General features: G+C 38.9%; 2 protein-coding genes and 1 long non-coding RNA gene across 3 annotated transcripts; all 3 read right to left on the bottom strand.

The window, feature by feature from the left end:
* Positions 1 to 5,314: 5,314 nt before the first annotated feature.
* LOC128508488 (butyrophilin subfamily 1 member A1-like) lies at positions 5,315 to 11,016 on the bottom strand. Its single transcript, XM_053479833.1, has 8 exons — positions 11,010 to 11,016; positions 9,969 to 10,313; positions 9,710 to 9,868; positions 9,494 to 9,634; positions 9,296 to 9,388; positions 8,679 to 8,762; positions 6,183 to 6,209; positions 5,315 to 6,093 (listed from the first exon to the last, which is right to left on the bottom strand). Exons 1-8 carry the CDS (start codon positions 11,014 to 11,016, stop codon positions 5,564 to 5,566), a joined length of 1,386 nt encoding a protein of 461 aa, XP_053335808.1. The 3' UTR covers positions 5,315 to 5,563.
* Positions 11,017 to 32,008: 20,992 nt separating this feature from the next.
* LOC128508564 (uncharacterized) lies at positions 32,009 to 34,480 on the bottom strand. The gene is made up of 3 exons (XR_008355930.1): positions 34,198 to 34,480; positions 33,453 to 33,500; positions 32,009 to 32,071 (listed from the first exon to the last, which is right to left on the bottom strand). It is a non-coding gene; the product is annotated as an uncharacterized LOC128508564 (long non-coding RNA).
* Positions 34,481 to 45,110: 10,630 nt separating this feature from the next.
* On the bottom strand, positions 45,111 to 46,641 carry LOC128508487 (butyrophilin-like protein 2). Its single transcript, XM_053479832.1, has 7 exons — positions 46,605 to 46,641; positions 46,420 to 46,476; positions 45,933 to 46,277; positions 45,680 to 45,838; positions 45,464 to 45,604; positions 45,263 to 45,358; positions 45,111 to 45,148 (listed from the first exon to the last, which is right to left on the bottom strand). Exons 1-7 carry the CDS (start codon positions 46,639 to 46,641, stop codon positions 45,111 to 45,113), a joined length of 873 nt encoding a protein of 290 aa, XP_053335807.1.
* Between the last annotated feature and the right edge of the window lie 25,448 nt (positions 46,642 to 72,089).

Here is a 72,089-nt window from a genome sequence, read left to right as displayed (position 1 = left end):
GAATTTCATGTAAGTACAACATCATTTATTCATTTTTATCTTGGAAACATGAAATTATTATGTACAAAACACATATTACATTTTAGTACATGTAACAGGTAGACGGGTTCATTTTTTTTAGTATTGGCATAAAACCATATTGCTGCTCACAAATGCTCACCTCTGCCCTTAACCTAGCTTCCACTACTCTTTCCCACAGCTTCATTGTCTGGCTCATTAGCGTTATGCCTCTATAATTGCCACAGCTTTGCACATCTCCCTTGTTCTTAAAAATCGGCCCCAATACACTTCTCCTCCATTCCTCTGGAATCCTCTCACTCTCCAAGATCTTGTTAAACAAACTAGTCAGAAACTCTACTGCCACCTCTCCTAAGCACTTCCATACCTCCACAGGTATGTCACTTACACCTTTCAAATTGGTTCTAGCCTGACCATAACAGAACTGGAACATAATACCTTTATGTTTATTGATTGCTCCTTAATGTAAGACAGTAAGGTGTTAGAGCTCAGGACTTTCTCACATTTGTTCCTTCTGCTCATTGCTAATACCTTGCTTTTCATATTTTGACATTGACTCAATTTTTTTAGAACATCTGTCTGAACAATGATTGATTAGATTATGAAGAGCTAAATACAAAATAGTAATAAATGTGGGCTTGATTTTTAACAGAGATTGGCTAATTTACAGAAAACTTCACACACAGGCTCTAGTTTTGGTCTCCACTGCTAGTCAATGTGTAGCCTGCTGTGGCAGATTAGCAGTCAGTCATGTTTCAGGAATCTGCGAGCTGAAAACACTTAAGCAGATGTTGTTTCGAGAGCAGGCATTGATTGGACTTTGTGTCCAGAAAATACAGACACAGACCCAAGTCTGATCTGAATAAAAGTATTTTGTTTTTTTATGGCAGCGGCAGCCATAGTGCATAATGTGTTAATGCACAATACTGCCACCTACTGGGTAGGCGTATGCAGGGGCGTGTTTGATAGTAATGTCCGAATAGTGAAGACACACCCCTCGTTAACACAAAGGTGAAGAAATGCAGGAATAAATTAAAACAAAAATAAATAAACATTTAAATAAATACATGCAGAAAAATTATATGGAAATGAATAAATAGGTAAATAATAAATCATGGAGTTAATAAATAGGCAAATTAATAAATAAGACAAAATAGAAACCAGACCCAAATTGTATCGACACGTATCTCACAAGGGGCAACCACGCATAAAGACTGCTACTCTGCGAAGTTCTGAACAGTGAGAGGTGTGGTCATTTATACACGTGGTTGCCAGGCAACGCCGCCGCAAGGCATTCAGCCTGGATACACCACACCCAACGCCGCGTCTATTTAAGGACCCAGTATGCGCTCTCGGGTTAATATAAAATTATAAAAATACACAATTCTCTAATAAATCCTCGGTATAAGGGCATAGGCCCCAAGTGGATGTAGTTTTTTATTTTTCATTTTCAGAGCCTCGTCCGCTCTTAAGTAGACTGCGGAGCTCAGTTTATTTTGTGTTTCCAGTTGTCTTATGTTTCTATTTAGTTCACAATTAATAATTCCATGCTATCTCCAAACGGAATGGTCGTGCCGTGCGTATCATAGGCACTCTCAAACTCCTAATATATCGACCACCTTTAAAGCCCGGCGTTACGCTCTTATAAATAATATTACATCTCGTGGTGCAGCTCTCCATACTGCACCACATAACACAAATATGAACAGAAAAGAAAAAAATCTGAAAATAAGTAATTTATCAAATGAATACGTTTATTTATTTATTTATTTATTTATTTACTTGTCACATATTTATTTATAATTTAATTACCTGGCCAGTTTTTGTCCTGCATACTTTTCTGCCAATTTTCACAGACTAGAGGAACCGGAAGAATCCCACCAAGCATGGCACATGTAGCTAAAGCTGAGCTTTTTTGTTGCTGTTAAATGTTTAAAGATATTAAAGACATCACTACTTCTCACTGGCCCGCAAGGAACCTTACCGTCAGTCTGTGGACCATAGTGTGTTAGCATAGCTCGATAGATCACCTAGCACATCGCCTGCTAAAACCAGGTTGTTCAACACTTGCTCAGTCTCCAGTGAGAGCTGCCTCAATTCTTTTTTCTGGAACTTAATCAAGCATGTCCGCTGGGGCTTGTGTACATCTCGCAGCCCTGAACATCCGGATACGGGAGAGGTCCACAGCGTGAAATATAAGGCATCTTACTGACTCTGTCCACATACACATCATTTAAATACTCCTTTTATAAATCAACTGGTCAACAACGACTATACTCACTGTTACATGCCGAACACCAGAATACTGTAATATATTTTTAGCTAAATACTGTGCATTTGTAACATCTCTCTGTACACTTTCTTCAAACGTTATCAATGTCTTGCAGGAACTTAGGCACTCAGGAAATATTAATCCTTCCTCCGTGTCCACTGCAATTAACAACCTCTTATGCAGTGACCATCTATCCATCTAGAACAATTTCATGACCTTCTTTAATACTAAAATGACTAACATTCAGCAGGTGGCCAACCTCTTCATCAAATACTTCCCATAGGTCACCTGCTAATCATTCTGTCACTCTTTCCTCTTGTTTTAAGCTCTGAATCTCAGATTTCATTAATAATTCTTCAACATGTCAGCTCGATCCTCTGCCAACCTAACCTCTTATAATTATTCAGTCTGGGTTCTGTACTAAACAGTACAGAAACTGCTTTGGTGAACGTCACCAATGACCTCCTGGTGGCTGCTGATGCTGGAATATTAACCATGCTAGATTTGAGTGCAGCCTTTGACACTATTTCACACAATACTTTACTAAACCGCTTAGCTAATATTGCTATCTTCGGCATCCCTCTCACCAGGTTCACTTTATATCTCTCTGACAGTAAACAGCTTGTTCTAGGAAAAAATCCTGTTCTGTTCCCAGCCTTGCTCTGGTGTTCCCAACTGTACTTGACCCTCTTCTGTTCCTCATCTATCTTCTCCCTCTTGGTCACATATTTAAAATATCCAGTATACATTTCCATTGTAATGTAGATAATACACAACTTTATATCTCCACGAAACCTGTCTCTGCTCTTTCACCCTTCTGTCTCACCAACTGCTTAAATGGAATAAACACTTGTTTTTCCTGCAACTTTCTCAAACTTAATTAGATAGAGGTCCTCCTCATATAGTCAAAATCCATTCTATCCACGTCCAACAGTTTCTCACTCTGTATCAATGGTTCTTCAGTTTCTCCATCTCCTCATGTCAATAACCTGGGGGTCATCCTCAATCTCACTCTGTCTTTTGAGCTCTATACTAACAGTGTCTCCAGGTCATGTTACCTTCAGCTCTGAAACATTTCTCGTCTCCACTCATTCCTCACCCTGTACACTACTACCACTCTCATATATACAAGTTAATCTATTTATTTATTAAAGAATAATCAGGTAAAAATCTAAACATTAATAAATCTTTATATGTAGTTCTTGTGAATGACAGAAGTGAGATGCTCACTGTTCTGTTTATTACATTTACACAAAAACACAAATATATTATTTTATGTGAAATATGTACAAAACTTAATAATTACTTGTACATGCGCTTATGTGCATTAAATGTTATTAGTGTTCGCATTGTAACTAAATCTAAAGATGTCATTGCCTGATCACCGTGAGACCACATCTACACACACACACACACACACACACTCCAGTTTCTACCCATATTGCTTTGATCACAGATTTCTGCTGAAATAGAATAAATGATTAATGACTGCAAAAGATTTTCACAGCTGAACTGAATCATCTATAAAGTGTCCATTAAACCCCTACAGATCATCTACACTCATGAAGAGTCTGTACTTTCAGTTTCAGCTGGATCATATTACAACCTGGTGTGTGTTGACCATCAATAAAAATAGACAGAAAAGCCCCGTTATGCCACGTGAACACAAGTTTAACCTGAAACAGGTGTGTGTTTATCTTTAAATACATTCAGAAACTACATTATATTTACACATTTGTATTAAACATAGAAAAGAAATGCATTTACTTAAGATTCACCAAAAAAGAATTACCACAGAAAGAAACCCTTAAAAATATCAAGTTCACATTTATGAAGTTTGTTTAGCAGAATATTAAGACAATATATGACGACCAGATTACAAATAATAAGTGGCTTATGAATCTTAATAAGGGCCGACATGAACAGATTTTTCTTAAGAGATTAATTTTTGGATTTGTCAGTAAAATAAAACACACTGCTTAAAACACACTGCTTATTTTTGTGTTAATTAATTTTGCATTTTTAACATAAATATATATTAAGTTATACTTTATTAATAAAACATTTGTTTGCTTGTTATTATTGTTTTGAACAGCAGGTGGCAGTCTTTAGCTGTTGTAGTGTTGTGGTGATTTATTGTGTTATCACAGAGTCTCTCATAAAACTTTACACCAGTTGATGATTGACATGACCTGTTTATGATAAACGACACAATAATATCTGATATAGAGCTCATAATCATAATCTGTACAACAGCAGGCATTTAAACATGTTAGAATTCACAGAGATCATTTATTCTTACTGTAAAAATGTGAAACTAATGAAGGACAATCTGTTATTAAGGCTATACAATTAGTCACTTTTCCTAAACCCCCAATCTCCCTTACCCCTGTATTTACCTACACTGACATATATAATGTAATATTTACTGAAATGTATATCCTTTAATAAGCACACGTTATTTTACCATTATTGTCCATTATTTTAAACATTTGAATCAAGACGTTAAATTGACACCATCACACACACACAGATACACAATCAGAACCAGAATCAGGTTTATCGGCCGAGTACATTAACAAACACGGTGACTGGGTTCAGCTGTTAGTGTCTCTCAGACAGTACAGACATAATACACACAATATACACGTTATTTACAGACATTACACTAAACACGGGAAATACACAAAACAAATTTATAGTTTTTAAAAATAAGGTCAGCCTAATTATCATCCCCAAACTGCCCGTAGTGTGTGTGTGTGTGTGTGTGTGTGTGTAGGATTGGCACCCTGTCCAGCGTTACTCTGCCTCGTGCCCTAAGTCTCTGTGACCCTGTATACAGGATAAAATGTTATAGACAATAAGTGAGAGTAAGTGAGTAAAAATACTTACAGAGAACAATATGTAAATAAAAATAATAAAACTAGCCTCTGATGTAAAAAATAATATTTCAAACCTGTATTTACTTACAGTGCAACTACCTTAAAAAGACAAAACAAACAGTTACAGCAGTGTGTCTTTATTCATATCATTTGCATCACTTTAATTCAATTATTCACAAAGTTTAAGAAGCAAATCAGAACACGGACAGTAAAGAAGTGCCGACATTAACACACACGTCAGAGTAAAGGTGTGTGTTTACAGCTGTGAGGAAACACTTCAGTAAACAGAGATGGAAAATGTAATGAGTGTGTTATGTACAGTATGTATACACACTTTATATAAATACATTATAAACTCACACATCATCATATTACAGATGTCTTTATTCTCCTAAATAATCCATACAGGATGAACGTCTCTGACTCCAGGGCTGATCAGAGGACGCAGTGATGTTCTGACGTCCACATTAGTGAAAGTGTAGATGTGTGAGTGTGTATTAATATTATAAAATGACAGTGTGTGTGTATCACAGTCTAAAAACACTCCCACTGCTGTCAGCTCTTTATTAACATCTGGGAGTGAAATCACTTCTGTTTGATCTCTGATATAAACTCCTTTATCTCCTCTTTCATAACAGAGAACCCAGAACCCATCCTGTGGTGTAAACTCGACGCTGTACTCTTTCTCAGCTTCATCACTCGCTACACCAACAAACCAGGAGTGTTTTAGTGTTTTCTGTGACTCTCCCAGTTTCACCTCCCAGTAATGTTTACCAGCCTGAAACCTCTCTTTACACAGAGTGAAGTATTTAAACTCAGCCTTGGCACCGTCCGAGTGAGCGTACACAGGACTTCTCTTCACTTCCTTTCCCTCGTATATTAGAGACTCTGGAGTTTCCTCTGGGTCGATGCTGATGTTCACTGCAGAAATAAATGAGATTTTTGTTATTATTATTTTACACTTCACACTTACAGGAATACAGTAATGTTCAACTGAATTTATTTCTCACCTTTGTATTGTTTCACTTGTTCTAAATCTGTTAGAAAAATAATAAATAACAGTAAAGTACAGTGATGAGTTTATAAAGTCAGAAAAAGGGAATAAACACAAATAGACATTATATTTAGAGATGAGTTTAATCTTTTAGTGTCTCTAAATTTTAACCAGAACTCACACACACACACACACACACACACACACACACACACACACACACACCTGTATCACGCATGCGCTTCTAGTTTTGACACCGAGCGTCACATGATCACAACTAATCCAACGGTTTTTCTCTCTTGTGCTGTGGAATTGTGGGTAATCGTCTCCCCTGCTGGGTCTTGGTGCGCGTCTCTTACTGGTGTAATTAACATCTGTGCACGCGTGTACTGTTTACTATAACACTGTGACCATGTGTGTGTGTAACATATTTTATTTTGTGTCTGTATGTGTGTGTGTGTGTGTGTGTGTGTGTACAGCGCGCGTGTAAAGCAAATGAAAGTCTCATTAGAGAGGTTAAAGATCCATTTTCTCTCTCTGTATCAGCCTGTCGTTATGTGTGTGCATGCGCGTCGTTGTACACCGCACCCCTACACACACACACACACACACACACACACACTTTCTCTCTGCTCTACACAGTAACACTGCTCTGTCGCGATTCTTTTCAAAGGTAAAGTGCAGGTTAATTTGTCTTATTTTTGCTTTACAGCAGTGATTCCATTATTGTCTCGCTCACGCGAGAGTCATTAACAATACTCCGTCATAATTTTCCTGATAAAACAGTCTTTCACACAGTGTGTGTGTGTGTGTGTGTGTGTGTGTGTGTGTGTGTGTGTGTGTGTATGTGTGTGTGTGTGTGTGTGTAAAAAAATTAAAAAGGCGGAGGTGTTACTGTGTAAGACTAAAAGAGGGAGGGGGGGCTGATTATTTAGCTTCACACACACACACAGCACCTGTACACAAACACAAACACTTATCAGTCTGAATTTATTTTTACTTGTTTTAAAATACGAGCCCACTTCCATAACAAATTATGTTCATGATCCACGGTACTGTGATGTTGTTCTGTAACTGCATTAATCTACACTCATGTATATATACAGTGGGGGAAATAAGTATTTGATCCCCTGCAGATTTTCTAAGTTTGCTCACTTACAAAGAAATGAAGTCTATAATTTTTATCACAGGTTTATGGTAAAGAATTGAGACAGAATATCAACCAAAAATCTGGAAAAAGCACATAATACAAATGTTATGAATTAAGTTGCATTTCAATGAGGGAAATAAGTATTTGATCCTGAAGCAAAACATGACTTAGTACTTGGTAGAGAAACCCTCGCTGGATGCATTTTGATCCACTATTCTTTACCGATTTTCTCTAAATGTTTAAGGTTTCTTGCCTGTTGCTTGGCAACTCAAAGTTACAGCTCTCTCCGTGAATTTTCTATTGGATTAAGGTCTGAAGACTGGCGGTCATTTTCATGCTGGAAGACCCATCCACAACCCATCTTCAGAAGGTTCTCATCCAAAGTTTTACAACACATGGCCTCATCCATTGGTCCCTCAGTGCTGCAAAGTCCATCTGTACCTTTAGCAGAGAAACAGCCCCAAAGCATAATGTTTCCCCCCTTCGTGCTCGACTGTAGGGACTGTGGTGTTCTTAGTGTCATAGTCAGCATTTTTCTTCCTCTGAAAACAGCAAGTCGAGTTGATGACAAAGAGCTCAATTTTGGTCTCATCTGACCACAGCAGTTTATCCCAATCTTTCTCTGTTCATTGGCAAACCTCAGATGGGTCTGTACATGTGTCTTCTTGAGGAAGAGAAGCCTTGCTGTGCTGAAGGATTTCAATCCATGCAGGCGTATTGTGTCACCAATGGTTTGTTTGGTGACTGTGCTCCCAACTGCCTTGAGATCATTCACAAGCTCCTTCCGTGTAGTCCTGGGCTGGTCCCTCATTTTTCTCATGAGAATTCTTACTCCATGATGTGAAATCTTGCATATAGGGCCGTTAATGGTTACTTTGAATTTCTTCCATTTGTAAATAATCGCTCCAGCAGTTGTCTCCTTCTCACCAAGCTTCTAGCTGATGGTCTTGTAGCCCATTCCAGCCTTGTGCAGGTCTAAAACCTTGTTCCTGACTTGCTTGGACAGCTCTTTGGTCTTGCCGATGGTGGTGAGGTTTGAATGGAAGATAGAGATTTTGTGAACAGGTGGCTTTTATACACACACCACATTGTTAGGAGCACCTTCTTAAATTAATATGTATACAGTACCACAAGAGCACATAACCAGTCTGTGAGAGGCAGAATTATTGTTGGTTGGTAGGGGAGCAAATACTTATTTCCCTCATCGAAATGCAACTTAATTCATAACATTTTTATCATCCTTTCCTGGATTTTTGGTTGATATTCTCTCAATCCTTTACAATAAACCTATGATAAAAATTATAGACCTTCATTTCTTCGTAAGTGGGCAAACTTAGAAAATACTTATTTCCCCCACTATACCTGGAAGGTGTGTTTTATCTTCCAGTGTTTCAGGATTCTGATGTTCAGATGATTCCTGCTGACTGACCTCTGCTCTCACACACACTATAGAGAATTAATGGAAACAGAGTTAGAGATTTTCTGAGATGCAAGAACTACTACAGTTCAACCTGAATTTATTAAAACCTTCCGATTCAGTGTTATCATCAATAAAACACCTAAATACAAAAAGGTTCTTCAGTGGTTCCTTTGGGGTTTATTACATAATGAAGATCGCAAAACTTACTGAAATAGTGGGAATGAGATTTAGTCAAGTGGATTGGTACGCTTTACACTGATCTGATAAAGACCTGATAAAGACCTGATAAAGACCTGATAAAGACCTGCTCCAGCACTCATCTTCCAGCTCTTCTCTCTTTTACTATCTACAGAGACTGTATAGTTACAGTGTGACAAGACTTCCTGTATAGTCTATTGGACTCCATCAGGGGCTCAGTGATGCTCCATCAGGACGGCGTACTGTTACACTTAATACTGTTCTCATCTACATACATGTGTCTGTCTTAAAGAGCAACTTCTAGTTATCATCTGTTTTGTTTCCTGACTCATATATTATTAAGTCAATGTTCATATCCCACCTTTTTTACGTAGCACACAATACACTGCAATTCCGACGACACACAGCACCAGAAGAACGGCAATGATGATGATGATGTATCCAGTCAACGACTCTGCACACATAGACATCAACACAAAATAATCATCAGTCTTTCCTTCAGTTCCACCATGTACACATATCCTTACATATGGAAATGGTTTATTTCAGTAATAATTACCTGTGTCACGTGCAGGGACGTGTAACATTATTCTGTCTTCTTTTCTCTCCTGATCAGACAAACCCACAGAGCAGGAGATCCACTCAGACTCAGAGGGAGACACAATCAGCCACGAGCTCACATCTACAGTCCCTACAGAGTCTGAGGATAATAAAAAGTGCTTTGTTATTTCTGTTTTTAGGATCTTTAATGTAAGTGTAGATGAGTAGATCTTACTGTTGGTGAACTTGTCATTACTGAGATGTTTCAGATCTCTCCCATCTTTATCTGTCCAGGTGATTGACGGCTCAAGTATCCAACCATGTGACTGACAGCTAACATTCACCTTCCCTTCTCCTGCTTCATGTATGGAGAGAACAGGAGTGGATCCCACCGCTGAGAGAGAGAGAGAGAGAGAGAGAGAGAATTAAACAGACAGATCCACCATGAACATTTCTTTCTTTCGTTTTTTAAGAATTAATGCACTAAGTGTTACCTCTCAGTCTGAGGGTCACTGTGGCCTTGTCATACCAGATATCAGTGCTCACATGACATGTGTAGTCTCCTCTATCTGTTAGCGTCAGGTTCTCCAGTTTCACAGAGACGTCTCCTTTCTCCAGATCTCCTAACAGGAACACTCTGCCCTGGTACTGAACATCTACAGGACTCTTCTGGATCTGTTTATTTTCATAGAGGAGTATTGGGGTGTCATACATATTAGGACGGTACCAGCGCACTTCCTCATGACGAACATCCATGTTGTTGGTGACAGCACAGTGCAGAGACACAGAGGAACCGAGGAGCCCTGAGACTGGAGACTCAACCTTCAGTGAAAATATTACTGGAGGAGAGATTGAGAGTTTGGATCAGACTAAATCAGAATGATTAAAATCACTGCATATGATCTAACACTTCATGGTGTCCATGTTAGTATCTTATCAAATAATTGTAAATGATAAAAGCCCTGTTTTAATAACTAAATGAAAAGTGCACACTGTAAATAGAAAAACAGTAATATTTTGTAACTTTTAAAAATGCAATTGTAAAATACTGAACTAAAAAACTGTTAATTTTACAATAAGAATGTTTTTAAAAAAATCATATTCATTTGTAAAACTGTAATTTTTATAGAAAAAAAAACTGTAATAAGAAAACAATACAATTCAGTTTAAATTACAAAATTATGGCATTGAACATATACAAAATCACATTGTATTTACAGATAAAAACATGTACAAGTGTAGCAAAATGATCATATGAGGGGTTTAAAAATGTGATGTGTCCTCGGAATCGTCCTAACACTACATAGTATCAGTATAAGCTATTTTTATGTATTAGATTGTAAAAATTGTATTGCATATTGTACATAAAATATTACAGTAAAAAACGTTATGCGTCATTTGTTTTATAGCCTAGCTGTTCATTAGTTCTTTATTGTTAAACAATATTTATTAATTGTTAATTTATTGTAATATACTATATATATATATATATATATATATATATATATATATATATATATATATATATTGTATACCTTCCATACCTTCTAATGACCATAAAAGGTCATTTTCACTGTAACAGCATTTTTTCTATGTACAATGTATATTCTCGTGTCTGTATTTGACCTATGCCCTCTGCCAATCACTAGCCAGTGAAGGTGATTATTGCGGGAGCAGCCATCTTCGTGAAGTTCATTATTAATTGCACGCCCAGTCTGCCAGCGCATACCGTTGTGTGACGATTTGCAAAATCATGGACTGAAGCACTTGGAAGAGGAACGTTGGTTTACTTTCGGTTATAAAGACTTTGACATACAGGCACCTGTTTGTGACTGAAGGTATTTTGCCGTTGTAATAATAATGCCTTTGTTACTGCTAGAGCTGTTGTTGCCGAAATTTAAATGTGCCCTTCTATTGTGTGAGGTTTTATGCAGCAAAAGAACTAATAAAAGACCACTTAAAAGACCATATAGTAGAGGGGCGACCCGTGGTGTGTCCAGTAACAGATTGTAAAAATACGTTCATGGTTAAATCATCATTTCCTGCTCATATGTCCAGGTAACATAGAGCATCTTCTGATTATAGCATGTGGCTATATTATAGCAAGTGACATCTACAGGGAAAGTGTATCTCAGTCATCCACTATCATTGCATGTGGTGATGTTTCCTAAAGCTCTAATGATGCAACAACACCTGAAACTATTGAATTACCACATCGTTTCGAGGAGTCCTTTCTTAGGATTGTGTACCTATTCAAGTGTTCCTACTTCCAGCTTCAACTGTACGGATAATTGTTGAGGAGATACAAAATGTGCATGAGTTGGGACGGGATAACACTTAAATTAAACTGCGTTCACTTTTAAGAAATGACATTTGTCTAACAGATGATGATGTTAGTAAAGTTTGTGATTGTGTAAAGAATTCAGATCTGTTCTCTTTCTGTCATCAGGTTCACTGTGAGCAACATATTCAAGAACTCAAACATTCAAACAACTGTTCCAGTACACAGAGTCTAAGAAGGTAATATTAGGCAACGATGAAAACATCACAACCATCTTGTGAGACAGAGTCAGATGATTTTAGTGATGTAATGATGGCAAAAACTTTAAGTCAGACCAGTTCTTTCTTGAAAATCCAGAATGACTGAAACTAATTTTTTACTAGGATTCTTTTAAAATTGTCAATCCCCTCGACTCGGCCAAATAAAAGAAGCACAAAGTAGTTGCAGTCTATAATTCTGTGGCTAATTTGCCTGCCCACGTGCGGTCAATACTGATCACATGTCCCTTTCCTTGTTGTGTGGAGAGAATGACCTGAAACTATTTTCTCAGAGTTGTTAGTGGATGTTAAACATTTGGAAGTAAATGGAATAGCTGTAGATGGTAAAAGGATCGAAGGTGCTCTGTATTGTATCACTGGTGATAATTAGAGTTCATGCTCAGTACTTTTGCAGGTACTATGAAATCATGCAAAGTGAGTTTTTGAGTGATGACCCAAGTGTTTGTGGTCCACAGCGCATCCCTGTAAGTAGCTATTCTGCTGTGTGTGATCTTTAAAGAGATTCCAGTTAAGCCATCAAAGGCTTAAAGGTAAACTCAGTTTTCAATACTCTAAAATATTTCCATGTTTGCCAGTCTGGTCTCCCACCTTGCTTAGGGCATGACTGATTGAGGGGGTCTTATCCTAGGGCGTTGCCTTGGACCTGGAGTATTTCATTAAGAAGAAACAATGACTTTCATATTCAGTTTTGAACCGATGCATCAAGTAATTCAAGTACAAAGGTACTGATGCTCTTACAAAGCCACATGCTGTAAACCCTGAGGTGCCCAAACTTTTGGTGCAAGCCATCCAGAATTGGAATTTTCTAAGGTTGCCTCCAGTGACAAAGTGCAAAATCCAGAAGATGATGCGTGGCAGTTAACACTTCAGCTTAAAGATTTACTGTAGTTGATTTGATTTGTGCATAAAAAATATCTTCATCACAGATAGCTTCTCTAGACATTCCAATCCAAGAATATTTAGATTTAAGAAAGTCTTTATTTCCTGAAAGAAATAACATCATTTCTTATGTAAGGGTCCGCCACTAGAGGCCACTGTTTTTATTTTGTAGTCTTTGTTGGCCGACTCAGTTTCCCAGCAGGCACCTCGGTCAGGTGATGCGGGTGCACACCTGAACCGAGGTAGCCATCAATCAATCTATAAATAGCTGTTTAGACTGGGGAACTGGGTCGAGCATTTTTGGTAATACCACTGTCAGTTATGTGGGCATTTTGTTCTGTTTGTTTTTGTTATTTGTTTAGTTTGTACTTTGAGTTTAGTTGTGCTGACTTGGGCTCTCTTATTGGCAATGTTTCTGTGTATCTTGTGTGTCTGTGTTAGTGGAGCTGATTCAGTCCTGTCCTCCTGTGTTCTTGTGTTTAGCTAGAGTCAGGTAAGTAGGTAGGTGTGTGTTTGGCTAGGAGCGTGTTTAGCTAAGATCTATGTTAAGTTACAGTAACTACCACGCTTCTGGCCATAGCCCCTCTGTGTCTCTAGCTGTCCTGTGTTTCCTCTCCCCCTAGTGTCTCAGTGTGCCTAGCCCTTTGACGTGATCTCAGCCTAGCCTAGCCCTTTGACGTGATCTCAGCCTAGCCTAGCCCTTTGACGTGATCTCAGCCTAGCCTAGCCCCTGACGTGATCTCAGCCTAGCCTAGCCCCTGACGTGATCTCAGCCTAGCCTAGCCCCTGACGTGATCTCAGCCTAGCCTAGCCCCTGACGTGATCTCAGCCTAGCCTAGCCCCTGACGTGATCTCAGCCTAGCCTAGCCCCTGACGTGATCTCAGCCTAGCCTAGCCCCTGACGTGATCTCAGCCTAGCCTAGCCCCTGACGTGATCTCAGCCTAGCCTAGCCCCTGACGTGATCTCAGCCTAGCCTAGCCCCTGACGTGATCTCAGCCTAGCCTAGCCCCTGACGTGATCTCAGCCTAGCCTAGCCCCTGACGTGATCTCAGCCTAGCCTAGCCCCTGACGTGATCTCAGCCTAGCCTAGCCCTTGACGTGATCTCAGCCTAGCCTAGCCCTTTGACGTGATCTCAGCCTAGCCTAGCCCTTGACGTGATCTCAGCCTAGCCTAGCCCTTTGACGTGATCTCAGCCTAGCCTAGCCCCTTGACGTGATCTCAGCCTAGCCTAGCCCTTTGACGTGATCTCAGCCTAGCCTAGCCCTTTGACGTGATCTCAGCCTAGCCTAGCCCTTTGACGTGATCTCAGCCTAGCCTAGCCCTTTGACGTGATCTCAGCCTAGCCTAGCCCTTTGACGTGATCTCAGCCTAGCCTAGCCCTTTGACGTGATCTCAGCCTAGCCTAGCCCTTTGACGTGATCTCAGCCTAGCCTAGCCCTTTGACGTGATCTCAGCCTAGCCTAGCCCTTTGACGTGATCTCAGCCTAGCCTAGCCCTTTGACGTGATCTCAGCCTAGCCTAGCCCTTTGACGTGATCTCAGCCTAGCCTAGCCCTTTGACGTGATCTCAGCCTAGCCTAGCCCTTTGACGTGATCTCTAGTGTCCAGTTTCAGCTCCACGCATAGTTTGTGTCCTGTTATGTGTTTGTCCCCCTGCCTGTGTCTTGCCACAGGGCGTGTGTCTGTTCCCCAGTTTGTGTCTTGCCAGAGAGCCCCTGTTAGCACAAAGTTAAGTATTGTTTGAGTTTGTTCCTTTGTTTGTGTCTTTATTTATACTTTGTGTTTAACTATTATTAAAAAGACTCTTTTGGGTTACACCACCCCTCTGCCTCTATGCCTGCTCCTTCCGCCCACGGCATTCAACACCTGCCACAACACCCCGTTCATGACATCTTAAGACATTATCCGGCGCTCATTTTTAAATTTGGCTCTTTGACTTGATTGTGGACGACGCCCTTCGAACGTGAACATAGCTAATTTAGGAGACGTGCCAAAAACGTAAGAAAAATGTCCGCCTAACATTTTTTTTTTTTTTTATGAAAGACATCAGATGTACCAGGCATATCATTCAGCTGGGCCTGGATGCAGTCAGCTTCTAATAGTCTAAGACAGCTGCATTTTTACCCCAGACTTTACAGTCAATTAAACATGCACTGAGAGAGTTTCACTTTTCAGAGATTGATACTAGAGTATCTACAGACATTATGTGTAAAGGTACGTCTTATAAAAAGGCCATTTCCTTGTCAATAAATGAGTCCATTGAGTTCGGCGAACTTCTCATTATTATAATTCAGAATGATGCAGCTGTGTTTTTTGTGATGGAAATACATAAAGCTGACTATCATTCAGAACACCATCTGTACACTGTGACAAAATAAAGTACCATGTTGCAGTGTCTTAACATTAATGACTTGGTAGATTTTTATCTGTTACCATCATACAGAGAAAGAAAAACGATATAGTGAGAGGATACCAAAAATCATTAGTTCACCCAAAAATTAAAGTTCTGTCTTTACTCATCCTCATTTCACTCTAAACCCGTAAGACCTTTGTTCATCTTCACAACACAAATTACGATATTTTTGATAAAATCTGAGAGCTCTCTGATCATCCACAGACATCAATACAACTGAAATGTTCCCAGGTCCAGAAACGTAGCAAGGACATCGGTAAAATAGTCCATGTGACATCAGGGGTTCAACTGTAATTTTATGAAGCTTTTATTTTACAAAGAAAACAAAACCTTTTTTCACCTTATTCAACCTTATTTAACAGTTCTTCATGTAAACAATGTCCATGCTCTCTCCACAATGGCCAGGCGCCAAAATGATGGTCAAAATATTTTTTTTTCTGTATTGAGTAACTTCTATCAATTAAATTAAATCAACATTTTAATTTTAATGACCATTCTTTGCATTTAAAACAGCTTTTGCCATGGGTGCACTTGGGCATAGTTCTTTAGGTAGCTTTGCAGGTAGTTCTCTTGTAGTTTCTTCATGTCATTTCAGACAGACTAGACTTGTCAGACTCCTTTTGCAAACAAAAATCTCACTGGATTATTACAATTAATAGCAAAATGAATGTTTGGAAATGTTAACTGATGTTTCTTACCGACACACTACAGAAGAAGAGAGAGAAATAACTGACATAAAACTATTTGAAAAACTGGGTTTTTAAATCAGACTCCTATTTATAGGTTCAGTAATTTCACTCTAATGGCAGTAAAAATGTTATTAGTCAGCTATTAAAATTCCTTACTTTCAAAAATGTCACTTTAGTCAATCATTGTTATTAAAAAAAATTTTGCTAAGAAAAAAACTAGCTAAGTCCATGTGGGCTGTTTTGGCAAAGTCCGGCAAAGACCTAGTTGCAGAATCACTAAAGGAATCACTAAGTCTAGCACTTTGCTGTTTTCATCCAGTGTGGACATGCTGTTTGTGTGGATCAGTTTCTTCACTGCTTTGGTGTTTCCAAGTTGCATCTTTAATGATTTTACAACTGTCTTGTTCACAGAGATGGACTTGTTTTGGAGCAAAAAAACAGTAACATTTGTTAAATACCCTTGAATTTTCTTAAAGTGAAAATCTTTTAAAAGATGGAATTTTCATACCTGATTAATAACCTTTTCCTGGTCATTAAACTAAAATTAATGAACCAAATTATAGGAGCCTGATAAAAAAATGCTCATGTAGGGTTTTGCATATGAAATACATGCATGTTTATGTATTGCAGTTATTTGTGTGTGTTTATAATTTTCTGTTCTCTACTAATTAATAAATAACAGTAAGATCATTTTTTACAGTAAGGTAATCATTAACCCCCCCCCCCATGCTCTCTATTGTATTGTTTAGAAAGTACACGCTACAAGTTTGTGTTGAAAACTGAGATCTTTTTTGTTTACTTGTTTTGAAGGTGAATAAATGCTTCAAAGGGAAAATTATTTTTAAATTTCTCTGTCTTTCCATGCAGTAGCTGTTAATGAACATCTAGCTTTTCGGTATTTCGAGACCTTTGTACATTGGGTTATATGTTTTACATTTCTGGTCAAAGTCTATAGCGTGCTGCAGATTATATGAAGATAAAATGTTCTGCATGTTATAAATATAATTCATTTAAAATATTTAATTAATACATTTTACAGTTAATGTTTATTTGTAGTGAAATAAGATGATATAATCTACACTAAGCTGACATTTTTTATACAACAGAATTTATTATCTTGTGTAGAAGGTAATGAATAATCCAACTGACCAGAAGAAGCCTGATGGCTGAGAGATAGAAACAGTAAAACCCATCTCAGTGGTCGAGCTGTAAAGAGAAGAAGAAGGAAACACATTTAATGTGTGAAAGAATCCACTGGAGCTCTGATATTATTTCTGTAAATTCACTTGGTTGGAGTTTGTATAAGATTTATCACTCACACTGCACTGTATGTATATTAAACATAATAGAGTCAGAGAAGTGAATATTAATAAATGACTATTTTCCTCCAGTTATTGTAAATGATGAAGTGAGATGTTCCCTGTTGTGTATATTACATTTAAACAGAAATTCATTGCTCTCTTTAAACACACTTCTATGTTCTGATAAATATGAGCCGTGGATCTAGTTTAAAATAAACTGCACATGTCAATGCAACAGTGTCACTTTGTTCCTATTTCTGTACCAAGAGCCTGATTACCGTAAAACCCTGTGTACAGCCGCACTCCAGTTTCTACACCTGCTGTCTGGATCAGAGGTTTCTACTGACATTTACACCATCAAGGGGGAAAAAAGGAGATTTTATTTCCATATGAAGTGATATTAGTGAGTGAAGTGTTTTTCCCGCCCTTTTCTCTGTTGTGCTGAATGAGTTGTGTAATGAAGCGACATGACTTATCTGCAGTCCCACCTCACCTTTCACACACAACACAGGAGAGAATAAACAGCACTAAAGCATTCTCTTACCTGAAATCATGGCAGTAGGGAACACTGTGTGTCAGAAAGATTCACATCAACCAGGAAGAACTCAATCATCTGGAAAGTGTCCATTAAACTCCTACAGATCATCTACACTCACTGGGGGACGGAGTGGGATTCGGCTTTCGGGTTTCAGCTGATCATCTTACAACCATGTGTGGAATCACATTCAGTAACTTTCAGGGATCAGAGACCATGTGTGATTTAAAAATAGAAAAAAATATATACCTTAAAGATCCCTCTTCATGGAAAATTATCAGATCAATTGTCATTGTTGCAAAGCAGCTTTACACAATCAAAATAATTATTATAAGTTTGTATGAGATGTGAGTGTGTGTGAATCAGAATGATCAGATCGTCCCTGATGAACGAGTCGAGGGTGACGATGCTGAAGGAAAAACTCCCTGAGATGGTAATAGGAAGAAACCTTGAGAGGAACCAGACTCAACAGGGAACCCATCCTCATCTGGGTGATAACGGATAGCAGGGATTGATCTGCACCCATACTGTGTGTTAGGAGGCTGGAAGTTCAGTATAACAGGAGATGTGGAGAAGTTAATATGGAGTCCAGTTCATTACTTGAGGCTCAGGTAGACTGTAGGAAACTCCAGTCCTGAACTATTGAGCGACTGAAGTCACGAGTCCTCAGAGAACAGCTGTCTACAGCCGAGGACAGGACCGTCTTTGTGGAAAAGTGGAACCGTCCCCAGTCACCACACGCATCCCAGATAGACCACACGGGGCGTCCAAGTGATGAGATCACCAACCAGAAGCAGGACTCCAGGACGAGTCAGACAGGTCCAGAGGCCAGAGGAGGTCTGGATCACTGGCAGCTCAGGAGAGACATGTATAACTCGACAGAGAGATAGGTAGAGAAACAAGGAGAGAGAGAGAGGAGAGAGCAGAAGAGGAGAGAGTAGAGGAGATGGCAGGTAGGTCTGGTCACAGTCACACTCTCTATAAAGTGAATGTTTATTTACTACAGAGTGAAAGTAGGGACTCTGGCAGGACTAACTATGACATCATAACTAAAAGGGAGGAGCCAGATCATCTTCCATCCATGTATTGAATTACATTTAGTAACTTTCAGAAAAGGATCAGTGTGCGATTTCATATTTGTAATAAGTGTATGTAACCCAGGTCTTATTTCTCTACCCAGGAATATAAAGTAAAAATAAATAGTGATTCCACCAAGTAGCTAAAACAGGCTAAAACTCTTCTTCTCTTAGCTTAAATCTGATCTCAGACACTCTTCTTCTTCTTTTAAACCTAACACTGATTAAACAGACCTCTATATATTTTCCAGTTCATCTTCCCTCTATGTTTTCTCTTGTTATTTCTGCTCCTTCCTCTTGCATGGTTTCTCTGAGTTCCTGTCTTTCTTTATCATATCTTTTACAGTTTGTTAGTATATGTGTTACTGTGTCTATTCGTCCACCGAATTCACATTCTCCAGTTTAGTGTTTGTCTATTATCTTAAGACTCTGACTCAGTCCTGTGTGTCCTATTCCTAGCCGAGTGATAATGATTTCCTCTCTTCTGTTTCTGACCCATATTTTCCCTCTTTTAATCTGCTTTTGAATTTTATGCATATGTCTACCTGTTTCTTCTTTTTCCCATCTTTCTTGCCACATTTTCTTCGTGTGTTCTTTAATTATTTTCTTAACGTCTGCTCTGCTTATTGGGATTTTTATTTAGACGTTTTTGCTCGAGTGCTTGTTTGGCGAGTTTATCTGCTTCCTCTTCTTTTTTTATTCCTACGTGTGCTGGTACCCACAGGACAGTAATCCTTACACCTCTTTGGTATAATTCTGTTATTATTTGTAATATATTAAATAGAATGTCCTGTCTGTATGAGTTTCCTGTTTCTAGACTGGTTATGGCTGACATGTTATCTGATCCCATTATTCCCTCCCCTTTGTAATTCTTCTCCACCCATTCAAGTGCCATTTGTATTCCTATTAGTTCGGAAGTGTATACTGATAGTTGTCACGGAAACACCAGACTCCACCCTCAATCCCCATTCCCAATCACCCGAGTTCTAATCACATACACACCTAATTCTCATCACATGCACACCTCAAATACACGGCCCTTCCCCTCCATGTTTCTCATTCTACTACTCCATTTCTCAAAACTGTTAATAAAACACCTGTTCGGGTTTTTGCTCAATCTTGTCTGTTGAGTCTGTCATTTCGGACAATAGTTTGTCTCTTCTTCTTTTTTTAGCTGATGTTTTCTATTGTGGGATGTAGAACGCTGCCCCTGTCCCTGGATCTTTGGAAATGTTTGTGTGTATTATTAATTTCCTCTTTCCTATTTCCGGTTATACTTAGAAAAAGAACAGGTTTTTAGCTTACTTAAAGATCTCTCTTTATGGAAACCTACATAAAATTTCTCTCTTTCTCTCAAAATTCAAGATTTAAAGGTGCTTTATTAGTGTGATGAATATTTACGTTCGTATTTACATATACAGAATAGTATAAAATAATAATAATAAGTAAATGTAAATAAAATAAAGTCAAAGATAAAGTAAATCTGGTGAACATTAAAAAAAAAGAAAGCATGCTGTGACGTCTTGTGCCGGATAGTCAGAGGAAAAGAAGGAGCTCAGGGACAAAACGGTGTTTAATACAGACTTTTATCGGTTTTCTTAATGTCACAAAATACAATGCAAGAGCACGAGTAAAATCAAAGGAAAGTGTAAGAGTAGAAAGAGTTTCTGGAGGAGAGCAGGACACACACTCCTATTCCGTATTCGTCTTCTCACACACGTCTCTGCAACACACCTTAAAAGGGCAAGAGACCAACATGCATACCTGCAATGGTATATAACGTTGTAGTGACCGTTACAATACACGTGTGACTGTGTGGGTGATGGTGGATTAATTGACGCAGCCAGTCAGGTGGATAGTCACTGTAGGCTTCCTTTATTCACCTGGAATCAACAGCACCATAAGTTGGTTAAACTGCAGATCATTAATGATGTGACAATCAGCAGAAAGTCAGTATGAAAACTGCTGCGATTCTATTTTCTCAAAGTGGTCATGAACATATAGTGGACAAAATTCTAAATAAAAATATAAAACAGCATTAAAACTATGCACTCAAGTGACCAAAATGTTACATATTTTTGTATAAAAGGAAAGACGAAAGTGGAAAAGCACATGTCTGAAATGATGCAAAACATTAGCAATTAAATTATTCTGTCATCTGTTGAATTTTGAGGTGAACTAATTTTTTTTTTTTTCACAATTCCATTAGAAATGTATCTTTATTCTTCCTCAGTTAAAATGCTAAAAAAATCTACACATAATCCTTTTCTTAGAAATTCTATTGGTGTATGGTATGAAGCTCATAATTTTTTAGGTGAAACAATTAAACTTTCAAATCTGTCACCAATCTGGGGTAATACAATGTTTGTGCCTGGGAGAAACGATGGGGGATTCAAAAACTGGATGTACAAGGGAGCAAAACAAGTAAAGGATTTATATAAGGATGGTATAATGATGTCATTCCAACAACTGATGAGAGAATACGATATTCCTCAGAAACACTACTTCAAATATCTACAGATAAGAAGTTTTATACACTCTGAAATGAAAACTTATTCAGTACCTTCTTTGTCAACTATAGAAGAACATACTTTGAAACATTTAAGGGATAAAGGCAATCTATCTTTTTTTTATAATACACTTTTAGAGGGTTCAAAAGAAAGTTCTATGTCCTATTTAACTGCATGGAAAAATGACCTTCAGGAAGATATTTCTAAAGATGACTAGATGCAGATTACTGCAATATAAATGGCTCATGCGGACGTATATTACCCCGGTCAAACTACATAAATTTAATCCAAATATTCCTGACAGTTGTTTAAAATGTAAACAAGAGATTGGAACCCTTTACCATTGTATGTGGGAGTGTATTGAGATTCAAACATTTTGGAAGAATATTCTGGTTATGATTGGTAAATTAACTGAAGAAAACATTCCTTGTGATCCCAAACTCTGTTTATTTCATATATATCCAGCTAATTTTGTGGTGAACACTAATAAACATAAACTAATTGACTTTAGTTTGCTGCAGGCCAAACGGGCTATTGCTTTAAAATGGAAGGAGATACAAGGTCCTTCCCCTATCCTTTGGTTTAGAGAAATGACTAACAATCTCGCCATGGAAAAGCTGACTTATGCAGTTAAAGGGAAACTTAAAGACTTTTACAATATTTGGACTCCATTTTTATGTTACTGTAACCAAGAGGACTTGACAGCAGGAGACGACTGATATTCAACATTCATCTCTTTGTACTTGGTATCTCCATTACATAATGTGATGACTTTTAAAAATAACAAAATACTCCGAAAAGGTAAAAGTTAAATTGTTAAATGGATGGCTGTGAATGCTGGTGTATGGAAAGTAGTTAAGATGTGGGGTGTTTTTTTTTTTTTCATGTTTTGCTGATCTGTAATGTTCTATTATGTATGTTTTTTTTCTCTCTCTTTTTTTTTATTTTTATTTTTTTATTATTCTTTTTTATTTGAATGTATGCTTTTGTATTTAAAACAAATGCAAATAAATATATTGTGGAAAAAAAAATATATATTTTTTTCAAGGTAGATTTTCCATTGAAATTTTAAAGTAACATATCTTCTCTTCCTGTTGGCTGATTGGGATGAAACAAAGCCTATATGTTACCTCAAGCTTGGCCAAATAGACCTGTGAAAACCCCATTACAATTCCTTCAGGTGTTTTTATGTGATGTTGTTCACAAACAGACAGACACAAAACTTCCAAATACCATCCAGATGTTTTATTACTCATCTTACGTTCCCAAATAATTTATTTCAAATATCTTTAATGTACAGACACTTTACAGTTTGATTATATGTATAGATTATGATGATAATAATAATAATAATAATAATAATAACAGTGATCAGTGCATGTTTGTTAGTGCGTATGTGTGTCTCTTTCGCTGTGTGTGTGTGTGTGTGTGTGTGTGTGATTCCTTTGATTGCTTTTTAGCTCACATGCACTATACAGTACAAGTATAGCAAGTGCTACTTTACCCCCCTGCTGTTGAGGTCTCCTGATTGGTCAGCAGCTCTGACAGTAGTGCAGGTTTATATTAAAGCACTCATGCTGATACATTATCATTTCCATAGTAACAGCTCATTCACAGGGACGTGTACAGTGCGCACGCTAATGATAACAAACAGATTTAAAATTTATAAATGTTGAAATTTAAATTTTTTTTGGTTTAACAGTGGAATATTATATTTTTCCGTTTTGTGTTAAACAGTTTTCCATTTTAATTTGATTTAATATTATTAATATCTGTTTTGTAATATTTGTGCTTGTATGTGAATAAAACTGTTTTGAACAGCAGGTGGCAGTCTTTAGCTGATGTGGTGATTTATTGTGTTATCACAGAGTCTCTCCCATAAAACTTTACACCAGGGGGTACTGTTCCAGAAAGCAGGTTATGTGACAGACCCGGATAAGTTTGAGGGTAAGTTAGTGAATAACCTCAACTTTCCGTTTCAAAAATGGGGGTAACTTTCTGGGTATGTATGTAACCATAGCAACTGACTCTCTGAAGATGAGCTGCTCGCTAGCTGGTTATGTTCCAGGGTAAGTTTGTTTCAGAAGGTTATTGAACATGGCGGCCCTTTTGATGATGATCCCGTGGACGTGGAGGCACAAATTATACGATTATACAGGAGAGAGTTATAAGACCGCGTATTGATGTGTTTTCATTTCCTAATGATTATATGAAAGAGCGTTATTGGTTTTTAATGGAATCATTAATTTACTTAACACATCTCTTAAAACCGCATATTGCAAATGTCACAAACGGCGGGTCTGGGCTTAGAACACATTCTGTACATAGCATGTTTTTTTGCGTCAGGGCATTTTTTGTACAACGTGGGCGATGCAGAGCATGTGGGAAAGGCAACTGTATGTCTGGCACTTAAACACTTCACACAGTTCCCTGGACATAAACCTCTGTGTGTATTAAAGAGGAATTCCACAGAGTGACAGGTTTGTCCTTTATAGTAAAATCGATGAAGCATATTTAATATGTAGGCATACTATTTATATCTACTGTATACAAGTATTCATCCTGCACACACACACACTTGATCCTTCCATATATGACTTTCTATTTCAGGGTTTCCGAGTGTATTTGGGTGCATTGATGGCAAACACATTCCTATTAAATCTCCTTCAATAAATGAGGGAGACGATGTTAATAGGAACTCAATTCATAGTAGCAATGTTCAGGTAACAACTTAATTTTGTGTCCTTAATTTTTTGCCTTTTTAAAATCATTGAACTCATTACTTTTTTAACATGTGAGGCAACTCACATCATTACTGATGATGATGCAAAATGGCCAGGATCTGTGCATGATGCCAGAATTCTCCACAAGTCATCATTATGCCAGACATTTCAGCAGGGTTTTGCTCTATACAATGTTTTTTTTTTTTTTTTTTTTTTTTACTGTATTAATATTGTACACTTGAATCATTACAGGACAGTACAATGGTTACTTGCTGGGGGACAGAGGACACCCTTGTCTGCCCTATTTAATGACCCCCTACCCTGAACCTGATCCTGGACCACAGACACGCTTTAACCTGGCTCACAGCCGAACACGGGCCGAGGTGGAGATGACCAAAGGGATCCTCAAGTCTAGGTTTCAGTGTCTGCGTGGGCTCCGGGTCAGTCCAGAGAGGGCATGAGACATCATAGCGGCTTGTGTTGTGCTTCACCACATTGCCACTACAAGAGGAGAGAGCCACCCTCCTTGTATTGAAAAAGAGGCCCAGAGGAACCGCTACAGATTTTTGCACACAACAGAGATGGAAGACAGGATTTGTCTTGTTCGCACTGGTCTGCTGCGCAGTTCATTTCTTTATTTCCTAAAAAACAATAAAAAAAAAAAGAAAATGAAATAAAATGTGTTTTTTTTAAATAACATTGCTTTATATACACAACACTTTTAACATGCAACAGATTAATAAACGCACAAGTTCTCACCTTAAGTTTACGCTCCACGCTCTAATGGATAGCCTTTTCTCTCCCATTTAAGGTCCATCTTCATGTCACTTTTTCTTATTTGTTTTTGAAGATGAACCTTATACAGCTCCTTTGCTGGCAACTAGGAAGGAAACTAGGATTTATTATTAAAAATAATAAAATAAATAAAATTTCATAATGATAAATGGTATATCAGGGCTTTGTGATGTTTATATTCAGAGCCTGTTTAATCCTCATGATGCCAGTGTAATGTTGTTCGGAGTTCTGCTCACTGTAATTTGGAACGTGTGCACTTTGTAACAGGGACTCGGAGTGAGATGTTATGAAGACATTTGAGTTTCCCAGTTAATTGACCGCTTGTGTTGTATTTAGTTGTTACACTGTAGAATTATAATTTAACTCAAATGAAAACATTGTTAAATTACTTATGGCCAACTATTGAAACGTTATTATGTCGATAACACATCCGTATTACTCGTCTCCATGTGCTGTAGAGTTGTTTTCATGTCCTTGAGAATTAGTTTAAAATCGTTGACCTAAGCTTCGGCAGCACGAGTGCATTCAGGAGCCGTCATACGTCGAGTTCTGGGATTTTTGCATATTAGCTTCTGCTTCAAACTCAAGAAAAGCCATTAGCCACCTACAGGGGACTCAAGGATCAACTCTGGAATCACTTTTAATTCTTGTGTCTGACAGTTTAGCAGGTTACAATCGTTCAAAGTGGTTAATAACCTTAAATGAAAAACCACAAAAAAGCCACCTCACTATTTCTGATAAATATTAGTTAAATAAAAATGTAAACAAATGCAACAAAATGATTTAACTAAGCTTAACACATGTTAATCCATGAACTGTTTAGCAAACGTAATACACAGCATATTACATTTTCTTGTAAATACATGTAAAGTTACACTTAAACAACAATGCTATGATTAAGTTACTGTTTCTCTCTTGTATTGAACACAATAGAAAATAAATCAAATGATTCAGATTCAAGTGATAATCAGTCCTTGGTATAAGTAAAGTGTGTATTATCATCAGTGTAACACCATCAGTGTCCCTGAGATGACCAGCGGCCGATGCGCTTCCCCGTCTCACATGTTACTGACTGCAGTCTCTTACACGCAGGTTTTTATACACAGTCTGGCCAAAATAATTACCTTAACATTTAGCATTTAGCTTGCAACTTATCAGTGGTGTCAAAAGTATTTACATCCATTACCTGAGTAGAAGTATAGATACTAGGGTTTAAAAAGACTTCGTTAGAAGTTGAAGTATCAACTCAAGCTTTTTACTCCAGTAAAAGTGTAAAAGTACTGGTTTCAAAACTACTTAAAGTATAAAAGTAAAAGTAACGTGAGGGGGAAAAGCATTTAAAAAAAAGCCTTTTTTGTTGTATTTTTTTAACGGCCATAGTGATTTGGGATTCTGTACATGGCAATTAAAAAAGAATGCATTCTAGTACAATGCAAATACATTAAAGAACCATATATGTGTACTACTGAGCATTAACATGTTTCATGGAGAAGAAGATATGATAACTAGTTGCCTATAAGTATTTTAATAGTGCAAAAAGTCAAACTTCAGAGGCGGGTCATCGGTAACCTTTATTGGAATGTAAATGTACATCTAAGCTTAGCTGCAGGAATCTGTGAGGGCAACATACAGGAAAATTAGTGCACCCAGGGCAGGCTTAGTAACAATTACCTATGTGTGGTTGTCTACAATAAACATTAGTGCTGTCAGAATGAAGGATTAATACAAGTGATTAATCAAAAAAAAAAATTATATATATATATATATATATATATATATATATATATGGTCTTCCTGGCTACCAACCTCCTCGCTGGTGTTTGGTTGTAACATTTCGCTCGAATCTTGAGTCTCTATCACGGACATCTTCGTCTACTTATCACAACCTTATCAACCGAAAATGCTATTTAATTTAAACGTCCTTGCTGGAGTGTGTGACGTGACGTCATGTGCAGGTGCGATGGATCGCGTCCCAACCAATAGGGTGTCGGAGTGGTATGTTTATACTTCTCATCCAACCACAATCATATTCACTCCATCCGGATGGCACCATTAATCGGATGTTTTTTTTGTTTGTTTGTTTTTTGAGTGACAAGCTGAAATAAAATAGGAGTAACGAGGCTATTTTTAAAATGTAAGGAGTAGAAAGTACAGATAACTGCGTGAAAATGTAAGGAGTAGAAGTAAAAAGTCGGCTGAAAAATAATTACTCCAGTAAATTATAGATACCCAAAACTTCTACTTAAGTAAGGTAATGAAGTATTTGTACTTCGTTACTTGACACCTCTGCAACTTAAACGAGATGGAGAGTTCTCACATGGGAAAAGGATCATACGTGTACACGGGAAAAATCATACACTTATAAGGGAAAAATCATACACATTCGCAGGAAAGATGCTTTGCCCTTCTGGGCCACCGTACTTTAGTGTAGACGGCACTGTTTGTCAGAGAACCCTAGCCCTAAAACCTCAAAGCATTTTCGGCCATTCTTTGCATTATAATGTTTAAATAAATATACTGTATATGAGTCAGGATTGTGCAATATAGAGTGATATTTTTTCAGCACTATATATTCTTCAAAATAAATAACTTAATTTTAGTTTATTTCATCCTAACTGTACACGCATGACTGAGCAAAAATTTAAGCAAAAAGGATCATATAGGCAAGAAATAGAGATCACATGTGACCATATAATAATAATAATAATAATAATAATAATAATAATAATAGATGTATTCATTAACCCCTCTGTTAGCAAAATACATTTTATATTAAGGACATAATATTATATATCAACATTTTTTGCATCGTCATTCCGGTAGGAGTTAAATGTAATTGTGAGTAATGATGAGTTTAATTCTACACGACATATCAGAAAACCCAAATGCACAGGTTACAAGCACTAAACTATCTTTGAGATTTAGAGGTAATGAGCCACATTTGAGATACCTTTGAAAAGATGCAGAAAACGCCCAAATTTCATTCAAGTCTCAGAGACGGCTCATTTCCGTCCAGGTAAAAAAAGAAAAGATTTACATGAGATCTCATCTTGGAGTTCCCTTAATCAGAGCACACCGACAAAGTAAAAGTGTGTGTGTAGTTTTTAAACATGCATAAAGTTTTAATAATGTTCCAATAAAACAACTAAGTATAAATGTAATGTTTTTTGTCTGCATTGCAATGTATATATCCGTACACGGCCCATTCATATATTGCAATATATGATTAAATATAAGCACTAGTTTCCTATACATGGAAATTCATTATTTAATATATTGCATTATATTTTATAATATATTACCATATTTGTTGGAGGTAAGTGGGTGCTGGGCCATTTGTAGCTTTGTAGAGATGTGCAGCTGCATTCTGGATCAACTGCGGAGGACAAATAATGGACAGAGGCAGACCTGCCAGGAGTGAGTTGCAGTAGTCCAGTCTTAAAATAACAAGGGACTGAACAAGCACCTGAGTAACCTGTGAGAAAAGAAATAGGCAGATTCTTCTGATGTTGTAAAAAAGAAATCGACAAGAATGAATAAGGTTAGCGATGTGTGGGGAAAAGGACAGCTGATCGTGCAGAGTTACCCCAAGATTGCAGTCAGTGGGTGAAGGAGAGATCTGATTGTTGTCCAAGGAGATCACAAGTTCTTGACCAGGGGATGATTCACCAGGGATGAACAACAGTTTAGTTTTACTAAGATTGAGCTTTAGCTGATGAGCTGCCAACCAGAGGTGATTACTACTGTACAGTATCTTGCATGACCCTGCCTATTCCTTCAAACAGTCTACCTTTGTGGGATGAAAATAGAAACAGTAAAACCCAAAATGTGGAAGTTTTCCAGAGACACTGTTGCATGTAAATGTTCTCTGCTAGTTTCCTCATCTCACAGGGATTCTGTGGATTCCATTTTAAAATTCCAGCAACGATAAAACCCCCAAAGTAAGCATGTAAATAGGTTTGGTCCATCTGCTTCCACCTCGCCCTTAAAACAAACCTTTAATGCTAAATTAGTGAAATCCAGAATAGTTTACTTGATGTCCTACACATGAGTAACTGCCTCCCTGTTGGCCCTGGTTACATCATTATCACATTGGCAGCCAGTTCTCCAGTTCTCCTCCAGTAAATAATAAAAATGAGATGTTCTCTGTTCTGTGTATTCATTGTAACAGAATTTCATGGTTCTAATTAAACAAACTTCTATATTTGTATAATTATGTACAGTTGAATAGTAATAAACTGCACGTGTCAAATCTTTTATTAAAAAGATAAAATTCTGCCCCGAGCGCTTGATTACTGCAAAAACCCTGAATACACCTGCAGTGATTTTTTATGCAGTATAAGAGTCCCAGCCATCAGAAGTCCAGCTGCAGTTTAGCAGTAATAGTGAGACACTCGGTGTGGACATCATGTCCCTCACTTAAAGTCCAAATCTCTCCTTTTTCCTGTCTGGTTTTAAGCTCTGGTTTTAATTAGGAGTGTGTTATGTACAGGATGTATACACACTTTATATAAATACATTATAAACTCACACATCATCATATTACAGATGTCTTTATTCTCCTAAATAATCCATACAGGATGTTTGTCTCTGACTCCAGGGCTGATCAGAGGACGCAGTGATGTTCTGACGTCCACATTAGTGAAAGTGTAGATGTGTGAGTGTGTATTAATATTATAAAATGACAGTGTGTGTGTATCACAGTCTAAAAACACTCCCACTGCTGTCAGCTCTTTATTAACGTCTGGGAGTGAAATCAGTTCTGTTTGATCTCTGATATAAACTCCTTTATCTCCTCTTTCATAAGAAACTCCCTTTTCTCCTTCACTCGAAACTCATTTTTCTCCATCACTCGAAACTCTTTCTTCTCCTTCACTCGAAACTCTTTCTTCTTCTTCACTCGAAACTCTTTCTTCTCCTTCACTCGAAACTCTTTCTTCTTCTTCACTCGAAACTCTTTCTTCTCCATCACTCGAAACTCTTTCTTCTCCTTCACTCGAAACTCTTTCTTCTCCTTTTCTCGAAACTCTTTGTTCTCCATCACTCGAAACTCTTTGTTCTCCATCACTCGAAACTCTTTCTTCTCCATCACTCGAAACTCTTTCTTCTCCTTCACTCGAAACTCTTTCTTCTCCTTTTCTCGAAACTCTTTGTTCTCCATCACTCGAAACTCTTTCTTCTCCTTCACTCGAAACTCTTTCTTCTCCTTTTCTCGAAACTCTTTTTTCTCCATCACTCGAAACTCTTTCTTCTCCTTCACTCGAAACTATTTCTTCTCCATCACTCGAAACTCTTTCTTCTCCTTCTCTCGAAACTCTTTTTTCTCCATCACTCGAAACTCTTTTTTCTCCATCACTCGAAACTCTTTCTTCTCCTTCACTCGAAACTCTTTCTTCTCCTTCACTCGAAACTCTTTCTTCTCCTTCTCTCGAAACTCTTTCTTCTCCTTCTCTCGAAACTCTTTGTCCTCCTTCTCTCGAAACTCTTTCTTCACCTTCACTCGAAACTCTTTCTTCTCCTTCTCTCGAAACTCTTTTTTCTCCATCACTCGAAACTCTTTGTTCTCCATCACTCGAAACTCTTTCTTCTCCATCACTCGAAACTCTTTCTTCTCCTTCACTCGAAACTCTTTCTTCTCCTTTTCTCGAAACTCTTTGTTCTCCATCACTCGAAACTCTTTCTTCTCCTTCACTCGAAACTCTTTCTTCTCCTTTTCTCGAAACTCTTTGTTCTCCATCACTCGAAACTCTTTGTTCTCCATCACTCGAAACTCTTTCTTCTCCTTCACTCGAAACTCTTTCTTCTCCTTTTCTCGAAACTCTTTCTTCTCCATCACTCGAAACTCTTTCTTCTCCTTCACTCGAAACTCTTTCTTCTCCTTTTCTCGAAACTCTTTGTTCTCCATCACTCGAAACTCTTTGTTCTCCATCACTCGAAACTCTTTTTTCTCCATCACTCGAAACTCTTTCTTCTCCTTCACTCGAAACTCTTTCTTCTCCTTTTCTCGAAACTCTTTGTTCTCCATCACTCCAAACTCTTTCTTCTCCTTCACTCGAAACTCTTTCTTCTCCTTTTCTCGAAACTCTTTGTTCTCCATCACTCGAAACTCTTTGTTCTCCATCACTCGAAACTCTTTCTTCTCCATCACTCGAAACTCTTTCTTCTCCTTCACTCGAAACTCTTTCTTCTCCTTTTCTCGAAACTCTTTGTTCTCCATTACTCGAAACTCTTTCTTCTCCTTTACTCGAAACTCTTTCTTCTCCTTTTCTCGAAACTCTTTGTTCTCCATCACTCGAAACTCTTTGTTCTCCATCACTCGAAACTCTTTGTTCTCCATCACTCGAAACTCTTTTTTCTCCATCACTCGAAACTCTTTGTTCTACATCACTCGAAACTCTTTCTTCTCCATCACTCGAAACTCTTTTTTCTCCTTCACTCGAAACTCTTTCTTCTCCTTTTCTCGAAACTCTTTGTTCTCCATCACTCGAAACTCTTTCTTCTCCTTCACTCGAAACTCTTTCTTCTCCTTTTCTCGAAACTCTTTGTTCTCCATCACTCGAAACTCTTTCTTCTCCTTCACTCGAAACTCTTTCTTCTCCTTTTCTCGAAACTCTTTGTTCTCCATCACTCGAAACTCTTTTTTCTCCATCACTCGAAACTCTTTTTTCTCCTTCCCAGTAATGTTTACCAGCCTGAAACCCCTCTTTACACAGAGTGAAGATCTTATCATTAGGATTGCCCCTGCCTGGCTGACCGTACGCAGGATTTATCTTCACTTCCTTTTCCTCGTATATTAGAGACTCTGGAGTTTCCTCTGGGTCGATGCTGATGTTCACTGCAGAAATAAATGAGATTTTTGTTATTATTATTTTACACTTCACACTTACAGGAATACAGTAATGTTCAACTGAATTTATTTCTCACCTTTGTATTGTTTCACTTGGTCTAAATCTGTTAGAAAAATAATAAATAACAGTAAAGTACAGTGATGAGTTTATAAAGTCAGAAAAAGGGAATAAACACACACTGTACCTGGAAGGTGTGTTTTATCTTCCAGTGTTTCAGGATTCTGATGTTCAGATGATTCCTGCTGACTGACCTCTGCTCTCACACACACTATAGAGAATTAATAGAAACACAGTTAGAGATTTTCTAGGACGAACCTTTTACTGGTTTTGTGTCTCAGGAGAAGAGATGGAGGAACTACTACAGTTTAACTGGAATTCTTTAAACCCTACCAACTAATTCACTGTTATTATAAATTAATAAAATACAAAAAGGTTCCTTTAGGATTTATTACATAATGAAGCTTTCTGAAATACTTTTACTAGAAACCTGTTTATTTAAAAAAAAAGTATTTTGTATTTTTCTTTAGACAGAACCTTTCCCTCAAATACACACCTGAAGAACCTGTAAGGATTATACATTTTATGAGATCATTAGAGGTTTATTAAGACTTTATAAAACACATTCTCCTGGAGGTGAAGCTGTTGGTGGTATAGAAATGTCTCTGTTTATTAACAGTAAATGATAAAAAAGCGTTTTTCTATCTTTGACCAAACGCCTGTGCCATCGACATCTGTTACTACAAAGAACATAAACCATTGTAAATGTCCTGGTGAGAACCTGAAGAACAAAGGAGTGAAAGTCCAGAGAGGAATCAGGAGGTGTTGGCTCGAGTTAGAGAGAGAGAGAGAGAGAGAGAGAGAGAGAGAGAGAGAGGGTGAGTGTGGGAGCGTTAACACCTTTAAGAACAGATGTGAGAGGAGACAGGAAGATAACAGCAGGGAAGATTTAACACGTTAATATCAGCTCTATGAGGACGAGACCAGGAGAGTAGAAATAACTCCTTTATATCAAATAATTCCTCTAAACCAGACGAGATCACTGATCCAGTTTCTGACAAAATGAAACTTTATCTTTAACAATAAATATTTTATTCAATGTCTGACTTTCATTGGTAAACATTCATAGAAGTTTTATTTATTATTACTTTTGTCAGATTAAAGTTATTTCTGTGACCATTGTGAGATTGTCTGTGTGTGTGTGTGTGTGTGTGTGTGTGTGTGTGTGTGTGTGTGTGTTTAGAGATTTATTCTGGTTCTGCTGAGTTTGATTTACAGGAGATGAGGTCTGTGTTTGTGTCTCTGTCAGAATTAATTAATTAAAAAATCATTAAAATATGTACAATTTCAGAAATCACGGCTGTTCAGTCTTCGTGTTTTCTAAATGTTTTAAAGTTCTAAAACTCTGCTCTCCCCTCCTTACACTCTCTGTCTATTCCTATTAATTTGTCCTAAAGAAGACTGATTACGCTCCTGCATAACAAGTTACCATAAGGCTTAGACGTCTCCAAATGTAAATGTTGTGTAAGAGTTATCCGTTAGATTACAGTAATAATATTACACTTGAGCACGGTGTTGAACTGAATCAGTTATAAGACTATTACAGTGATATTTCAGTCTTAAAGCTTCACTCTGCTCTACAACACATTTACCTGGAGTTAGACGTGACGTCTCCTCTGGATCAGACGTTTGATTTGTATCTGATCACACAGAGACAGAACAGAGAGAACACGTCAGGAACAGACACAGAACAGACATGTTTTACACAGACAGGTTCAATACTTTTTATTATGAAAAAGAGAGAAACTGTGATCAGGTGTGTGTCTGAGGTGTATAGAGGAGGAGACGTGACCAGACTGTAACCTGTTTATTTAAACAATTAAACCAAAGCACGAGTTTAAAAATCATTGCTGTTCTGTAAGTCTCTTAAAAATGTATCTGCTTTCTCCAGCTCCTTCTGCTCCGTCTGTCCATGACTGTTAATTTGTCTTAAATTTGTCTTATGCTCATTTGTCTCAACTTTTTGAGAATCAGAGGTCTCCAGAAGTGTTGGTTAAAGTTCCAGCTAAAATACTGCTCAGATCAGATCATCGTTCTGTTTCACTCCTGCTCCCTCTCGTAAGGAAGGTATAATAAACAGGTCTAAACATCTGAATAACTACAGAACAACAACAAATGGGAGACACGGCACGACTACACTCAAGGACTAAATAAAATAATCTTAATCTGTGAGTTAATCAAGAACACATCTAGACAAATGAAAACACTAGAGAGTAATAAAATATCAACACAAAAGTTCTGAGCACTCAAAGTCCATGGGTGCCACCAGTAGTGCGTCTGTTGGACCTACTACCCACAAATTACATCCCAGGATCACACAGTAAGGTTGTGACTAACCTGTTGGTACAGTTGACTTAATATGTGTATTTAGAGATTCATTCTGGTTCTGCTGATTTTTATCCACAGGAGATGAGATCTGTGCTTCAGTTTCTATTTAAAAAATCATAATTAAAATATGCACAATTTCACAAATCACTGCTGATCAATTAGTGCTTCATACATTTTATCTGCTTCCTCCACTCCTTATACTCCACCTGTACATCAGTGGATCAGTGGCGGCTTGTGTTTTGTTGTCCAGTGTGAAACCAGTGACTCTGACCATATTGTAATCAGGAGTAAAGCCTGAAGGTGATAACTGATGTAGAGACCCAGGTTTTTTTTTTTTTAAGGATTAAAGGGTGATGCTTCAGCAAGCACAGGCAGAGAACGGCATTGAAGCTCGTCATGGGACCATTTGTTTATATTTAAATAAGGGATTTGATGTTAATTTCTTCATCTTCTTTGTCTTTGGGCTGTTCCCCTTCAGGGGTCGCCACAGCGAATCATCTGCCTCCATCTAACCCTATCCTCTGCATCCTCTTCTCTCACACCAACTAACTTCATGTCCTCTCTCACTGCATCCATAAATCTCCTCTTTGGTCTTCCTCTAGACCTCCTGCCTGGCAGTTCCAACCTCAGCATCCTTCTACCGATATATTCACAATCTCTCCTCTGAACATGTCCAAACCACCTCAATCTGGCCTCTCTGACTTTATCTCCAAAACATCTAACGTGGGTTGTCCCTCTGATAAACTCATTCTTGATCCTATCCATCCTTGTCACTCCCAAGGAGAACCTCAACATCTTCAGCTCTGCTACCTCCAACTCTGCCTCCTGTCTTTTCTTCAGTGCCACTGTCTCTAAGCCGTAGAGCATCGCTGGTCTCACCACTGTCCTGTACACCTTTCCTTTCATTCTCGCTGATACTCTTTTATCGCACAACACACCTGACACTTTTCTCCACCCATTCCAACCTGCCTGTACCCGCCTCTTCACCTCCTTTCCACACTCTCCGTTGCTCTGGACCGTTGACCCTAAGTACTTAAAGTCCTGCACCTTCTTTACCTCTGCCCCCTGTAGCCTCACCGTTCCTCTTGGGTTCCTCTCATTCACACACATGTATTCCGTCTTGCTACGGCTAACCTTCATTCCTCTGCTTTCCAGAGCATACCTCCACCTCTCCAAATTTTCCTCCACCTGTTCCCTGCTCTCGCTACAAAGCACAATGTCATCTGCAAACAATATAGTCCATGGAGACTCCTGTCTTACCTCATCTGTCATCCTGTCCATCACCAGAGCAAACAAAAAGGGGCTTAGAGCCGCAGACCCACCTCCACCTTGAACTCTTCTGTCACACCTACAGCACATCTTACCACTGTCTTACAGCTCTCATACATGTCCTGCACCACTCTAACATACTTCTCTGCCACTCCAGACTTCCTCATACAATACCACAGCTCCTCTCTTGGCACCCTGTCATACGCTTTCTCTAAATCTAAAAAGACACAATGCAACTCCCTGTTACCTTCTCTGTACTTCTCCGCCAGCATCCTCAAAGCAAATACTGCATCTGATGTACTCTTTCTAGGCATAAAACCATATTGCTGCTCACAAATGTTCACCTCTGCCCTTAACCTAGCTCCCACTACTCTTTCCCACAGCTTCATTGTCTGGCTCATTAGCTTTATACCTCTATAATTGCCACAGCTTTGCACATCTCCCTTGTTCTTAAAAATTGGCACCAATACACTTCTCCATTCCTCTGGAATCCTCTCACTCTCCAAGATCTTGTTAAACAAACTTGTCAAAAACTTTACTGCCACCTCTCCTAAGCACTTCCATACCTCCACAGGTATGTCATCAGGACCAACAGCCTTTCCACTCTTCATCCTCTTCAATGCCCTTCTCACCTCACTTCTACTAATATTTGCTACTTCCTGTTCCACAACAGTCACCTCTTCTACTCTTTGTTCTCTTTCGTTTTCCTCATTCATCAACTCCTTAAAGTACTCCTTCCATCTTCCCATCACCCTCCTGGCATCTGTCAGTACATTTCCATCTCTATCTTTAATCACTCTAACCTGCTGCACATCCTTCCCATCTCTATCTCTCTGCCTCGCCAACCTGTACAGATCCCCCTCTCCCTCCTTACTGTCCAGCCTAGCATACAAGTCCTCATATGCTCATATGTTAATTTCTTCATACTGGAAGAAATTTATTACCAAATGCAGGAAAAAATGTTTATTTATTTTTAAAAAGGGACACTGTTTGGGGGAGTTGCAGCACTGTCTATATTTGAATGACTAACAGACACACACACACACACACAGAGAGTAACATTTTACTAACCTGTTGGTGTAGTTGTATCTGTGGTTTTAGGTTGTTCTGCCTGATTTTTATCCTCAGAAGGTGACTTAACTTCAGTTTCTGACAAGATATTTAATTTTTACACATTAATTTTAAACTTTGAAAGTTGTTTAATTAGCCATTTAAAATATAAAATCTAATTTCCCAATCAGTGACAGTGAGAGAATCCTCTGCCTCAACATCAGTGAAACTATGAAGATGATTGTGGACTTCAGGGATCTGCAGGATGATGACCACGCCCTCATACATCAGTGGTACGTTCCTCTGTGTGCACCTCACCCTCACCCATGACCTGAGCTGATCTGGTCCCTTCACACTAACACACTTGTAGTAACACCATGGGAACCCTTCCTGTCAGCGGAGGCGCTACCTCTGGAGTTCTAGCTCTGTTCCTCTCCGGTTCTCAATTCCTTTAAACTTTATAGTCAATAACTATATAAACACTCTGTTATCATCAAATGTAATAAACTCAAATGATCTTCTTAACTGTACATTTACAAGTGTTTGAACATCACAGTCTTCCTGTTTAATGTTCAGTATCAGCCAGTTGCTAACGTTCCTGGTTGTGTTCAGACATTGCATGGTGTGATAAATGCGTGTGATTTCTGTGTGCTAACTTCACTAATCAACACTAATGTATATTTACCTGCAGCTTGTGAAGTTTCTGTCTCTACATCAGGGTTCTTCTGTGGTTCTGTAGCTTCATCGTTATTTACATTCTGCCGTTTTCCATCCACACCAGACGAGATCACTGATCCAGTTTCTGACAAAATTAAACTTCATCATTAACAATAATCATTTTATTCTCAACTTTAGATTGGATGGAGTTTAGCTTGCTGTCAAACTTCAGTAAGGGGAGACGTGAAGGGAGGACAGGACACTGGAGGAGGAGCTGTTGGTGGTATTTTTACACTTTGATCAGAATTCTGTTCTATATCTGTTTATATAAAGAAAGAATAAATAGAACAGTTTATAAAGAGAAAGTTTAGATATTATCTGAGATGAAAAGATGATTAGATGATAAAGTGTTGATCAGGTGTGTGTATGAAGTGTATAGATGAGGAGATGTGATCAACCTACAACCACAGCGTGAGGAACTGTACCTGTAGATGGAGCGTCAGTCTGATCCTGATTCTCCACATTTCATTTATAAATATACATATCTTATTTAAATATATACATATCTTTTGATTTTATTCAGAGGTTCAGTTTCTGACTGAGTTCCTGCTGTTTTATAAGTAAATAAATCTTCTGTTATTATCACTCATTTAGCTGGATTTTATTAATTCAGTGAATTTTACCCCAGCACCTACCTCCTGTGGTATTTGTGGTGGAGGCAGCGGGTTCGGGATTTGTGGTGGAGGCAGCGGGTTCGGGATTTGTGGTGGAGGCAGCGGGTTCGGGATTTGTGGTGGAGGCAGCGGGTGTGGGATTTGTGGTGGAGGCAGCAGGTTCGGGATTTGTGGTGGAGGCAGCGGGTTCGGGATTTGTGGTGGAGGCAGCGGGTTCGGGATTTGTGGTGGAGGCAGCGGGTGTGGGATTTGTGGTGGAGGCAGCGGGTTCGGGATTTGTGATGAAGGCAGCAGGTTCAGTCTCTGAAATAGAGGATGTTTGTGTGAGATTAGAACTGGTGACAGTTGATATGAGATTTGAGGTGGAGGCAGCAGGTTCTTCTGTAACTGTACACACCAGACAGACCAGCCCAGCACCTCCAGACCCTAAACTCCACTCCAGGTTTTTTTCTTCCTGCAAGCTCACCTGCCACTCAATCAGGTAATCATCTCTAGGCTTTTTAAGCACACCGAGCGAACCATTCAGTTTTACCTAGCCTGTTATCGACCCTGCCTGTTTCTTGGATTTCTCCCTCGTCTACACCCTCCCGGTACTTCTGTTACTGTCGGACTGATTTATGTGTATGACCTCGCATGCTCACAGGACTTCGGATTTTCCTCACAATTTGGATTCGTTCGCTCCCGCTGCTAGAATTCCCTGATATCGGCCCCAGCCTGATCAATAGACGATTGTCCTGGTCACCACCTCTCCTTCTTCACCAAACCAAAAAACCAAAAAAAGCACTTCCGCATTAGAGCGTCTTCGTGGACCGCAATAAGAACATTCGCACTGAGCGCCGACCTCCGCTTTCGCTGAGGAAAACAAACCGCTTCCTTCCACTCTCCAGTCACTAAGCACACACCACTGAGTGTGAAAGAAATTATTTGTTATTTTGAAAATAATGATAAAAAAATCCACAATTTTGTAAATTTTATCATCCTGAATGGCAAATTTTTCATTCATAAATATAGATTGTCAAAATCTCCTCCTTTATACAAGGTCTTCTCTAACGAACTCACTTTTTTAATGAAGTCTCTTAAAATTGTGAAAAATGTAAAGGCTACGTCTAATGTAAGTTATTACGAATCTGTGTTTGGCGTCCTGTGAATGTCTTCCCTTTGTTCTGTTTTTGATCTTTAAACATCTTTGGAGCTTCTATTTTTTTATGCCTGTTTTTCTGTAATGTTGTTTACATGTTCTTTAATAAAAAAAATATATATATAATAATAATCAATGGGTTTTTCCCCCTACCTTTTTTCAGTTATTTATTTTTGATAAGTTTGCTTATGTATATGTTTTATTTACGTTTTGTTCTGTTGAGTGTGAATAATTAATTGTATAATTCAAGTTTTTACACCTGAATCTTGTGTTATACCTTTTATTCTTGTAATACTGTAATGGATTTTTTTATTGAAAATCCCATTCATTAAATTGTTTAATAAAGTCACTAAGCACACAGTCACTGCTTCTCTCTCCTGCTGGGCATGTTTACCCAAGCCTCAGCCTATCCAATAAAGAACAAAGAAACACTATCTTTTACCAACTTCATCACTGTTCGTCTGCTTTTGGGTTCACCCCTGTTCAGCCATCTCGTAACCGCCCCTGACAGTAACTTCATTAATCTACATATTTGGTATTTTTGCACTTTGCTCAGGTGTTTGATCTATATCTATTTATATAAACACAGAACAAACAGAAAGTCTTAGTGAGACTTTAAAATTTTCGTGTGTGTGTACAGAAGTATAACAGTGCCAAAATTCTTTAAGGCAAAATAACATGTTAAATTACATGAACTGGACGAAAACTTGTTGCAATAAGAATGTTTGAATTTTTCTCTATTGTAATTTGACCTGAATGGAAAAATCCTTTAAGTGTTTACAATGTCTTCAAATTATTGACACTGCAGTTTATTGTGGTTGTATATTTCAAATGCTAATGTAATTAAAAAATAACTGATTAAAATATTGACCTAAGAAATTGCTGTTTAAAAATACAATCTTTATTCCTCTTCTTTACCCTTCCTGCTCCTTGTACAGTCTCTAGTTCTCAGGAAACGACTTGCAGATCAGAACATCACAAGCTGGGTTATCAGTTAAGTGTCAGAATAAACGCTAAACGTTATTCACTAAACCTCTCCTCCGCCATAATCATTACATTCAAAGTGAAGCCAGTGATCTTTCATTCACACGAGTGATGGGTTTCCTTCCCCTGCACTCTGTAATGTACCGTCACCTTCTGTAACAAGATCAGGTTCATTCCTTCACCTTCTGTGGCAAATCTCTGTACATGAAGCAACCAGGAACAAATTCAGGAAGAGATCAAGCAGCATGGACTGAGTGAGTGACACCAGAGTACTGCAGACGTCTGTCTGACTCTATACCCAGACGGATCAGGACAAAGAATAAAGGACTTTCATCAATCTCATCTTAAAACTGTGTATACAATATAATATATAATATTTTCGAATTGCGTATAAAGACAGTATGTGCAGCTATAGACAGGCCCTAAAAAACTGCTAGGACCGAGCATCTTAGCCAAGTGATAGCAAGAAACCAAAACAATCCCAGGTTCTTATTTAGTACAGTGGCTCGCCTAACAAAACCTAAGATGCCTGCAGAGAGTATCCCATCACAGTTTAGAAGTGAAGACTTTATGGACTTCTTTAATGAAAAAATCAATAGTATCAGGAAGAAAATAACGGAGGTTCAACCTCTAACAGTATCTCACGATCAAGTTCAGCCTAAAGCTTCACATTTAGATTTTCAGTGCTTTACAGGTATAGGACAGGAAGAGCTGTATAAACTTATCACCTTAGCTAAATCAACAACGTGCCTGTTAGACCCAATACCAACCAGATTTTTTAAAAGAAGTGATGCTTACAGTTGGAGAGCCACTTCTAAACATTATTAATTCTTCATTATATTTAGGTCACGTCCCAAAACCTTTGAAGCTGGCAGTTATTAAGCCGCTTCTTAAAAAATCTAATTTGGATGCAAATTAAATAACAAATTACAGACCGATTTCAAACCTTCCGTTCATATCAAAAATATTAGAAAAAGTAGTATCAGCTCAAATATGCACATTCTTGCAGGAAAACAACATCCCAGAAGAATTTCAGTTAGGTTTCAGGCCCCATCATAGTACAGAAACTGCACTAGTTAAGATTGCAAACGACTTGTTTTTAGCTTCAGACCAAGGCTGCATCTCAATACTAGTCTTACTTGATCTAAGTGCTGCATTCGACACCATAGATCATAATATTCTCATAGATCACCTACAAAATCATATAGGTATTCAGGAGCAGGCATTAAAATGGTTTAGATCATACCTGTTTGATCGATACCATTTTGTAGACCTAAATGGAGAACTGTCTGGTGTAATGCCAGTGAAATATGGGGTCCCACAAGGGTCAGTTTTAGGACCTCTGCTGTTCTCAATATACAGTACATGCTTCCCTTGGGTAACATCATTAGAAGACATGGGATTAGTTTCCATTGTTATGCTGATGATACCCAATTATATATCTCAACAAAACCAGATGAAATACCCAAGTTGTCTAGATTAACCGAGTGTGTCCAGGACATAAAAGATTGGATGACCAATAACATTCTTTTACTAAATTCAGATAAGACAGAGATATTACTCATCGGCCCAAAAACCAGCACACAACAGCTTTCACAATTCAGCCTGCGTTTAGAAGGATGTACTGTTACTACCAGCTCAACAGTAAAAGACCTGGGCGTGATATTAGACAGTAACTTGTCCTTTGAAAATCATATTTCCAATATCACAAAAACAGCCTTTTTCCATCTTAGAAATATTGCCAAACTTAGGAGTATCCTATCCGTATCTGATGCAGAAAAGCTAGTTCATGCATTCATGACCTCCAGACTGGACTATTGTAATGCATTACTAGGTGGTTGTCCTGCATCCTCAATAAACAAGCTTCAGTTTGTCCAAAATGCAGCCGCCAGGGTTCTCACCAGATCCAGAAAATATGATAATATTCTCAGAATTTTAAAATCTACAAAAGGGGGCCGGGTTATTTTCATATTTGGCTCCAAAGCTTTGGAATAGCCTTCCAGACAGTGTTCGGGGCTCAGACAGTTTCCCAATTTAAAAGTAGACTCAAGACGCATCTCTTTAATCTGGCATACGCGTAACTCATCCCATAACCTCATACTCCAGTACATCTATCCTGAATGGCAACTACGCTAATTCTCTCTATCTTTTCTGTATTTTTCTACCTATCCCGAGGCATCTGGAGATTTTACCAGCTTCAGTAGACAAAGGCCAACCCTGTGAGGATCCTGAGGCATCTAGAGAAGGACCAGCTCTAGCTGGATTCTGCTTTATGATGGCTGGAGCTACACATCCTGCTCCTGTGCTTCCAGTGATCCAGACCCCATCTGCCCTCTGCACCTACTGACTCCCTGTGCTGAACTGGACTTCATGTTAATCTACACAACTTCTGTTATATTGAACTTTCACCTGGACAACACACATGATGTTATTTCTATCTGTTATCACCCAAATGAGGATGGGTTCCCTGATTAAGTCTGGTTCCTCTCAAGGTTTCTTTCATTCATCTCATTATTATCTAGACACATTTTTTTCACACATACACACTTCCAAATATTTTCTTTTCTTTTCTTTTCTAAAAATTTTCTTTTCAAATTTTTTGTGAAGCTGCTTTGAGACAATGACCATTGTTAAAAGTGCTATATGAATAAAATTGAATTGAATTGAATTAAATTGAAGTTAAATCACATGTTAAATATTAAGGCATAAACATTTCTAAAGATGAGATCAGGATGTAAAAACATAATGTCTGGGACAGATGGAACAAATGCAAAAATAGACTTGAGGTATGAATGTAGAGAGATTTAAACATTTTTGGTTTATTTAACTAACATGGAAAGTCTGTCTAGATTGTGTGGAATTGATTTCCTATAAAGATGTGATTTTACTGTTTCCAGACTACCAGTGAAATTATCTTCACCAACAGGTTTTGTTATATTGAAAATTATTATACAATCATATCTTCACCCAAACCTCAATATGGAACAATATAGTTATTCTATTCAGATATAAATCTCATTCTTGATTGGTTTAAAAAAGGTGTTTGGTCAGTTCATCACTTAATGAATGAGGAAGGGAGCTTGTTCAGTGGTTTCTGTTCTAGATTCAGTTTACACTGTGAACAAGAGCAATTTGAACGCGTCTTAAAAGTCATTCCGAAAAGTTTCATAAAGCTTTACCAAACAGCTTTACTAACATCTCAGATGGATCATGAGAACTTCCATCAGTTCTGTTTAATGAGAGCAACCTCAAAACAACGCTTCCCAACAAAATCACCGCTCTTGTTTTAATTCCATATTATATCCGACATGGTTATACTATACTGTAACAATATCTCACAACCTTATGATAAACCAACTATTAAAATACTACAATCTATTGGCTTCCCAGTGGCTCCTAAAGCAAAGGAAACCCACTTCAGAATATTTAATGGTATTTATCCGCCATCTGAGCTTCTAAGACACAGGTTTAATTTTGAGCAAAATGTTTGTATTTTTTGTAAAGTTGACATTGAGACAACTGATCACTTTTCCTTTTCTTGTGTGTATTCTGGTATCTTTTGAGAAAATTTGCTTTGGATGGAGTCAAAGATCCAATCACTGGTCACTTTTGCTAGAAAACACATTATGTTTGGAATACTGCTGGATGATAAGAAGAATACGTTTTTCATTAATGTTATGTTTATTATGGACAAAATTCTCATTCATAAATGCTAAACCTCATTTTTAATTTATTTTGAAAGATTTTATTTGTAACTATTTTTCATCTTTTGATCATATGAAAGGTAAAAATGGCAGGAAATTTGTTGGAATAATAAGAGATCTTGGTTTATTAGAAAGGAAAAAAGAGGCCCTTTGTATTTATATTTACTTATTTATTTTGTTTATTTATTTATTTTCTGTTTTATTGTGTTTTCTTTTTTTTTTTTTTTTACTTCTTTTGGAGAGTGTATTTTTCTTTTTGTTTGACTAGTGTGTGTTCTGATTGACACGTGTTTATTAAAATTGGTTGATGCTATTATAAATGTATATTTTGTTTCATCTGTGTTAAATAAATAAACAAACAAATTAATTAATTGATTAATTAATAAAAATGACTTATTAATGTTATTTTTTGACGTATTAAATATTGATTAAATATAAAATAAATTATTCCTAGTATCTTGATTGTCATGTTATAAAAAATTCAGAATGACATTAAATCATTAAACTGTTCACTGTACCAGTTGGTTGTGGTGGGGTTTGAACCTGGGACCTTCCAGACTACAGTCTAATGCTTTAACCACAGATCTACCCGTCCCCTACCTGAATGTTAATACCTGACTTTTGGACGCCTGATTTTGTGATGTTGAAAAATAGTGATTACTGTATTTACTGTATAAACAGCAATTTGGTAAGGGGAAATATTTTGCATTTGAGTTAAATTATTTAATTACATTTAATTTTTTTATTTGTCATTTGAAATATACAACTACAATAAACTGCAGTGCCAACAATTTTAAGCTTGTAAATGCTGTAAGGATTTTTGTCCATTCAGGTCAAATTACAATAAGGAAAAAACATTTTTATTGCAACATGTTTTTGTCCAGTTCACGTAATTCAACATGTTATTTAGCTTTGAGGAATTTTGCCTCTGTTATACTTCCATAGTGTATGAAGTGTGTAGATGAGGAGATGTGACCAACCTACAACCACAGCGTGAGGAACTGTACCTGTAGATGGAGCGTCAGTCGGATCCTGATTCTCCACACGGATTTTATTCAGAGGTTCAGTTTCTGACTGAGTTCCTGCTGTTTTATATGTAAATAAATCTTCTGTTATTATCACTCATTTAGCTGGATTTTATTAATTCAGTGAATTTTACCCCAGCACCTACCTCCTGTACTTTCTGTCCCTTTTCTCCTGGAGTGAATCAGACCTACAGCAGAGAGAAAACTTTCCTGTATTAGACAGCACAAAGACCTGATAAAGACCTGATAAAGACCTGATAAAGACCTGATAAAGACCTGATAAAGACCTGATAAAGACCTGCTCCAGCACTCATCTTCCAGCTCTTCTCTCTTTTACTATCTACAGAGACTGTATAGTTACAGTGTGACAAGACTTCCTGTATAGTCTATTGGACTCCATCAGGGGCTCAGTGATGCTCCATCAGGACGGCGTACTGTTACACTTAATACTGTTCTCATCTACATACATGTGTCTGTCTTAAAGAGCAACTTCTAGTTATCATCTGTTTTGTTGGATTTCTATGTTCATCCTCCTGAACCATATATTATTAAGTAAACATTTTTTTATCCCACCTTTTTTACGTAGCACACAATACACTGCAATTCCGACGACACACAGCACCAGAAGAACGGGAATGATGATGATGATGATGTATCCAGTCAACGACTCTGCACACATAGACATCAACACAAAATAATTATCAGTCTTTCCTTCAGTTCCACCATGTACACATATCCTTACATATGGAAATGGTTTATTTCAGTAATAATTACCTGTGTCACGTGCAGGGACGTGTAACATTATTCTGTCTTCTTTTCTCTCCTGATCAGACAAACCCACAGAGCAGGAGATCCACTCAGACTCAGAGGGAGACACAATCAGCCACGAGCTCACATCTACAGTCCCTACAGAGTCTGAGGATAATAAAAAGTGCTTTGTTATTTCTGTTTTTAGGATCTTTAATGTAAGTGTAGATGAGTAGATCTTACTGTTGGTGAACTTGTCGTTACTGAGATGTTTCAGATCTCTCCCATCTTTATGTGTCCAGGTGATTGATGGCTCAGGAACCCAACCATGTGACTGACAGCTAACATTCACCTTCCCTCCTCCTGCTTCACGTATGGAGAGAACAGGAGTGGATCCCACCACTGAGAGAGAGAGAGAGAGAGAGAGAGAGAGTTAAACAGACAGATCCACCATGAACATTTCATTTTTTAAATAAATTAATGCACTAAGCGTTACCTCTCAGTCTGAGGGACACTATGGCCTCATAATACCAGGTAGCACTACTAACATGACACACATAGTTTCCTCTATCTGTTAGTGTCAGGTTCTTCAGGTTCACAGAGACGTCTCCTTTCCCCAGATCTCCTAACAGGAACACTCTGCCCTGGTACTGAACATCTACAGGACTTTTCTGGATCTGTGCGTCCTTGTAGAACAGAGCCGGTGTGTCATACATATTAGGACGGTACCAGCGCACTTCCAGAGGTCGAACATCCATGTTGTTGGTGACAGCACAGTGCAGAGACACAGAGGAACCAAGGAGCCCTGAGACTGGAGACTCAACCTTCAGTGAAAAATATTCTGGAGGAGAGATTAGATCACAAATCAGCATTATGAGAATCCTAAAACGCATATAATCTAACAATTTTTCAAAATGACCAAAGTTGGTATGTGATACTGAGAACTTGATAAAATGTAATAAGTAATGAATAATCAGACTGACCAGAAGAAGCCTGATGGCTGAGAGATAGAAACAGTAAAGCCCATCTCAGTGGTCGAGCTGTAAAGAGAAGAAGACGGAAACACATTTAATTTGTGAGAGAATCCACTGGACCAAGGAAATTGTTAAACTAGAGTCATTTGCTATTTATCTGTAAGTTTAATCAGATTTCATTAGTAATTACTGACAGTCACACTTACACCCTCCGAACAGTAACCCGACCATTACTGAACTGGGACATGGTACTGTACCTTTAGCTTAGCGATAGCTCCACAGTGTAGGACAGTGAGGTGATAAAGTCCCACATAATTGTTCCTTCTACTCCCTTTTACATTGGGTTAAAAAAATTAAATGAAATCCGTCTGGACAATAATGGATTACTTTATTTATCTTTTCATCATTTACTGATGGGTTCACACGTCACTCTGCCCACTCATTAACATTTGGGGGAAAATAGGAGAATAATAATAAAATAAAATAAAATGGACAAAAGTAAATGTTTAATAAACATTGAATTACCAAATATTTCAATTGTATAATTAAAGAATAGGACAAAATAAAAACTGAAAATGTAAATCAGAAAAACTTCAGACATATAATTACTTGTCAAATGTCTACATGCATTTTATTGTTTTTCCCGCATTTCTGTGCATATTCATTAATGATTTATTTATTTTAATATTTTTTAGTAATTTTTTTTTTTTACATTTTGGCAGTGTTGGTCCTGCATACTTTTCAGTTGATTTTCCCCAGTAAAATAATGAATTAATTCTATATTAAATAACCACACACTCTAAAAAATAAAACTGTGCTGTACTCAATTTTTTTGGTGAAACATTTTTACACTTAAAAATATTGAGTAAATATAAAAAAAATATAAAAATCATGTAAAATATACTTCATGAATTGAGTACAAGTCAGTAAAAAAATTAAGTAGACCTGAATAACTATATTTAGTACAATGATGTACAAAATTGAGTAAATGTAATGAAAATTAGAAGTTAATGAAAAGTGAAAATGAGTAAAATAATTGAGTAGATATAATTGAAATGGAAGGTAGAAGATACTGAAAATTATACTATTATTTAATAAACCAATGTGCTACATTAACTAAATATTTTTCCTGAATAAAGGGACCAATACACACATTTTCATTTTAATTAAACATTTATTTGCCAAATTTGACAAGACATGAAGTCTAAACTCAACCTGGTTTACTTTGCAAATGACATGTAACAAGATCATAAACAAAGAGCTGAATTTATGTTATTAGTAAACAGTTTCAGAAACAATACTTACGCCACAAGTATTATACAGTTAACACATGGAAAGTAGACTTTTGTATTAGAATCTAATGAGTCACATATTACATCTGTAAGATTGCACACCTTCACACTTCAGTTTCCTGCAAACTGTGGGATCCATACAAATGTGTGTGCAGACCTTCTCAAATCTTAAAGAAGCAATGACAGTCTAAATGAAGACAGGACACTAAATATCCATGACCAACAAGTACCATGCTTCACTCAGTAATGATCAAAATTCCTTTTGATGATGCGACAAATGTCCGGAGCTTACACCGCCATCCCATAATGCTGGCACCTAAAAAAGGAACAATAGTATACAAGTAAGTACAAGTGTGACTGTTACTATAAAGTCTACCAGACTGGTAAAATAGTACTTCCGTTCAAATACATACTTTTTGGACTTATAGTCTATTTCTATCTTTGATTCAATGGTTACAGATTTAATACTTCTGTAACATTTAAAAAGTTGACATTTACCTCCTGTTTTATCTCCATTCAACTTCTCTTCATTAGTGGTGTTGGTGCTGTGAAAGAGATATAGAAAATATATAACATGTTTCACACAAACACATATATAACAATATACTATATAATAACAATATAATATATAACATGTTTCACTTCAATATTTTAATTTCATATTACTTTCTCCCAATTCTAATTCTGAGAGAAATGTTGTATTTTCACTAAATCTTTATATTTCATAGCTTTAGTTACTAGTACAGTACTTAGCACTTTTATTTATAACATCTGCTGCTGCGTGCTCAGTGTTTAATCATGTTAAAAATACTCATATACAGTAACGGATAAAACAGTACCAGAACCCGGACACTGCACCTCATTTCTGCTGTTTAAACAGGATTTGGTCCACGTTTCCTCCTTAAAGTGTCGGAGTGACCGAGCAGACTCGCGGTTCAGTGTGTGAGGTGTGTAATGTTACACATGCGGTAATTATTTGAACATGTTAGTTTTATATCCTCGCCACAGTGGCGGTTGGCTGCACAAAATCACCGCATTTGGCGGGAGAAATTCAAATATTGCGGCACAACCGCCGCCGTTTACACCGAGAAACCCGGAGGAAACCCGGACATGCACGCGCTGCTGCTCGGTGTTAAATCTCTCCTTTTACACCAGAGTTTAAGTGTCTGTATTAAACGCGCTTTAGCTGAGCAGTTTGGTGGTTGGAACAAACAAGCTAAATCACACTGAACCCCAGGACTGGCCTGTTGCTAGCTATCGTTAGCTCTGGAGCTCGGCTGTGACAGGATTCAGAACAGTAACTCACACCCTATAAAGTTGTGTGTGCAGGCAGACAGAGTCATTATTACAGTAACTTGTGTTAGCTGTTTACTCACCAGGATTTGTAAGGAATGTTCCAGAATGTCCCAGATGCTTCATGTCCATTCTCACATCCTCACAGCCTTCTTGTCTCTGATGTTACACCAGACTTCCCATGAGCACTTGCACAGGGCAATTTACTCAATTATTTAAGTTTTTGTTGTTAAAAATAAAGAATATTGAGTTGGAATAATTTATAATTGTAGTTCTTGAAACTAATCAGTACAATTACTCCATTAACAGATATTTTGATTTAAATGTATCAAAAAATATTAAGTGCATGTTAAAAATATAATTCAGTTAGTCAAATACTGATTTTTACTAGTGAAGTAAACTTAAATTATAGTGTAAATTTAAGACAAAATGAATAATTGGTTTTTTAGGCATTTATTTTGATTTGTCTAACTCAAACAATCATGTATGTGACTTTTAGAGATTTTATTAAGGTAACATAACTTTTTTATAACTGTGAAATTTACAAGGCCACAGAATCATTTTTTAGAGTGCATTCTTTAGTAAGATCCCTTGCAAATACATTTGTGTTGTAAGGGTCCACCACCAGAGATCGCTGTTTTTTATTTGTAGTTTTTGTTGGCTGACTCAGTTTCCCAGCAGGCACCTCGGTCAGGTGATGCGAGTGCACACCTGAGCCGAGGTAGCCATTAAGCCATCTCTATAAATAGCTGTTTAGTCTGGGAAACTGGGTCGAGCATTTTTGGTATCGCCATTGTCACTTGTGTGGGCATTTAGTTTTAGTTTGTTTTTTTATTTTAGTTGTGTTGACTTGGGCTCTCTTATTGGCAATGTTTCTGTGTGTCTGTGTTAGTGAAGCTGATTCAGTCCTGTCTTAAATGTATGTAAGTACTGTGGTTGTTGTCCTCCTGTGTTCTTGTGTGTTTAGCTAGAGTCACGTAAGTGGCTAGAATCTGTGTTTGGCTAGAATCTGTGTTTGGCTAGAATCTGTGTTGAGTTAACTAGCATGCTTCTATCCATAGCCCCTTTGTGTCTCTAGCATTTGTTTCCTGTGTCCCTAGATCCCAGTAAGCTTGGCCTTTGAGTGTCCCCTAGCCTAGCCACTGGGTATCCCTTGTCTGTGTTTCTGTGCCCCCATTCCCTAGTGTGTGTTGAGCTATTAGGTAAGTGTAGCTTAGTGCATGTTGGGGTTGAAGACATGCTTAGCTAGGTGTATGTGTAGCTGACTGCCATGGTTAGGAGCAATCTTAACCATGCCTAGCTGACTGCCATGTCTTTAGCCCTCGTCCCGTCTCTCCCCTGTCTCTAGTGTCTCCCCTCTCTAGTGTCCAGTTTCAGCTCCACGCATACTGTAGTTTGTGTGTCCTCTTATGTGTTTGTCCTCCTTCTGCCTGTGTCTCACCAGAGTCCCCCTGTTAGCACAATGGTATTGAGTTTGATTGTTTCTTTTGTTAATTGTTCATTAAAGACTTTTTTTTTTTTTTTTTTTTTTTTTTTAAATACACACAACCCCTCTGTGCCTGCTCTCACTGCCCATGGCGATCAACACCTGCCTTTACACCCCGAACGTGACATTTATTTTTCTATTGCAAAGGAATCAGACTGGGATTGGGGGAACTAGAGGAACCAGAAGAAGCCCAATAAGCAAGGAAATGAATTTAAAGTAATATTAAGCATTTTATTTAAACTTTCAAAATAAATTGACTAAATTAAAGAATAATCAAGTACAAATCTAACTATTAATAAACATTTACACAAATATATTTCTTCTTAAACACACTTAAATATTTTATTTAATGACAAAGATGTACAGTACTTAATAGTTGTGCAAATATGTATCTGCATACAATGTTATTTGTGTCCTTATTGAAACTAAATCTGACCCAAGCGCCTGGTCTAATCAGTCTGACAGTATCACACAGACTCCCTTATCATAAAGACAAAGGACCAGCCTGGCCTTGAGATTATCATTCACATTGACCTTGGAACCCTGTCCGATGTTCAGGAAGTCCATAAAGACAAAAGGTTAATGTCTCAGACACCTGGACTACCAGACTTGATCTTCTTAGAATGTCACCATCTTTACCTCCAAATGTTAAACCCAATGTACAGAACTCTTTCAGTTTATATACTATTATGTTGAACCTGAGATTTAACATTTAATAAATTTGTAATCTTACACGTCTAAATATTTTATTTAATAAGTACTTAATAATTAATTGTACAAGTCTGTATGTCTATACAATTTTATTTGTGTCCTTATTGAAACTAAATCTAATTAGTGTTTGATGACCATGAAACCCTGAATACACACACACACACACACACCAGTTTCTACCGGCGCTGTCTGGACCAGGGGTTTGTACCGGAATAGAACAAATAAAAGACTAGTATGAAACATTTTATACTACATGTTTTAGGGTAAATTATTTTCCCGCCCTTTTCTCTGTTGTGCTGAATGAGTTGTGTAATGAAGCGACATGACTTATCTGCAGTCCCACCTCACCTTTCACACACAACACAGGAGAGAATAAACAGCACTAAAGCATTCTCTTACCTGAAATCATGGCAGTAGGGAACACTGTGTGTCAAAGATTCACATCAACCAGGAAGAACTCAATCATCTGGAAAGTGTCCATTAAACTCCTACAGATCATCTACACTCACTGGGGGACGGAGTCCATCATAAACCTGCAGACTACTTCAGTACAAGTTCAACCTCCACCAACTCTGTGTGTGTGTGTGTGTGTGTGTGTGTGCGCGCCTTCAAGTACATTTAGGAAAGGCTCAGAAAGCCACGATATTCCACATTTGGATTAAACATAGAAGAGGGAATGTGCTTTTCTTTTATTACCAAAGTATTGTGCTTGTTTCTGTGTTATATATATATATATATATATATATATATATATATATTTAGCATTTTATTATTAATATCAGTTACTTGTATATGAATACAACGTTCATATTTGAGTTGTTTATTCCTGTTTTGAAAAGCAGGTGGCAGTCTTTATCTGTTGTAGTGTTGTGGTGGTTTATTGCGTTATCACAGAGTCTCTCCCATAAAACTTTACACCAGTTGATGATTAACATGACCTGATAAATGACAGTCTGAAATAGAGCTCATAATCATCTTCTGTGAAACAACAGGCTTAAGTTCATTTATTCTTACTGTAAAAAACTATTGTTAAACTCGACTACTGTATAATCTGGTATTAACGCAACAAAACTAGCACCTGCTCCAAAACGGTATTCACCTTCACTGCAACTACGCCACTATACACTATACTATACACTACACTATACTGTATGTAGTGGGTTCAGGTAAGTGACAGCAGTATCAGCCTATCAGAGTAGGGCACCTCCCTATTTAAAGCCGGATTGGATGTTACCTGGGTTGCGTCACGCCTGGTTTCCCCTTTGTTTCCGTGTTTGTAGAGGCGGCAGGTAAGCGCGTCGTTTAAACATGGCTGTTAGAAACTGGTTTCATGTGTGTGTGACTTAAAATGTTCATTGTTACTTTTTATAGCGTGTTTTCCGGCGCTGCAGTGGACATAGTGGCGAGCATTTGCCTTGGAGGTATGTTTGTTCAACCCGGGTGGTTTATTAACTGCCGAAGGAATTAATAATATTAATTCTTGCATATTGATTAGGCTTCCTTGTGCCCTATTGTTATGCTGGGATACAGCTCTGACTAAACCGGTGCCTGTGTGTGTTTTCGCTACAAAGACCTGAATGGTAAGTGGTTTAACTTGCCTTTTACTGAGAGTTAGAAGCGTATATGTTGTTAATGTTTCCTCTCTTGTGTTTGTCATAGGAAACTCCCTCTCGTTGCTATTGTCGTGTTGGCTATTGCTCATTGAGTGGTGCTGCTAGCGCTGTTCGTTTTTAGGGCTGTGAAGATACAGCTGCTAACCGTGTGAAAAGCTAAAGTTGCTAATTGCTGATAGCGAAGACGCTGCCTTTAATCTCGCGCCAGTGTTGCCGTGAATAATGTAGAGAGGGGACTGTTTATCCGTCTGGTGTCGTGTTGCTTTGTCGCCCTGTGTCGAACTTATGGGTTATTCGTTGTTCTTTCTTTTTCTTTTTGTTTCCTTTTGGCTAAGTACTTTAAGTTTTCTTGGCCTATTTAAGTGTATTTGGTTTATTGTTATTTTGGTGTCTTTTTTTTAATTGGAATGGACGCATTTCTTGATGGCTGACCTGCTAGGGACTATTCAGTACATTTAATGTTTTATGATTGTCTTTTGTACTTGTTAGTTTCTGACCCTTATTGTTGTCGGATGTTTTAAGAAGTGTTTGTAATATTGTTGGAGTTTTTTTGTTTGTCTTTTTTTTTCTTTTGTTTATTGTAGGAGCTGAGGTTCGGTGACCGATTGGTTTCCTTCGCTGTGGTGGTGGTTTTTCCCGATTGTGTGCAGTGTTACACCTGGAGTGTTTGAGCGCGCGATCATTGTGCACCGTGGTGTGTGTGGAAGTGTGTTCTGGTAAAAAGACCACGCTACTCTGTCTGGCTCTGGTGAACCTCAGCTCTAAATATTCTGATTTGAGTTTGTCTAACAATATATACATTTCAGTCCGGTCTTTCCAATTAGTTTTCTTTCTTTATATTTTTTTGTGTTTACCTGTTTGACCTGGGGTTTCTTGTCTACTGTTTTTAGTGTGTTTTAAATAATTGTGTCAATAAATTTCTATTTTTCTAAATATCTTATCCACGCCTCCTGCCTGCTGGGAAGTAGTCGAACTTGTGTGCTTGACCTCTAAATTGAGTGGGCTAAATCTTTTTGTCCCTGGGGTGAGTCCCAGGGTGGCGTAATCGGTATAATAACGAGCCTGTGCATTGGTTGAGATGGAGGACGAATTACGTGAGTTACGAGATTTGGTAGCGCAATTAAAAGCTGATAATGAAAGGCTGCGGCAGGACCACGTATCGGTTGCACAGCCTGGGTCATCTAATATTTTTCTTCCTGTGGTTCCAGATCCCCCACCCGTTGGGACTGGTGTGCCGACTGCAGAGCGGTTTGTTCTCGTTCCAAGAGACCGTAAGTGTCCGAAGTTTAGTGGTCGGGCGGGCATCAGCATCAACGAGTGGGTTGAGGAAGCCCAGTCTTGTATGCGGCTTCGTCACCTGTCTACAGCTGATCAGGCATTTTTTCTTTTTGATCACCTGGAGGGGGAGGCACGGGAAGAAATTCGTTATCGGCCTAGCAGCGAGAGGGAGGATCCAGACATGATTATTCAGGTATTGCGTGAATTGTATGGTTGTACAAAGTCGTATGTAGCGTTACAAGAGTCATTCTTTTCCAGGAGACAACAGGATGGAGAGACTCTGGTGGAGTTCTCCTTAGCATTAATGAGTCTCTTGGAAAAGGTTAAAAGTCAATCGCCTCATGGCATGCCTAACGCTGAGCTTTTGCTGCGCGATCAGTTTGTGGAGTATGTTAACGATTGTGGTCTACGGCGTGAACTGAAGCAGTTAGTGCGTCGTCAGCCCACTTCTACACTGTTTGACGTTCGCAGGGAAGCCCTGCGTTGGGAGAGGGAGGGCATGCCTGGGGGGGTACGCGGTCGAAGTCAGTCTGTTCCATCTGCTTATGGCATTCAATATGGGGTGCAAGGAAATCAGCGTGTTAATAGTAGTGTTTCTGTATCTTCAGAAATGAGTGAACTGCGGGATATGCTGCGTAGTCAGCAGCAACAGTTGAATCAGTTAAGCCAAAGTATGGCGCAGCTTCAAAATCCCCAGTCGCACGCGCGGTCATTTAAGTCAAAGCTAATTTGTAGACGGTGTCACCAACCTGGTCATTTTGCTAGGGAGTGTGATGGGGGCCGGTTATCTGCCCATCCACCACTAGCTCGGGCAAACCCAATGGTCATGAGGGGCGAACCGTCACCTGTGCAGCCGCCGGAAAACTAGCTCCCACCGAGATGCAGAGCCACAACTCGGTTGGGGAAATGTTAGGCTCCACACATGAAATGGGTTCTGATTTTATGTCACGGTTTATGTCTACTTGTCCCCAGCTCGTTGTATCCATGGGTGGGGTTTTGGTACCTTGCCTAGTGGACACTGGTTCTATGGTGTCCACCATGACGGAGAGTTGTTTTTTGACAAATTTTGGGTCGTGGGGTCAAGAACAGCTTAAATTGTGTCATTGGCTCCAGCTTCGGGCAGCAAATGGTCTTTCGATTCCTTATGTTGGCTATTTGGAATTAGATGTAGAGCTCTGTGGACGGGTTGTGTCCGGCTGTGGTGTGTTGGTGGTCAGAGACCCTCCTGGTGGTGTGCGTGTAGAAGTTCCTGGAGTGTTGGGTATGAACATCCTGAGCCGCTGCTACCAGGGGCTCTTTGGCCAACATGGCACTGCTCTGTTTGACTTACCAGTGGTGTTAGAGGCCCCTACTTCTGTTTTTCATGCTTTACAGCATTGTCATCGGGTGGATACCCAGCCAGTTTCTGTTGGGGAGGGCCGAGTTAAGGTACGTGGGCGTAGGGCGTGGCGCATCCCAGGTGGCACCCTGAAGTGGGTTGCTGCAACTTGTTCGGCTCAGTATTCAGGCGGGACAGTACTGTTCGAGCCACCTACTTTTGGTTTACCGGCAGGGCTGTTGGTTTCTCCTGCTCTTTTAAGGGTGGATAGTGGTACGGTCTACGTGCCTATAGTGAATGTTGGAACTGTAGACGTAGTGCTGTATGTTCGTACTGTTATTGGTACTGTGAAGGAGGTTGATGTAATTAGTTTGCCTTCGGGGGTCACAGAACTTAAAACTGTTACTGCGACAGTAAAGGCACAGTGTGTGCAAGTTTCTCTTACAGTACCAGAACAGATAGCTAGGCTGGATTTATCTGTGTTATCAGAAGAAGACCAGGGGAAGGTGAGGACTCTGTTGGAGAAATACATGTCTGTGTTTTCTGCAAGTGATGGAGACTTAGGCTGCACTAGTCTGATATCGCACGATATACCTTTGGTGGATGAAATTCCTGTTAGGCAGCGGTTTAGACGAATCCCTACGTCTGAGTATGAGGTGGTAAAAGCACATATTAATCAACTGCTGGACACTCAGGTAATCCGAGAAAGCTGTAGTCCTTACGCCTCACCTATAGTGCTCGTTAAAAAAAAGGACGGTAGTCTGCGCATGTGTGTGGACTACCGTCGCTTAAACGTGAAGACGAGGAAGGATGCGTTTCCTCTGCCACGCATTGAGGAGACTTTGGACTCGCTGGCTGGGGCCCAGTGGTTTTCTACTCTGGACCTGGCCAGTGGGTATAATCAGGTACCTGTAACAGAGAGGGATAAGCCAAAAACTGCTTTTTGCACTCCTTTTGGCCTATTTGAGTGGAATAGGATGCCTTTTGGGTTGTGCAATGCTCCAAGTACCTTCCAGCGATTGATGGAACGATTGTTTGGTGATCAGCAGTACCAGTCCCTTCTGTTGTATCTTGATGATATTATTGTGTTCTCCTCTTCAGTGAACCAACACCTTGCTCGGATGGAGGTGGTTTTAAGTCGATTACAGACTGAAGGTTTGAAAGCCAAATTGTCGAAGTGTGCCTTTTTCAAAAAGGAGGTGCATTATTTAGGGCATGTCATCTCTGCAGCAGGGGTTTCAACTGACCCACATAAAGTGGAGGCAGTTGCACAGTGGCCTCGTCCCAAAAGTGTTGCAGAGTTGCGTTCATTTTTGGGCTTCGCTAGCTACTACCGGCGCTTTGTGGAGGGGTTTGCCAAGTTGGCTGCTCCTCTTCATAGGTTGGTAGCTCAGCTGGCAAACTCCAAACGTCCGAGGCAAAATGGTCGAGATTTTGCTGAAGCCTGGTCTGCAGACTGTCAGTGTAGCTTCGAGGGGTTAAAAGTTAAATTAACTACAGCCCCAGTGCTCGCCTATGCTGACTTTTCACTACCATTTATTCTAGAGGTCGATGCTAGTCATGGAGGGTTAGGAGCAGTCCTGTCCCAGGAGCAACAAGGTAGGGTGCGGCCAATTGCTTATGGTAGTCGTAGTCTTAGGCCCACTGAGCGTAATCCAACCAACTACAGTTCCATGAAACTGGAATTGTTGGGGCTTAAGTGGGCCATGACCGAGAAATTTCGGGAGTATCTGTTGGGCCATAAGTGTGTTGTCTTTACGGACAACAATCCCCTCAGCTACCTGACATCTGCAAAGTTGGGTGCCATGGAGCAGCGTTGGGCCGCTCAATTGGCATCATTTGATTTTGAAATCAAATATAGGTCTGGAAGAAGCAACCGTAATGCGGATGCCCTGTCACGTCAAAACTTTCCTGGTACAGAGGAAGTGCGTGAAATGTGTCCAGGTATGGCCGTTCCAGTGGCGTTGCAGCAAGCTGCTCAGGGTGGATTGGTGACCTCGGTTAACCAGGTTACGTCCTTTCCGTGTATCCCACTTGGTGACCTGAGTGTTCAGCAGGGTGTAGACCCAGTGATAGGTGAAGTGCTAGTCTTTTGGAAGCGTAAAAGTCTTCCATCTTCAGAAGAACGTAAGAAGCTTTCCAGACAGGCAATCATCTTGCTTCGACAATGGGACCGTTTGCAAGAAGTAAACGGGGTAATTTATCGGCGCGTGTTTCGCTCAGATGGTGGCGAGGAAATTCTTCAGGTGTTATTGCCGGCTGCTATGAGACATGATGTGTTAACCCAGCTTCATCAACAGCATGGGCATCAAGGGGTAGAGCGCACTTCTCAACTGGTGCGCCAGCGTTGTTATTGGCCAGGCATGTCTGTGGACATCGCACGTTGGTGTCAAGAGTGTGAGCGTTGTCAGTGCGCTAAAAGTGTTCCCTCTGCTCCAGGTAGTTTTATGGGGCATCTGTTGGCTGCTCGACCTAACGAGATTTTGGCTTTAGACTTCACAGTCCTAGAACCATCAAGATCTGGTATGGAGAATGTGTTAGTTATGACCGACATTTTTACGAAATACACGTTAGCGATACCCACTAGAGACCAACGGGCGGAGACTGTTGCTCAGGTTCTGGTTGTGGAGTGGTTTTGTAAGTTCGGGGTGCCAGGTCGGATTCATTCCGACCAAGGCCGAAATTTCGAGTCTGTTCTCATTCAGCAGCTTTGTTCTCTGTATGGGGTGGCGAAATCACGCACCACCCCATACCACCCAGCGGGAAATGGCCAGTGCGAACGGTTCAACAGAACTTTGCATGATCTGTTGCGCACTTTGCCACTGTCCAAGAAGAGCGAATGGCCGCTTTGTCTTCCTCAGGTACTCTTTGCATACAACACAACCCCTCATCAGGCAACTGGGGAGTCCCCATATTTCTTAATGTTTGGACAGGAGCCTAGACTGCCTGTTGACTTTGCACTTGGCAGAGTACCAGAACCATCATCTGGCAGCGTTCATAGGTGGATTCTGGAGCAGCAGGATCGATTGCACATTGCCTTTGAGAGTGCCCGTGAGCGGTTGGGTGCGGCAGCCGCTTCACGGAAGGCCCGGTACGATTCGCAGGTAAGGGAGGCACCACTGAAGGAGGGTCAGTTGGTATACCTCCGCGACCATAGTGTGCGGGGTAGATGCAAAATTCAGGACCTGTGGAGCTCAGTGGTGTACCAGGTTATCAAGGCACCTAGGGAAGGGGGGGCAGTGTATACTATTGCTCCCACCACAGATCTGAGTAAGGTCAAACATGTGCATCGATCCTTGCTGAAACTTCAGATCTGCCAGGATTTGCCTCTTGCGTTGGCAGAGAGCCCAGTGCGCGAATCAGTGCAGCCCTCAGAAGAGGAGCCTGATGAGGAGGATCTGTTGGTTGTGGTGCCGGAGACCCCTCACGTGAGGTGGCGGCTAGGGCCACAGGTTAGTGTTTCTTCTGTTTCTCAGCCATCTGGTGACTTGCGGGTGGTGGAAGCCGGCAATGCGGCAGGGGGTTCAGAAGTTGAGGAAGACAGGCAGTCAGTGGTAGTGCCTTCTAATTAAGAGATGGGTGAAGTCGCGGTAAGAAGAACAGGTAGGAGTACTGCAGGTCAGCACTCTAACCGATACCATCTCCCACGAGCCGTAGGTTTGGGTTCAGTATCTAGTATAGTGGGTGGTACAGTTGGTAACCTATTCCGGCCTTGGGATTAAGATTTTCTTCTGTTTTGGTTCACCGTCGGGGCGACGTTGCAGAAACTGGGGGTGGAATGTAGTGGGTTCAGGTAAGTGACAGCAGTATCAGCCTATCAGAGTAGGGCACCTCCCTATTTAAAGCCGGATTGGATGTTACCTGGGTTGCGTCACGCCCGGTTTCCCCTTTGTTTCCGTGTTTGTAGAGGCGGCAGGTAAGCGCGTCGTTTAAACATGGCTGTTAGAAACTGGTTTCATGTGTGTGTGACTTAAAATGTTCATTGTTACTTTTTATAGCGTGTTTTCCGGCGCTGCAGTGGACATAGTGGCGAGCATTTGCCTTGGAGGTATGTTTGTTCAACCCGGGTGGTTTATTAACTGCCGAAGGAATTAATAATATTAATTCTTGCATATTGATTAGGCTTCCTTGTGCCCTATTGTTATGCTGGGATACAGCTCTGACTAAACCGGTGCCTGTGTGTGTTTTCGCTACAAAGACCTGAATGGTAAGTGGTTTAACTTGCCTTTTACTGAGAGTTAGAAGCGTATATGTTGTTAATGTTTCCTCTCTTGTGTTTGTCATAGGAAACTCCCTCTCGTTGCTATTGTCGTGTTGGCTATTGCTCATTGAGTGGTGCTGCTAGCGCTGTTCGTTTTTAGGGCTGTGAAGATACAGCTGCTAACCGTGTGAGAAGCTAAAGTTGCTAATTGCTGATAGCGAAGACGCTGCCTTTAATCTCGCGCCAGTGTTGCCGTGAATAATGTAGAGAGGGGACTGTTTATCCGTCTGGTGTCGTGTTGCTTTGTCGCCCTGTGTCGAACGTATGGGTTATTCGTTGTTCTTTCTTTTTCTTTTTGTTTCCTTTTGGCTAAGTACTTTAAGTTTTCTTGGCCTATTTAAGTGTATTTGGTTTATTGTTATTTTGGTGTCTTTTTTTTAATTGGAATGGACGCATTTCTTGATGGCTGACCTGCTAGGGACTATTCAGTACATTTAATGTTTTATGATTCTCTTTTGTACTTGTTAGTTTCTGACCCTTATTGTTGTCGGATGTTTTAAGAAGTGTTTGTAATATTGTTGGAGTTTTTTTGTTTGTCTTTTTTTTTCTTTTGTTTATTGTAGGAGCTGAGGTTCGGTGACCGATTGGTTTCCTTCGCTGTGGTGGTGGTTTTTCCCGATTGTGTGCAGTGTTACACCTGGAGTGTTTGAGCGCGCGATCATTGTGCACCGTGGTGTGTGTGGAAGTGTGTTCTGGTAAAAAGACCACGCTACTCTGTCTGGCTCTGGTGAACCTCAGCTCTAAATATTCTGATTTGAGTTTGTCTAACAATATATACATTTCAGTCCGGTCTTTCCAATTAGTTTTCTTTCTTTATATTTTTTTGTGTTTACCTGTTTGACCTGGGGTTTCTTGTCTACTGTTTTTAGTGTGTTTTAAATAATTGTGTCAATAAATTTCTATTTTTCTAAATATCTTATCCACGCCTCCTGCCTGCTGGGAAGTAGTCGAACTTGTGTGCTTGACCTCTAAATTGAGTGGGCTAAATCTTTTTGTCCCTGGGGTGAGTCCCAGGGTGGCGTAATCGGTATAATAACGTTTAGTAAATCTTTTCATGCAGTAGCGACGCGCCACATGTACACTATATACTACACTATACACTACACTATACTATACACTAAACACTACACTATACACTATACTATATACTATACTATACACTACACTATACTATACACTACACTACAATATACACTACACTATACACTACACTACACTATACTATACACTACACTATACTATACACTACACTATACACTACACTATACACTATACTATACACTGTACTATACACTACACTACACTATACTATACACTATACTTTACACTATACTATACACTACACTATACACTATAATGTACAATATACAATACACTACACTATACACTAGACTATACTATACACTACACTATACTATACACTATACTATTCAATTCAATTCAGTTTTATTTGTATAGCACTTTTAGCAATTGTCATTGTCGCAAAGCAGCTTTACACAATCAAAAGAATTATTTAAGTTTGTATGGAATGTGAATATGTATGAATCAAAATGGTCAGTTTGTCCCTGGTGAGCAAGCCGAGGGCGACAGTGGCAAGGAAAAACTCCCTGAGATGGTAATAGGAAGAAACCTTTTGAGGAACCAGACTCAACAGGGAACCCATCCTCATCTGGGTGAAACAGAAAGCAGTAAATGATCTGCATTTATACAGTGTGTAGGGTGGGAGGCAGTTCAGCTATAATAGCTGATGTTAATTGATGTTAATATGGAGTCCAGGTAGTTATTGAAGACCCAGGTAGACTTGTAGGAATTTCCAGTCCTGAACTTTTGAACTGTCAAGTCCCCAGAGAAACAGTTGCCAACACAAGTCGAGGCCAAAACCATCTTCTGGGTAGAGAGAATCATCCCCAGACACCAGACGCATCCCAGAGAGACACACGGGGCATCCATGTGACGAGATCTTCAGCCAGAAGCGGGGCACCAGGATGGGTCAGACAGGTCCGGAGGGCAGAGGGAGTCTGGATCACTGGCAGCTCAGAAACGACATGTGTAGCTCGACAGAGAGAGAGAAAGAGTGAAAGGGGGAGACAGGAGGAGAGAGGAAAGAGAAAGAGGGGGGGAAAAAGAGGAAGAGGAAGAGCAGAGATGGCAGTTAGGTATGGTCACAGTCACACAATGTATAATGTGAATGTATATTAACTGTAGAGTGCAAGCAGAGACTCCGGCAGGACTAACTATGACATCATAACTAAAAGGGAGAGCCAGAAGGAAACACAAACATGAGGGGGAACTGAGATGTAAAGCAACCAATCACCTCAGCGTCAGCAAACCTGAGTGATCAATGAGAGTGGGGAGGACAGCATCTAAACATACCAGTTCACCATAATACTCTACGTCCATGAGTCCCCCAGATCTGCTCCTTTACCTAAGGCTAATCTATTTATAAAAATGCTTGGCCAAATAAATAGGTCTAGACATCAAAACTGTATTTTTCATAATACGCGGTACTGACAAGCAGCCTGCATCCTTTGATCGAAGTAGGCGTGGCGGATCGTAAGACACTAGCAGTTCACTCAGGTACTGCGGCGCGAGACCATTTAATGCTTTATATGTCAAGAGTAGTATTTTAACCCTCATATTATGTAAGGATCAATTTGACCCATTTCAGCTTTTTTGTTGATCAAAATACTGTTTATCCTTCTTTTATCTGAATGAAATTTTGTGACTTTTCTTCATCTGGGGTCATAAAATCGTGTGTAAAATATAGACACACTGATGTGTCTTGGAATGTCTGTGCAGTGAGTTTGTACTGTATACAAATATGATGTTGCGGGTCATTTTGACCCGGGCATTTTGAGGTGGGAAAAAAGCCGATTAGATCCTAAATAAACATATCTTTCTGATGTACTTTGTTTTGAATAGCCTCTGAATAAACATTTAGACTCACAGACCCAGGTGTGTGTACGGGCCAAGCTTTCTTCCCTTTGTCCTTGTCACTGTTCTTATGTCATCTCTTTGAGAAGCACACCAAAAATGAGCTCCAGAAGATTTACAGCTGAAGAAGTTTTATCAGAGATTTTTAACTGGGATGTGATAAAGAAGAAGAGATTTCAGAATCAGAGGATTGTTCAGAGCCCGAGGACAATGTTATTGATGATCCTGACTGTCAATTTACCTACGATGAGAAGGATTCAGAGAAGGAGTCTGCTGCCGTCTCTACATTAGATAAAAACCAAGGACTGCTGCAATCATCATCATCCACAAAGGGGACATGGACATCTAAAGATGGTACTATAAAATGGTCAACATCACCACACCTAAGCCGAGGCAGACTGTCATCTTCCAATGTCATCCAAATGACTCCTGGTCCTACAAGATTTGCAATCACACGAGATATTCAATCCACGTTTCAGCTCTTCATATCCCCACCAATAGAGAGGATTATACTTGACATGAGTAACTTGGAGGGGAGGTGTGTATTTCAAGAGAAATGGAAGCCACTGGATCAGACTGACTTGCATGCTTATTTTGGAATTCTGGTGTTAGCTGGAGTATACAGGTCAAAGGGAGAAGTAACTGCAAGTCTGTGGAATGAAGAGAATGGAAGACCAATCTTTCTTGCAACAATGTCTCTAGAAATGTTCCACGTGATATCTTGTGTGATCCGATTTGACAACCGTGACACCAGAGCTGGTCGAAGTAAAAGAGACAAACTGACTGCAATCAGGGATGTATGGGATAAATGGGTTGAAGTCCTTTCTTTGATGTACAATCCTGGCCTCCATATTACTTTAGATGAACGCCTTGTTCCATTCAGGGGTCGCTGTCCTTTACGGCAGTATATGCCCAACAAGCCGTCCAAGTATGCCATCAAAATATGGGCAGCTTGTGATGTCTAGCTATGTATGGAAAGTCTAGCAATGCATGGAATATGCAAGTATACACTGGAAAGCTACCTGGAGGAGCATCTGAGAAAAATCAGGGAATCCGTGTGGTGCTGGAGATGAGTGAAGGGCTGCAAGGTCACAACATCACTTGTGACAACTTCTTTACATCCTACCGCCTTAAAAATTAACTTCAGAAGATAAAGCTGACTATGATGGGAACAATAAGAAGAAAGCCAGAACTTCCCAGTGAAATTCTGAAAATGCAGGGAAGATCTCTGCATTCCACAATATTTGTTTGTTTTCTCTGAGAAAGCAACAGTTTTTTCATACTGCCCAAAGAAAAACAAGAATGTTCTTGTCATAAGCACAATGCACACAGATGCATCTCTGACCATAAGAGCCTCAAATAAAAGGCTGGGATCTATAATCATACCAAGGTCTTTGTTACAGTGATCTAGAATCTTACTTCTAGCTGCATGTGGTCCTATGACTAGAACTTCTGTCTTATCCGGATTAAGCAGAAGGAAGTTAATTAGCATCCATTTTCTTATGTCCTGCACACATTGCTCAACTTTAGTAAGCTGTTTTTTCTTATCAGGTTTTGCTGAGACATATAACTGTGTATCGTCAGCATAACAATGAAAACTAATACCATGCTTACGGATTATGTTGCCCAGCGAAAGGATGTAAAGGGAAAAAAGCAGTGGGCCTAAAACTGAACCCTGCAGAATGCCAAACTCCACTAGAGAACATGCAGAATAATCACTATTTAAGTCTACATACTGATAACGATGGGTCAGATAGGATCTGAGCCAGGAGAGGGCTGTACTCTTAATTCCTACTACATTTTCTAATCTGTGAAGAAGAATAACGTGATCAATGGTGTCAAAAGCTGCACTGAGGTCGAGTAATACAAGCATAGTTACACAACCCTGATCAGAGGCCAATAGGAGGTCATTTACTACTTTAACGAGTGCTGTCTCTGTGCTGTGATGAGGCCTAAATCCTGACTGATACAGTTCATGTATGTTATTTCTATGTATATATGAGCATAGCTGCTCCGGTACTATCTTTTCCAGAATCTTAGAGATAAAGGGGAGGTTTGATATTGGCCTGTAATTGGACAGCTGACAGGGGTCGAGGTCAGGTTTCTTAATTATTGGTTTGATAACTGCTAATTTAAAAGAGTTTGGAACATATCCAATGCTGAGTGAAGAATTAATTATTCTCAACAGGGGTTCTATTATTGCTGGTACTATCTGTTTAAGAAAATGTGTCGGTATTGGATCTAATATACAGGTTGATGAATTTGCAGAAGAGATGAGTGAAATTAGTTCATTCTCTTCAAGGGGAGTAAAGTATTCTAGGTTCTGATCTGACATGGCTAGATTAACATCTGCATCAATTACATTGTTCGGTTTCAAAACCTCAATTTTATGCCTAATATTTACAATTTTATTATTAAAAAAGTTCATGAAGTCCTCACTATTGCATGATGTTGTTGTGGAGATTTCTGCAGTGGTCTTATTTCTACACTATACTATACACTACACTATACACTATACAATACACTACACACTATATAATACACTACACTATACTATACTATACACTACACTATACTATACACTACACTATACACTACACACTATACTATACACTACACACTATACTATACACTACACTATATACTATACACTACACTATACAATACACTACACACTACACTATACACTATACTATACTATACTATACTATACTATACTATACACTACTCTATACTATACACTATACTGTACACTCACTATGCACATTGTGTAAGGCCCCTACAAAACGGGACATAAAAAGAGAAACGACAACAGATACTCCATAGGAGTGAACTGCGGTAATGGCAGTCCAGTAAACCAGTGTTTTCCAGTTTAATGTCAGCAGTAACAGATGCTTCTGTCGAGAAAAAACAAAAAGAAATATGACATTTAAATTTCTCAAATGAAGTGTTAATGTGATGTGTTAATGTTTTAAAATGTTTTATGAGTTTATATGCATTTATTGTTCACATGTCATGTTGTAATTTGTGCATTGTGTCTCTGAAGAGTTTAAAAGCAAATCAGCAACTAATCATTTATGTAACTGATTTTATGTGCATCAAGTGACGTACTCACAATAAGAAAATGCTTAAATAGTATTTTCTTAGTAGTTTAAGTTTACATATGAAGATGTTCAGTCTAACAGTCATGTTAATTGTCTGATGTTGTGACGCTGTTTGTATAAACAGGTCAGGTTTTCTTTCCTGAGCCTGAGTTAAGCTGTGATCCTGAGATGGCGAGACATCCAGTTAGAGAATATAAAAAAAAACAATTAGAAAAGAATCCTGTGATTCATCAAGTGATTATTACAAGTTATCACAGGTGGAATTTATCCATTTCTAGTGGTGTTTCTCACCAACTTACCTCATGCTGATCTTTACACTGATTGACATTTTGCACTATTGAATGTTTGCACTACAGCATTTGCACTACACAAAGAGACTCTTGTACTCATTGTGTTCATCATTTAAATTATCATTTAAATCATAATTTTTCTTTTTGTTATTTTCTTTCCCCATGTTCACATTTATTTTATGGACTGAGAACGTTTCATATATTGCAATTGTTATTGAGTGTTTGTACTATTACTCCAGTGACTTTATTGTAATTTTATTTTAATTTGTGGGTCAGAGGTTTTAATTTAACCAGTAACCAAAAAAAAAGTTCAGAAAAAAGTTACAATAAGATTAGAGCAGAAAAAAATCTATATTAATTAATAAGAAATAAACAAACATAGGAAAGGTAATAATTCCAAAACTAGAGCAAATTAAGTATTAAAGAAATAATATAGTGCAATAAAAGTATTAACTACATACAAAGAAGCTCAAACTTAGTTTTGAAGAAAAAAGAAAGAAAGATCATTTTTGTATGTTATCTGTTTTGTTTTGTTATTTAATTTCATGTTTTCATTCACTTCAACTTTCACTCCTAAGTAAAGAAACAACTTTAAGTAATTCTCTTGGTCTGTCTGTTTTGTCACTGCAGTTTACCAAAACACATAATTTTTTGCCCCCCTGTAGCGATCCTAGAATCTCAGCTGGTCTATTAGTTTATCCCCCAAGTGATCACTCTTATCTGGATGTAACATTATGTGTATCTCACCTTCACATGGCTGGTACGGCTGGTGTGTTTAATGTAGCAGGATGAGCTGGAGCCACACCCGTTTTGTTATCTCCGTTAGATGGGTGACTTATTCACAACAGGCTGCGCTGTAATTGTTTTATATGTACTATATAGACTTTTGGTTTCTCTTTCGAACAACATTACCTTACTGGTGTCCGTAAGGGGCTTGTTTCCTGTAATTCCTGGTTGTAAAGGGATTGCTAGTGGTCGTTCATCTAACGTTTGGAACAGGAACAATAGGTTAAAGTGGGTGATGTGGACTCTTGTATGAACTCTGCTGCTTTACTTCAACGCTGTTTTGTCTCACATAAGAGTTGTTCCTTCTCTCTCTCTCTCTTTCTCTCTCTTTTACATCAGTGGTTAGGATATCTTGTAGAGCCGTGAGCTGTGGTAGTGTGACCTGCTGGGGGGTGGTTTCCCTTCTTTGTGTGTGTGTATTGTCACAGTGAATTGTGTGTAAGTGTGGATCATGTGTGTTTGGGGTGATTCTTGTTGAGGGATACGCCCCCCCCTCCCCTTTTCCTAGTCTGCTCATCCACTGGTAAACCCCAGCTCTAATTTGACATGTGCATTTTTTGGTATTTGGTGGATATCATGCTTACACTTGATGGGGTAGTTGCAACTACTTTTAGCATTGCTGCATCTAATTTTTAAACTGCTAAGTTTCGTATTATTGTTCGTGAGAAAATAAACGTTTATGTACGAAAGTGACACTTCTTGCTTGTTCATTGAACGTTTAATTATTTACTAGGGTCATTTGATTTCTTGGGTGTAATTCCCAAGGTGTAATTGGCTACATTGTAAAAACAAGGGGATTAGGGAAGTTTGAGCCAGCCCCCTTTACCTCGTCACATTAAGTTAAAAATGTCCAGGGTGTAGACTGAACACAAAGTTTATCATGTTAAGATTTGATAAAAAAAAAAGAATATTGAATAGTTAATTATTATTGTTAATATATTGTTTATTTATTGTTTATATATTGTATATCTTCTCTTCACTACTCGACCCACTGGTTCCTTCTGCTCCATTTTCTCTGACTTCTGATAAACATACTTTATGATGGGAAAATAGCAGCGATACGCAGCATCATCCGATCCCACCACCTGATCATTAGACCCAATGCTCCAGGCCATCTCACAAGGCCTTCTTTTCTTTCATCACAACCATCAATTCAATTCAATTCACATTTATTTATATAGCGCTTTTAACAATGGTCATTGTCTCAAAGCAGCTTCACAAAAATGAAAGAAATACATAAAAAAAAAAAAAAATAATAAATTGTGTATGTGTGAAAAAAATGTGTCTAGATAATAATGAGATGAATGAATGAAATGTCTCTGATGAGCAAGCCAAGGGTGACGGCGACAGTGGCAAGAAAAACTCCCTGAGATGGTAATAGGAAGAAACCTTGAGAGGAACCAGACTCAACAGGGAACCCATCCTCATCTGGGTGATAACAGATAGAGATGATATAACATCATGTGTGTTGTGCAGCTGAAAGTACAATATAACAGAAATTCTTTAAATTAACATGAAGTCCAGTTCAGCACAGGGAGTCAGTAGGTGCAGAGGGCAGATGGGGTCTGGATCACTGGGAGCACAGGAGCAGGATGTGTAGCTCAAACCATCATAAAGCAGAATCCAGCTGGAGCTGGTCCTTCTCTGGATGCCTCAGAAACCTCGCAGGGTTGGCCTTTGTCTACTGAAGCTGGTACAATCTCCAGATGCCTCGGGATGGGTAGAAAAGTACAGAAAAGATGGAGAGAATTAGCGTAGTTGCCATTCAGGATAGATCAGTGGGGGAAGTAATGTCATAAAATTAATGGTCAAATTATGTACTATTGTATTAACATTTTATTGACTAAAATAGCGTCACAGTGCATTTCCCCGTTGAAGCCCAGCGTCCATTGACTTCAATGCGGCTGCACCAGCAGCCACGCACGCGCAGTGAATGAGGAGCAAATGAGGAGTGGGCTGGCCTGGATGCTGGGCTGCTGCATGATGATTGGAGGAGCTGTTTAAAGGGCGGAACCCCTTTTTTGATTGACAGCATGTCTTAAGTATACATCAGCGCTACAGAGATTCGAGTTCAGTCCCATGCGGATTTGCAGGTGAAGTGGTACGAAGAACTGCTGCACTCTGTATTGTTTGCTGGTGATATAAACCATTTTTGTTTGTACAAATCATTCTTTAAATAATAAAAAAACGTATTATAGCATTCTTAACTTTGCTCCTTGTTTTAGCATTGTAAAGTTAGTTCGTTCATATAATTAAAGTAGCTCGTGGAAGGGGAAACTAGCCAGCTAGTAAGCTGTGCATAATGGCAGACGCAGACGGTGCTAATATTGTTGACCTGCTTTTGGCAAAACCTCTTCCTCACGAGGAAAGACTCATAATTAAACGGCATGGCAGACCAATGCTCAAGATTGATCTGGTGCAAAAATCAGGAAAAATAACAGGTGTTTTCACCTCTTCTGGTATGACAAGGTGAACTGGCTGACTGGAAGTGCTGTGACAGAAAATGTACTATTGGCCATGCTAACGAAACCTTCCCAGGGAATGAGAATACAGTTTGGTCAATCGTTGGTTTTGGGGATCTGGGTTACGTTGACAGGGCATACAAAAGGAATAAAAAGTGCGAAGAACATAATGAATTTTATGATGAAGGCCTAATATGAGCCTCCCCTTTTTCAAAAGCTAAATGTACTGAAGTATGAAGTTATGGGATGATTTACGCGTATGACAGATTAAAGAGATGCATCTTGAGTCTACTTTTAAACTGGGAAACTGTGTCTGAGCCCCGAACACTGTCTGGAAGGCTATTCCATCATCAACTATTCCATATCATCTGGTCATGTTCCTGCTGCATTTACAGTAAAAATAGAAGGTTTACTATCCCCCCTTCATGAAGCACTGCCTGGATCCAGCAGACATCAGTACAGTAACACTTTGGATTGTGAGTAACGCAGTTTGCGAGTATTCCACAAGACGAGCAAAATTTTTTAAATAAATGTTGACTTGAAAAACAAGCATTGTCTTGGTTTACGAGCACCGAGTATCATGTATCACGCATTCGCTTCTTGTTTTGACGCTGAGCGTCATGTGATCACAACTGAGCCAATGGTTTTTCTCTCTCTTGTGCTGTGGAATTGTGGGTAATCGTCTCCCCTGCTGGGTCTTAGTGCTCGTCTCTCATTGGTATAATCAACATCTGTGCACTTGACCTTTAAAAAGAATCATGACAGAGCCTAGCCTTGTTTCCATTAGAGTGTGTGAGTAAGAGGAAGAGGGGTGTGTGTTTCGACGAGAGGAGGGGGAGGGGGATGGTGCCCAATGACACACACACAGTGCAGGCTGAAAGAGAGAAAGAGAAAGTGGATCTTTAACCTCTCTAACACACACACACACACACACATGCACAGCATGCATGCACAAACACTAATGGAAAAACTTATATGTCTGGATATATTTTTACTTTTTTCAAAGATAAAGTGCAGGTTAATTTGTGTTATTTCTAATTTAAAAAATTGTATTTATTGTTTTTATGTATTTTTTGGGGGGTTGTGGAATAAATAATCTAACTTTTTATTATTTCTTATGGGAAAATTTGATTTAATTTACGAGAGTTTTGATATACGAACACGCTTCTGGAACAAATTATATTTGTAATCCAAGGTTCTACTGTAACTATCACATGGTATCACTTCTCCTTTTCTTTCCAAAATTCTTGAACGTGCTGTTTACAATCAATATCTCTCTATCTCTCGCAAAACAACCTCGATGATCCCAACCAAGCACATCCCACTGAGACTGATCCTCACCCTTCTGGACCTGTCAGCTGCCAGTGAACCACAAAATTCTCTTGTCTATCCTTACAAGCCTTGGAATATGTATAAAGGCATGGCAATGTTTGCTTCCTACCTAGAATGAGATGACATGGAAGGGATTCACATCGGTGATTGGAAAAAATGCATGAATGTTTATTGTTTGTATGACCGTGCAAGCGGCACTCATTATCTTTTATCAGATGAACACCCAGTTAAACCAAAACAAAAAACTCATGGTTAGAGTTAGTGCAAAGTACAATTTAATTTACTGCATGAATAAAATGCATTGTGACAGGATCACGATATATGGCTAATTTATAAAAATTTAGCAATAATAAACTGAAATGTATAAAAGACTTCAGACTTGATATATTACAGAACAAGTGTGAGCATCAGAAAAAATAAGTATAAATGACATCACTGATCGGATGAAGAGGTCGATGGGGAGGCCTGTCTACAGAGGCCGAGAAGGGCAAAACAAATTAACAAAATCGAAAACAATAACAACACGGAAAACAAAATAACACAGAAAACAAGATAAGGAATCAGAAAACACAACGACATATCCAGAAACAAAATACCAAATGAAAAAACACAATGACAATTCACTCAAACCAGAAAAGGTAGGTATAGTTTGCAAATTAAATGCTTATCGCTGATTGGATGCGACATCTGTCAATCAAGACATACAAAAAGTACTATCAAGTGAAGTCAGAATAATTATTTGTTTACTTTGGCTTACCCAAAGTGCTGTATAATTCTAAAATACTGAAATGAATCCTTAAAATGAAAATTCATCTACACTCACCTATAGGATTATTAGGAACACCTGTTCAATTTCTCATTAATGCAATTATCTAATCAACCAATTTCATGGCAGTTGCTTCAATGCATTTAGGGGTGTGGTCCTGGTCAAGACAATCTCCTGAACTCCAAACTGAATGTCAGAATGGGAAAGAAAGGTGATTTAAGCAATTTTGAGCGTGGCATGGTTGTTGGTGCCAGACGGGCCGGTCTGAGTATTTCACAATCTGCTCAGTTACTGGGATTTTCACGCACAACCATTTCTAGGGTTTACAAAGAATGGTGTGAAAAGGGAAAAACATCCAGTATGCGACAGTCCTGTGGGCGAAAATGCCTTGTTGATGCTAGAGGTCAGAGGAGAATGGGCCGACTGATTCAAGCTGATAGAAGAGCAACTTTGGCTGAAATAACCACTCGTTACAACCGAGGTAAGCAGCAAAGCATTTTTGAAGCCACAACACGCACAACCTTGAGGCAGATGGGCTACAACAGCAGAAGACCCCATCGGGTACCACTTATCTCCACTACAAATAGGGAAAAGAGGCTACAATCTGCACAAGCTCACCAAAGTTGGACAGTTAAAGACTGGAAAAATGTTGCCTGGTCTGATGAGTCTCGATTTCTGTTGAGACGTTCAAATGGTAGAGTCAGAATTTGGTGTAAACAGAATGAGAACATGGATCCATCATGCCTTGTTACC

Source organism: Clarias gariepinus, chromosome 20, assembly GCF_024256425.1.
Source record: "Clarias gariepinus isolate MV-2021 ecotype Netherlands chromosome 20, CGAR_prim_01v2, whole genome shotgun sequence".
Lineage (NCBI taxonomy): Eukaryota > Metazoa > Chordata > Actinopteri > Siluriformes > Clariidae > Clarias > Clarias gariepinus.
Note: the sequence above shows the minus strand (reverse complement) of the source record. Positions and strands in the feature narration are given on the sequence as shown.

Coding starts and splice junctions, on each gene's coding strand:
- LOC128508487 (XM_053479832.1), bottom strand. CDS start 46,641: ATGGTCGGGTTACTGTTCGGAGGGTGTAAGTGTGACT. Junction 46,477..46,604: donor CGGAGGGTGTAAGTGTGACT/GTCAGTAATTAC, acceptor TTCTCTTTACAG/CTCGACCACTGAGATGGGCT. Junction 46,278..46,419: donor CAGCCATCAGGCTTCTTCTG/GTCAGTCTGATT, acceptor TCTCTCCTCCAG/AATATTTTTCACTGAAGGTT.
- LOC128508488 (XM_053479833.1), bottom strand. Junction 8,763..9,295: donor TTGTGTGCTACGTAAAAAAG/GTGGGATATGAA, acceptor AATTCTCTATAG/TGTGTGTGAGAGCAGAGGTC. Junction 6,210..8,678: donor AGATAAAACACACCTTCCAG/GTATAGTGGGGG, acceptor TTTTTCTAACAG/ATTTAGAACAAGTGAAACAA.